At 43.2% G+C, this 72,089-nt stretch overlaps 1 long non-coding RNA gene across 1 annotated transcript; it reads left to right on the top strand.

The window, feature by feature from the left end:
- Nucleotides 1–18,767: 18,767 nt before the first annotated feature.
- LOC133506685 (uncharacterized) lies at nt 18,768–44,438 on the top strand. The gene is made up of 4 exons (XR_009796576.1): nt 18,768–18,858; nt 33,621–34,797; nt 34,900–35,093; nt 42,137–44,438. It is a non-coding gene; the product is annotated as an uncharacterized LOC133506685 (long non-coding RNA).
- The last annotated feature ends 27,651 nt before the right edge of the window (nt 44,439–72,089 follow it).

Genomic DNA, 72,089 nt, shown 5'->3' with positions numbered 1-72,089 from the left:
GATGAAGGACCAGTGCACATCAATGAAGGGAGCAACTTTAGTCACATACTCCAGGGAGGGGAGGCACTAGTGAAGTGAGGCTACATGCAAAAGTTGCTAATTGCAAAATCCCTCTTTAAATTATCATACTAATATAGACTATAGATTATTTTGGGACCCTTAGGACACATTCCAAAAAACACACTTTCCAAAACTGACAAAAACCACATTGCTTCTGAGAGACAAAGTCTTTTTAATCTGAGCTGACTTGAAAAGGCCACAATAAAACATCACTCTCGATGACAGCCATCTTGGGTTAAAAAAAAAATCTCCTTTGCGAGTTCATGACTCACATAAGGGAGAGAGAAAGGTTCAGCTGTTTTCTATGTTTTTTCTGGTGATAGGGTCTGTCAGCAACGAGAAAAGTCAACATAGTGTGTCTATCTTAGTAAAGCACCTAATTGGACAGGACCGTGCCAAGTTTGTCAAGGGCAGAATGCCAACGAAAGCTGAGGCAGGGCTTTGGGCACCAGCAATACAAATGAAATGTGGTAATGGCAGAGAGTTGATGAAGAATTCAGTAGGACAAAAGTTCTCTGTATATTTAACTATGAGTGCACACCGCAAGTTAAGCAACATACTGTGCGTTATTGTTGTTCCCTTGCATCTCGAAATTACAACTAGCTCATCAAGCCACATAATTTTCTTCCCATAAAGATTACAATGTCGCAGAGTCAGTCCCTTTCCGTTGGGTCGAATTTGCTTCTTTGTGCATCTAGAGAAATCTTATGACAGAGTACCAAGAGATGAAATGTGGTACTGCATGTGGAAGTCTGGTGTGGCAGAAAAATATGTTAGAATAGTACAGGACATGTACGACATGTATGCATTAGAACAGTGGTGAGGTGTGCCGTAGGCGTAACAGAAGAATTTAAGGTGAAGGTGGGATTGCATCAGGGATCAGATCTGAGCCCCTTCCTGTTCGCTCTGGTCATGGATAGGCTGACAGATTAGGTTAGACTGGAATCCCCTTGGACCATGATGTTTGCAGATATTGTGATATGCAGTGAAAGCAGGAACAATTAGAAAGATGGAGACATGCACTAGAAAGAAGAGGAATGAAGATTAGCCGAAGTAAAACAGAATATCAGTGCGTGAACGAGAGAGGTGGAGGGGGAAGAGTGAGGCTAGAGGGAGAAGAGATAGCATGGGTGGACGACTTCAAATATTTTGGGTAAAAAGAGCAATGGTGAGTGTGGTAAGGAAATGAAGAAACAGGTCCAAGCAGGTTGGAACAGCTGGTTGAAGGTTTCTAGGGTGTTATGTGACAGAAGAGTCTCTACTAGGATGAAGGGCAAAATTTATAAAACAATGATGAGGCCGGCCATAATATACGGATTAGAGACGGTGGCACTGAAGAGAAAACAGCAAGCAGAACTGGAGATGTTGAGGTTCTCATTCGGAGTGAACAGGATGGATATGATTAGAAATGAGCTCATTAGAGGGACAGCCAAAGTTGTATGTTTTGGAGACAAGGTTCGAGATAGCAGACTTCCAGGGTTTGGACTAGTCCAGAGGGAAGAGAGTGAGTATATTGGTAGAAGGGTGCTGAGGATGGAGCTACGAGCCAAAAGAGCGAGATGAAAACCAAAGAGAAGGGTCATGGATGTTGTGACGGAAGACATGAAGGCAGTTGGGGTTAGAGAGAAAGATGCAAGAGATAGGTTAAGATGGAAAAAGATGACACGCCGTGGCGACCCCTAACGGGACAACCCGAAAGGAAAAGAAGATTAATTGGATACTCTAAAGTGGACTTAGGTGTGATTGTGAGTGCGAGTGGTGTCTGTCTCCGTGTGCCCTGCAATTGACTGGGAACCAGTTCAGGGTGTACCCTGCTATCCGCCCGATGACAGCTGGGATTGGCTCCAGTACTCCCGCGACCCTAATAAAGATAAGTGGCTCAGAAAATGGATGATTAGATGGATAATACATTTTTTTATCGCAATTGCAAGACAGAATGGCTTATCAATTATGAATACTTGGTATCAGTAAGTAAGTGAAATGTAGTATTTGTCGTCATACTCAGTCTGAAAATAAAAGGGTATCAGTGTATCCCTAATATAATGCAGCCCTATGGGGGCACAAACCAGTGCAATCTGTAGGCCGGTCCCAAGCCCGGATAAATGCAGAGGGTTGCGTCAGGAAGGGCATCCGGCGTAAAACTGTGCCAAACAAATATGAGTGTTCATCTAAAGAATCTCATACCGGATCGGTCGTGGCCCGGGTTAACACAACGCCCGCCCCCGCACTGCTAACCTGCAGGCTCCGTTGAAATTCAGCTACTGTGGGTCGAAGACAAAGAAGAGGAGGAAACCGGATCCAGCGTCAGAAGAAAAAGAGGAATGCACAGAGCCACAACGAGTGTAGGGACTTTGAATGTTGGGACTATGACAGGAAAGCACAGGAGTTTGGTTTGACATGATGATTAGGAGAAAGGTTGATATTCTGTGCATCCAAGAGAGCAGGTGGAAAGGTAGTAAGGCTAGAAGTTTGGGAGCAGGTTTAAATTATTCTACCACGGAGTAGATGGGAAGAGAAATGGAGTAGGGGTTATTTTAAAGGAAGAGCTGGCTAAGAATGTCTTGGAGGTGAAAAGAGTATCAGATCGAGTGATGAGACTAAAATTTGAAATTGAGGGTGTTATGTATAATGTGGTTGCGGCTATGCACCACAGGTAGGATGTGACCTAGAGTTGAAAGAGAAATTCTGGAAGGAACTAGATGAAGTAGTTCTGAGCATCCCAGACAGCGAGAGAGTTGTGATTGGTGCAGATTGTAATGGACATATTGGTAAAGGAAAACAGGGGCGATGAAGAAGTGATGGGTAAGTACGGCATCCATGAAAGGAACTTTGAAGGGCAGATGTGGTGGACTTTGCAAAAAGGATGGAGATGGCTGTAGTGAACACTTATTTCCAGAAGAGGGAGGAACATATAGTGACCTACAAGAGCGGAGGTAGAACCACGCAGGTAGATTATATTTTGTGTGCAGACGATGTAATCTGAAGGAGGTTACTGACTGTAAAGTAGTGGTAGGGGAGAGTGTAGCTCGACAGCATAGGATGGTAGTATGTAGGATGATTCTGGTGGTGGGTAGGAAGATTAAGAAGACAAAGGTAGAGCAGAGAACCATGTGGTGGAAGCTGAGAAAGGAAGAATGTTGTGCGCCTTCCGGAAAGAGGTGAGACAGGCTCTCGATGGACAACCGAAGCTCCGGAAGACTGGACGATGATAGCCAAGTGATCAGAGAGACAGGCAGGAGAGTACTTGGTGTGTCATCTGGTAGGAAAGGGGAGAAGGAGACTTGGTGGTGGAACCCCAAAATACAGGGAGTCATACAAGGAAAGAGATTAGCGAAGAAGAAGTGGGATACTGAGAGGACTGAGGAGAGGCGAAAGGAGTACATCGAGATGCGACGTAGGGCAAAGTAGAGGTGGCAAAGGCTAAACAAGAGGCATATGAAGACATGTACACCAGGTTGGACACGAAAGAAGGAGAAAAGGATCTCTACAGGTTGGCCAGACAGAGGGATAGAGATGGGAAGGATGTGCAGCAGGTAAGGGTGATTAAGGATAGAGATGGAAATGTGTTGACTGGTGCCGGTAGTGTACTAAATAGATGGAAAGAATACTTTGAGAAGTTGATGATGAATGAAGAATGAGAGAGAAGGAAGAGTTGAAGAGGCAAGAGTGTGAAGGACCAGGACGTGGAAATGATTACTACGGGGGAAGTCAAAAGGCACTACAAAGGATGAAAAATGGAAAGGCAGTTGGTCCTGGACATACCGGTAGAGGTATGGAAGCAATTTGGAGAGATGGCTGTGGAGTTTTTGACCAACTTATTCAAAGAGAATAGCGGCGGCAAAGAAGATGCCTGAGAGAATGGAGGAAAAGTGTTCTAGTTCCCATTTTTAAGAACAAAGGGGATGTTCAGAGCTGTGGGAACTATAGAGGAATAAAGTTGATGAGCCACACAATGAAGTTATGGGAAAGAGTAGTGGAGGCTAGACTCAGGACAGAAGTAAGTATCTGCGAGCAACAGTATGGTTTCATGCCTAGAAAGAGTACCACAGATGCATTATTTGCCTTGAGGATGCTCGTGGAAAAGTACAGAGAAGGTCAGAAGGAGCTACATTGTGTCTTGTGGATCTAGAGAAAGCCTATGACAGAGTACCAAGAGAGGAACTGTGGTACTGCATGCGTAAGTCTGGTGTGGCAGAGAAGTATGTTAAAATAGTACAGGACATGTATGATGGTAGCAGAACAATGGTGAGGTGTGCCTTAGGTGTGACAGAGGAATTTAAGGTGGAGGTGGGACTGCATCAGGGATCAGCTCTGAGCCCCTTCCTGTTTGCAGTGGTAATGGATAGGCTGACAGATGAGGTTAGACTGGAATCCCCTTGGACCATGATGTTCGCAGATGATATTGTCATATGCAGTGAAAGCAGGGAGCATGCAGAGGAACAATTGGAAAGATGGAGACATGCACTGGAAAGGAGAGGAATGAAGATTAGCCGAAGTAAAACAAGAATATATGTGCGTGAATGAGAAAGTAGACGGGGAAGAGTGAGGCTACAGGGAGAAGAGATAGCGAGGGTGGACGACTTCAAATACTTGGGTCAACAATACAGAGCAATGGAGAGTGTGGTCAGGAAGTGAAGAACGGGTCCAAGCAGGTTGGAACAGCTGGCGAAAGGTGTCTGGTGTGTTATGTGACAGAAGAGTGTCTGCTAGGATGAAGGGCAAAGTTTACAAAACAGTGGTGAGGCCGGCCATGATGTACGGATTAGAGACGGTGGCACTGAAGAAACAACAGGAAGCTGAACTGGAGGTGGCAGAATGAAGATGTTGAGGTTCTCGCTCGGAGTGACCAGGTTGGATAGGATTAGAAATGAGCTCATTCGAGGGACGGCCAAAGCTGGATGTTTTCGAGACAAGATTCGAGAGAGCAGACTTCGATGGTTTGGACATGTTCAGAGGCGAGAGAGTGAGTATATTGGTAGAAGGATGCTGAGGATGGCGCTCCCAGGCAAAAGAGCGAGAGGAAGACCAAAGAGAAGGTTTATGGATGTGGAGGGAACCTGAGGGCAGTTGGGGTTAGAGAGGAAGATGCAGAGATAGGCTAAGATGGCAAAAGATGACACGCTGTGGCGACCCCTAACGGGACAAGCCGAAAGGAAAAGAAGAAGTGTATCCCTAATATGTATTTCCTGTGTATGTCTATCCATCCATTTTCTTAGCCGCTTATCATCACAAGGGTCGCAGAGAGTGTTGGACACTATCCCAGCTGTCAACGGGCAGGAGGCGGAGTACACCCTCACCTGGTTGCCAGCCAATTGCAGGGCACATCCAGACAAACAGCCGCACACGCAATCACACTTAGGGGCAATTTAGAGTGTCAAATTAATGTTGCATGTTTTTGGGATGTGGGAGGAAACTGGAGTGGTTGGCAAAAACTCACGCAGGTATGGGGAGAACATGCGAACTCCGCACAGGCGGGGCCAAGATCCAACCCGGGTCCTCAGAACTGTGAGGCCAACGCTTTACCAGCTGATCCACCGTGCCGCCTCCTGGTTAAGTGTACTTCATATTAAAACAAGGATTGTTTTTTTTTTTTTTTTTAGCTCCTGGTATGAGCCTTCAAAGTGAAGGTCTGTCCTTCCAAGATGTCAAGAAAGATGTTTTCCCACAGGCTGCAAATCCTCACAGTGAGGCTCTGGGCAGTTGAAACTCCTCTACACAATAGCAAGACATGTTTCTGAGAGCTAAGAGCCGTGTGATCTGCTGCTCACAGGACAGCTTCAAGCAGCTTAACAGTGACCAGTCAGCAAATATGACTCAGAAATGGGAAGACTTGCAGCTACAGATTTGATGAGTTGAGTGGCAGCCTGAAAAATGAAAAACTGGATAAATCCCATCAGGGCCATATATATAGTCGTGATATAAAGAATATGTATTGCATATTACGCATACATAACATAATTACATTGGATAACCCTGCTACAAAAAAAAACAGGTGCATTCAAAATCATAAACGCCTTCCTTTCCTAATATGCTCTTCAGAACGTTTAGAACATTACATGGCATAGCAAAATAATCTGATTACATCATTTACATTATTGTCAGAACACTTTTATTAAGAACTATTTTATTCAAGCATTTTGCAAACAAAGAATGAAAACGTCAACAAAGTTTTATTCTTTTAACTACACAAAAGATTCATTGCTAACTAAACCCAGCCAACTATATACTATGAACTATCATTTTAAAAGTCTGCTTACAAATGTATTTCATGTTTTGCAAATTCACAGTGACATCCCCATCTGTTTTACTTGGTGTAAAACTCCATTATTACCTGCACAATATCTTGTGCAGTGCCTGCTGACAGCTGAATGATGCTCCAAAACACTTTTATGGCAAATGTTGTTTTGTTCCCTGTATTTAAAATACAGAACTAGCTTTTTGTGAAGTGTATTGTCTGCGCTTTCATCTTTGACGAGTATGTTCCGAGGCAGAATTTTAACATTAAACACCATCCCAACCTGCACAATTTGTTTGATTGAATTAAAATATTCAAATTCATAACACTTGCTGTGTCAGGTTTTTGGTACATGTATGCTCACGCACTTTGACATGTGAGTGTGAATTTGTTAAACTGACAGCACTGATGCATTCTTTGTCAATGGCTAGCAGAACATCATTGATGAGAATTGTAACTTACCCCGGGTTCGATTTGTTTACCAGTGCCAGCGCATTCCTTTTCTCTCTGTCTTTGGCCCTCTCCCCCAACAAAGTACCACTCCCCATCTTCCATCTGTGTACAATTCTAACTGCTTTCAAATGACCTGTTCTGAATTTGATGCTTGAGGTAGTCCAGCTTCTATTCTCTGCACACGTTTCCTTTAGAAAACTCGCTTGCTACTTTGAATTTGCAACAGTTTTTGGGACCAGAAATTTCTCACCTGAAAAAGAGAAACCAGTTCCACCGCTTTTTCCTTTATTTAGCGAAACAGTTTGTCCAGCTCGTCTTCACTCTACATTTCCCAGACCACTTTGCTGACTAAACACTGGTGGTGTGTGGCTCATAAGGAGGCTCTCATTGTCAACAATGTTGACAGGCTGCGAAAGTACGTATGTGATTTATCCCAGTGGATATAGCAGCCAGTCCCTCATCACTCCATGAATGTCAGTGCAAAATGCCACTAACTGAATAGTTATACTTTAAATTCAGGTTGGAGTTTAATTTTTTTGTGTGCACAATCCCAGAATGTCTGTGCGTGGAAACCACATCATCAGTGTGCAATTACTAATTGAATTAGGCACATGAACAGTTGTGGGGGGGTGTTTTATTCTGTCAATATAGATTTCTGTATGTACAATAATGAGGAAAAAAATACCTTAAATGATTTTAGCAAATGGCTACAATATAAAACGTTTTAAGGGGTAAATACTTTCTGTACTTACTGTAAATTGGACAAAGAGAAGTGTTGTCAACAAGCCAGACACTTTTGAATTAATAAAAAATTAACAGGTTTCTAAATAAGACAGCCAGCATGTTGGCACAACTGTAACATATTGAACTCACAGTTCTGAGGATTGGGGTTCAAATTCTGGCCCCGCCTGGGTGGAGTTTGCATGTTCTCCCCGTACCTGTGTGTGTTTTTTTTCCCGGGAACTCCAGTTTCGTCCCACATCCCAAAAAGATGCATTAATTGGAGACTCAAAATTGCCCCCAGGTGTGATTGTGAGTGTGACTGCTATTTGTCTCCATGTCCCTGCGATTGGGTGGCAATCAGTTCAGCATGTACCCCACCTCCTGCCTGATAACAGATAGGACAGGCTACTGCACTCTCACTACCCTCATGAGGATAAGCAGCTCAGAAAATGAATGGATGATGGATAAATGAGACAGACAAACTGAAGATTCATCCAATACATCATTGTGTCGCTTAGTGTTGTGTTGGTGTGTGGGTCCACCAAACAGAGAAACGACACGTTAAGATGGCCGTTTATGAAAGACAGTGGCTCACACAACAAACATTTGAGCACATGCTACTTGCTTGTTATGCAGCCACACTGCTTGACGTTTCAACACATGATGAAAGCCTGAATAGCACAAATAATGCTCAATTTAAATAACACCGACCTGTTCCATAAGTTGTGGCTTACAGGGAAGATGCAATCAAGATGCATTGGCATACTGGAGCATGTTAGATAACTGCACGCTGTAGAAATGGAATTGAAATGAAGGGTAGAAATTACAACTACGTAACTCATAATTAGGCCGGATTGCAACTGATGGAAAGTAAGCGCTCAGGTCTTACATAGTTGGGGAGGGATAACTCATGTTGGGCACCAAAATGTGATGTTTTTGGCATGCCTAAAAGAATTTGGATTAATTAAATACAAGAAATCTGTTTAATGCCATATAGTCACACAGTTCTCAGTGTTTTGCACAATCTTTGAGTTGTATTTACAGGGTTTTTAAAAGTAGTTGACATTCAGCATGACAATGGGTAGGTTGTTTAGACCAAGACATCAGGATGAAATTACCCCCACGAAGCTTCTCGGACCATTTCATTTACAAAGCACTCTCAACTGTGAGGAATGACTTTCGACAAACTGGTGATCAAGTAGGTAGAACTGGTTTAAATGTTGGGTGGTTGATTAATAAAGTGAGAGGCCGAATTACTGTGGCAGGACAGCAGCTAGATGTAGATTGTTAGTGTCCCTGATTATGTTGGAATTGTGTTGTCTAAGGGATTATTTGTCACTCTCACCTCAGAAGCTGGAGTACTTCCCAAAATACTTGGTAGGTGCATGCATATGTTTGTGCTCCTTCTGACCTTCTCTGTATTTTTCAATTAGCACCCTTAAAGCAAATAATGAACTTGTGGTACTCTTTCTAGGCATGAATAGCCATACTGTTGCTCGCAGATACTGACTTCTGTCCTGAGTGTGCCTTCCACTATCCACTATTCTTTCCCATAACTTCATTGTGTGGCTCATCAACTTATAGTTGCCACAGCTCCGCAGGTCCCCTTTGTTATTAAAAATGGGAACTAGCACACTTTTCCTCCATTCTTCAGGCATCTTCTCGCCCACTAGTATTCTGTTGAATAAGTTGGTCAAAAACTCCACAGCCACCTCTCCAAATTGCTTCCATACCTCCACCGGTATGTCATCAGGACCAACTCCCTTTCCATTTTTCATCCTTTGTAGAGACTTTGAACTTCCCCTTTGCTAATCATTGCCACTTCCTGGTCCTTCACACTTGTCTCTTCTACTCTTCCTTCTCTCTCATTTTCTTCATTCATCAACTTCTCAAAGTATTGTTTCCATCTATTTAGCACACTGCTGGCACCAGTCCACACGGGGAGAACATGCAAACTCCACACAGGGCCGGGAGTGAACCCCGGTCCTCAGAACTAATATATACATTTATATCCCAGTCCCGCCTGTGTGGAGTTTGCATGTTCGCCTGATCACTGTGTGGATTTTCTCCGGGCACTCTGGTTCTCTCCCACATTCCCAAAACAAGCAACATTAATTGGACACTCTAGATTGCCCCTAGGTGTGATTGTGAGAGCAAATGTTGTCTGTCTCCATGTGCCCTGCCATTGGCTGGTAACCAGTTCAGGGTGTACCCCACCTCCTGCCCATTGATAGCTGGGATAGGCTCCAGCACTCCCACGCCCCTTGTGAGGATAAGCGGCTAAGAAAATGGATGGATGGATGGATATATCTCTAAACATTATTGTTTGGCAGAGAAATGTTTATGAGACTCTGGCCATTTAACCTGACAACAATCTTGAGTATATGAGCGTGTAAGCCCATGAAAGATCAGCAGGGGTCTTGACATCATACCAACTCTTTGACAAAATTGCCCAGGAATGGCTGTAACAAAGAATATTTATTCAGTCACTCTTCAGAAAACAAAATATCTGGCATGTAAGGCCTTTCAATCTTGTCGTGATTTTAGCCCAAAATTGAATGTGTTTTCCATTAAATGTAGATATAGGTTAAGGGAAGTAAAAAAAAAAAGCTCTTTATAGAGCCAGGTTGGATAGCAGTAAGTTATTAGCTGAACGGTGGATGGATTGAGATCGGATTGAGATTGGATTTACTGCTATTTTTGCACTTCTCCAGAGAGTAAATGGTAAACGTTTATCTATTTAAAATTGTGTGTTTCGTTCTAATGATGTCTCGAGATTTTTTGTCAGTGTTTTTGGTGTAGCTCTCCTGTGAAGCTCTTTTTAAACTTTCTTTTGGCTTGTCCCGTTACGGTCACCACAGTGTGTCATCTCAGATGAATGCTCATACAGTATTTGTTTGGCACAGCTTTATGCCAGATGGCCTTCCGGACGCAACCCCTGTTGGGGAGTGGAGGCCCGGTGAGAAACGAACTCACGGCCCCTGGTTTACCAAACCAACGGTCTAAGCACAAAGCTATGGGGCCTCTCTGTGAAGGTCTTCTTAACATTTTTAATTAAACTGAACATATTCTCAGTATTAGTATACTTTTATCACTATTCTCTTATGCAACAGTTTATAGAAAAGTTATGCCAAAATATTTAGACCACGTTTAAAGCTTCCATTTTCAAGGCCCTGTAGCTCAGTGGTTAGAGCACTGGTTTGGTAAACCAGGGGTTGTGGGTTTGTATCCCACTGGGGCCTCCACTCCCTGAGAAGGGTTGTGTCAGGAAGGGCATACGGCGTCAAAATTGTGCCAAACATATATGTGTGTTCATCTGAGATGACACGCTGTGGCGCCCTGAAAGGGACATGCCGAAAGAAACTTTTTAAAGCTTCCATTTTATCTCGCTAGCTCACACACACGAAAAAATCACTCTTTAACTCAACTTTTTTTGTCAATCAGATTGGAGTATCATCATCCGCAAAGCTATTCCTGGTTTGCATTGCACAACAGGGTGGTCGCTTGTCATGCTACCTTGGTGGGGCCAGCGGCTCGTCTGGGTCCCTCAGTGTGGTCCTCGTTCACATCCCCTGGCCTGCTCTTGTGTGGACTCGTGGAATTTTGATTGATTGGGTGTGGTCCTCATCCACTGCGGTGCAGGCACAGTAATTATAGAACAGTTTTTATCAGTCTTTGGGCATGCGAAACGGTGTCAATTCACTTGCATTTGTCTGCAGGCAGACATCCCAGGGACAGTTTTGCAGGGTGTGGGCACACTTATTTATTGTGACAAATACCTCACGAATATGTGAGTTGCTTGGGTATCCCCTAACTCACACTGTTGTCCTGTAGATGTGTTTGTAATTTACATAGACACTTCCACCACACCAGATGTACAGCCAGGTTCATGAACCTTCTCCTGCATCCTTCCTCTCCTGTCCTTTTCCAGTGGATTTATTCACACCATAATGGAGCGCCACAAAACCGTGACTTCTGCCGTCTTGATCTTATCCAAAAGTTTTACTTTTTCGCTGAGCGTCATCATCTTCCTTCTCTTCTTGGGTGGTTTGAAAGGAGCATTCACATCGGCAAAGTGCTTTAGCGCAATTGTGAACACGAGAGGTTATCGTGCAGATAGTCATCAGCACAGAAAATGGTGGAAAGGAAGGACATGGGAAAGGGTAGAATGGAAGTTGCTGGGTGGGGCTTCGATGATGCTCAGCTCACAAGCTAAATCTACATACGCTCTCATTGGTTGATGTTGCGCCGGGGACAATCATGCGCCTTGTATCAATTCATCTTCCCGCAATATGCTGATCTAGCTGGGTTTTTTTCTTTTTTTTTTTGGGAGAGTGGGGGACGGCGAAGCACTGAAGCTGCAAAAAGTGAAGTGTGAAGTAGCGAGGGAACCTTGTACTAAGAAATCATAACAGAATCTTTAAAACTCCACAGTGACACACTAAAACTGTTCTGGCACAAAATAGATCCAGATCCTCATTCTAATTTTTGGGGAAAAAAAAAGAAAAGACAAAAGTTTTTTGTATGCATGTGTGTGTGTGTGAAGGTTGGTGGCTTTATAAATCCAAGAAAATGAGTTTTCACTGAAGCTCTGGAAGGGATAAATAAATTAAGCTCCTGGTGTATTAATTTGCACAAAATAAACAACTTTTCCTATCATGATAAAGACACCTGGGTGAAGGTGCAATCGCTTGCATGGTAATGCAGTTTTAACTTGTGTTCTAGACACGGGATTAATATTCACATCAGATCTACAGGAGAAGACTCTGTCAAGGGAGAGCATCTGAAATGGAAAAAGACGCCAATGCAGACATGGTACCAAAAGCATTTTAATAAACAAAAGACTCACGATAAACATGGGTACAAATGACATAAAAGTATAACCAAACTTCTTCTTCTTCTTCTTCTTTTCCTTTCGGCTTGTCCCGTTAGGGGTCGCCACAGCGTGTCATCTTTTGCCATCTTAGCCTATCTCCTGCATCTTCCTCTCGAACCCCAACTGCCCTCATGTCTTCCCTCACCACATCCATAAACCTTCTCTTTGGTCTTCCTCTCGCCCTTTTGCCTGGAGCTCCATCCTCAGCATCCTTCTACCAATATACTCACTCTCTCGCCTCTGAACATGTCCAAACCATCGAAGTCTGCTCTCTCGAATCTTGTCTCCAAAACATCCAGCTTTGGCTGTCCCTCTAATGAGCTCATTTCTAATCCTATCCAACCTGGTCACTCTGAGCGAGAACCTCAACATCTTCATTTCTGCCACCTCCAGTTCAGCTTCCTGTTGTTTCTTCAGTGCCACCGTCTCTAATCCGTACATCATGGCCGGCCTCACCACTGTTTTGTAAACTTTTCCCTTCATCCTAGCAGACACTCTTCTGTCACATAACACACCAGACACCTTTCGCCAGCTGTTCCAACCTGCTTGGACCCGTGCGGGTGGTGAACAGAGGCATGGTGGAAAGGAATGTCTAACAAACAATAAACTTTACGCATGGGACTAAGCAAACTATATGAAAACGATATCACTCATCAGAATAACACAGGGAGGACGTATCAGGGAACCATGGACAGGGGACTCGAAACTCAGAAAACTAGAAATATGAACTGAGCAGGCGGCATTGTGGTGCAACTGGAGAATCTAAATCAGGGGTGCTCATTGCGTTGATCGCGATCGACCAGTCAATTGCGAGGCAGTCTTTGTCGATCGTGGGACGACGTGCCAAAACAACAACAAAAAAAACGTCAGCCAATGTTCCCTCTAAACTGTGCACGTGCGCAATTGTGCATCGCTGATGCAGTCTCTTCGCAGATATTCTGCGTTGTGTGCAAAGAAAAAAAAAATTCCAAAGCAAATTGAAAGCATAACATGCAGCTATTCAGTTTGTGGCATTTTGCAATGTGATTCATTGAGTGAGGGATGATTGGTTGTTACATCCAATGGCACAATTCACATAAGTACTGGAATAAATGAAAAGAAGAAGCCACTGGTTTCTTTTAGGCAGCACACGGAACTTTGTCTAACAACGACCGCTGCTCCGCCACACTCTCTTTCCTAGTTTAGCTTTAGTCATACACTCATAATAGACTGTTTTCGACTGACGTCGCACGCCTTCCGATGTAGAATGCGGCAGCCATCGAGGTTTGGGGAATTCACGTAAACACATGTACCTAAGCAAAAATAATTTCAAAAATTTGTATGAATGGGGGCGCACTGCTGTTATCAGTTTCTCAAATGGGCATTCTAAAGCATCTTTCTTTCGACTGCCAGCTGTGATCGAGAACCAGTGCGAGAAAACGAAGCAGTTAGCAACCAAACGGTGACAACTGTGGCTGTCTTGTATTAGCAGAGCCGATATAGCAGCCAAGCAGAATACTCGTGTGTGAATGCAATGCATGTCTCCAAAATCTGTATTTTCTGTTTTATTATAATAAGTTTGCAAAAACGAGTTTCGTGAGTTGACTTAAAAATGTAGCCATGGAAGTGGAAAAAAAATGTGCGGGCTCCACTGGGACTCGTCTCGGTCGAACCTCTCTCTTTCTCTTTCTCTTTATCTTTCTCTTTCTCTTTCTCTTTCTCTCTCTCCTTCTCAGTAACAAAAACGAAAATAATAATATACACGTCTTTCATTGGTATCATCAACATAATTTAACACAACGCTGAATATTATCACGCGGTACACATTTAAATTGCATTGTGCGGTAACCTAACCTTAGCAGTGTGGAGACAGGTTGCTTAAAATGGATACTGCTGCATGATGAACTCAGCCATTGATAAATTGGTTGGAGGCCTCCAGACCTTTGTAATTCTTGAGTTGGTCCACGGTATAAGTGCTTGTCGAGAAGAGGAGCTAGTGGACGATGTGTGGATAGGTTATTGACGCCCACAGTTGTGTCCTCCATTTGTGTTTCTCCAAGGCATATGGGTCGATATTGTCGATCAAAGCACACTTCTTGTCGTAACGGTTTCTTGAAACAACATCCATTGAGCACCGATAACTTTCCAAAGTCTTTTTAGCCATCATGCGTCCCTTTTAACAGTCGTACAAACATTGTGTAACTCGGGTGTATATGCAAAAGCCAGAGAGTGAATGGCGCATCAGTAGAGTGAGCCCATCCAACATGGCCAGGTGACCCGGATGTAGTAACATGGTCGAAAGCAGTCTATTACAAATGTTACGGTTCTTATGTAGCCCATCAATGTGTTTTATAATGACAGCGTCCAACACCCCTGCTTTAGTTAGCAACACAGTCTCGGCAACGTAGTGCAAAGACAAGCTAGACATGCTGCTTTACTTCCAATATTAATGAATAAAGTTAAAAAAGAATAGCTGTTGTTTTAAGATGCAATGACTGTCAGAGTATGTGACTTCTTCTTCTTCTTTTCCTTTCGGCTTGTCCCGTTAGGGGTCGCCACAACGTGTCATCTTTTTCCATCTTAGCGTATCTTCTGCATCTTCCTCTCTCACTCCAACTGCCCTCATGTCTTCCCTCAACACATTCATAAACCTTCTCTTTGGTCTTCCTCTCGCTCTTTTGCTTGGCAGCTCCATCCTCAGCACCCTTCCACCAATATACTCACTCTCTCGCCTCTGAAGATGTCCAAACCATCGAAGTCTGCTCTCTCGAATCTTGTCTCCAAAACATCCAACTTTGGCTCTCCCTCTAATGAGCTCATTTCTAATCCTATCCGACCTGCTCACTCCGAGCAAGAACCTCAACATCTTCATTTCTGCTACCTTGAATTCTGCTTTGTGTTGTTTCTTCAGTGCCACCATCTCTAATCCGTGCATCATGGCCGGCCTCACCACTGTTTTGTAAACTTTGCCCTTCATCCTAGCAGAGACTCTTCTGTCACATAACACACCAGACACCTTCCACCTGCTGTTCCAACCTGCTTGAACCCGTTTCTTCACTTCCTTACCACACTCACCGTTGCTCTGGATTGTTGACCCTAAATATTTGAAGTTGTCCACCCTCGCTATCTCTTCTCCCTGTAACCTCACTCTTCCCCCTCCACTTTTGTCATTCACGCACATATATTCTGTTTTACTTCGGCTAATCTTCATTCCTCTCCTTTCCAGTGCATGTCTCCATCTTTCCAATTGTTCCTCTGCATGCTCCCTGCTTTCACTGCATATCACAATATCATCTGCGAACATCATGGTCCAAGGGGATTCCAGTCTAACCTCATCTCTCAGCCTATCCATTACCACTGCAAACAGGAAGGGGCTCAGAGCTGATCCCTGATGCAGTCCCACCTCCACCTTAAATTCTTCTGTCACACCTCAGGCACACCTCACCATTGCTCTGCTGCCATCATACATGTCCTGTACTATTTTAACATACTTCTCTGCCACACCAGACTTACGCATGCGGTACCACAGTTCCTCTCTTGGTACTCTGTCACAGGCTTTCTCTAGATCCACAAAAACACAATGCAGCTCCTTCTGACCTTCTCTGTACTTTTCCACTAGCATCCTCAAGGCAAATAATGCATCTGTGGTACTCTTTCTAGGCATGAAACCATACTGTTGCTCGCAGATACTTCTGTCCTGAGTCTAGCCTCCGCTACTCTTTCCCATAACTTCATTGTGCGGCTCATCAACTTTATTCCTCTATAATTCCCACAGCTCTGAACTTCGCCTTTGTTCTTAAAAATGGGAACTAGAACCCTTTTCCTCCATTCTTCAGGCATCTTTTCGCTCGCTAGTATTCTGTTGAATGAGTTGGTCAAAAACTCCACATCCATTTCTTCAAATTGCTTCCATACCTCCACTGATATGTCATTAGGACCAACTGCCTTTCCATTTTTCATCCTTTGTCGTGCCTTTCTGACTTCCCCCTTACTAATCATTGCCACTTCCTGGTCCTTCACACTTGCCTCTTCAACTCTTCCTTCTCTCTCATTTTCTTTATTCATCAACTTCTCAAAGTATTCTTTCCATCTATTTAGCACACTACTGCCACCAGTCAACACATTTCTATCTATATCCTTAATCACCCTTACCTGCTGCACATCCTTCCCATGTCCATCCCTCTGTCTGGCCAACCTGTAGAGATCCTTTTCTCCTTCTTTTGTGTCCAACCTGGTGTACATGTCATCATATGCCTCTTGTTTAGCCTTTGCCCCCTCTATCTTTGCCCTTCGTCACATCTTGATGTACTCCTTTCGCCTCTCCTCAGTCCTCTCAATGTCCCACTTCTTCTACGCTAATCTCTTTCCTTGCATGACTCCCTGTGATTTGGGGTTCCACCACCAAGTCTCCTTCTCCCCTTTCCTACCAAAAGACACACCAAGTACTCTCCTGCCTGTCTCTCTGATTACCTTGGCTGTTGTAGTCAAGTCTTCTGGGAGATTCTGCTGTCCATCGAGAGCCTGTCTCACCTCTTTCCGAAAGGCCGCACAACATTCTTCCTTTCTCAGCTTCCACCACACGGTTCTCTCCTCTAACTTTGTCTTCTTAATCTTCCTACCCACCACCATAGTCATCCTACAAACCACCATCCTATGCTGTTGATCTACACTCTCCCCTACTCCCTCCACTACTTTACAGTCAGTAATCTCCTTCAGATTACATTGTCTGCACAAAATATAATCCACCTGCGTGCTTCTACCTCTGCTCGTGTAGGTCACTATATGTTCCTCATGCACACAGAATATCAACCTTTCTCCTAATCATCATGTCAACCAAGTCCTGAACTTTTCCTGTCATAGTCCCAACATTCAAAGTCCCTACACTCAGTTGTAGGCTCTGTGCTTTCCTCTTTTTCTTCTGACGATGGATCCGGTTTCCTCCTCTTCTTTGTCTTCGACCCACATTAGCTGAATTTCCACCGACGCCCTGCAGGTTAGCAGTGCCTGGGGCGGGCACAGACAATACAGTGCAAAAGCTAATTCTGTATTTTAAATATAGGAGGCAACATAACATTAACCTTAAGACGGTTTGGGAGCATCACCATCATCTCGCACTCCCACCCCACGTCGTTGGCAGCTCGCGATAGGCTGGCTGCTTGAAAAATAGATCTTGGATTAAAAAAGTCTGGGCACCCTTGCTCTAAATTGCTCATGGGTGTGACAGTGAGTAGGAATGTTTGTTTTTTTCTATGTGCCCTGCGATTGGTTTGCAGCCAGTTCAGGGTGTACCCTGCCTCCTACCCGTGGATAGCTGGGATAGGCTCCAACACTCCCACGACCCTTTAGAGGATAATAAATTAGAGAGACGGATGAATCGGGCAATGGGAGTTACAGAACCAATAATCTGACAAGTCCTTTCTGCTGTTGCTGGGCTTTAAACTCTACAGATTGCAATATTTTGCAGATGCCTCTGAGTTGGCTCCGCCCACCAGCAACAACCAAAGGAAATTATAGACCAAGAAACTAAATTAACAGCAACACCAGCATGGACCGTAACAGCAAACACCAGTTTGCTTTTTATCCAAAGCTTAACTTTGAAATGGCGTAATTTATACAGTAGTTGCAAATTGAAATGGGTTATTTATTTTAAAAAGAAAAAATGTAAAAACAGGTTTTGGTATTCTTAGATATGTGATCTGATAGATTGAAATTTGTTTCTGGACTATTATATCAATGAATGAATATTCTATAGTGCATTATCCATGCAGCAGCACCAAATGAAATATATTAACAATTGCAGCTATCTGCCACTCTTCATTTTCTGTAGCACTTGTCCTCATTAGGGTAGACAGTGAGCCTATCCCAGATGAGTTTGGATGCGAGACGGGGTACATGCTGGACCTTCAGATTGTATAAAGTGAAGTGCCTTCAATTAATCTACAGTAGTATTCATGTTTTTGTAATGTGGGAGAAACCTAGAATACCCAGGGAAAACCTTGTAACCACAGCAACTTTACACAGGAAGGAAAGAGCTGGGATTCAAACCCTGAACCTCAGAACTTTAAGGTTGACGTTCTAACCACTCTTTCACCATGTTTCACTCTTCTTTTCAAATTTCCTCGAAAAAAAGTCTCCATGTGCACAATGCATAGCGTTGTGTTTAAATTCTATAATATAAATGTGTATCAAACTCATATATCTAAAACAGCAGTCGGCAACCCGCGGCTCCGGAGCCTCATGCGGCTCTTTCATCCTTATAATGCGGCTCTGATTGGCTTGGGAAAATAAATTACTAAAAATTTTTTTTGTATTTAATTGAAGTGCGTTTTATTTGTGTTAGTTTTTATATTATTTTAGTTCTAAATTTGAAGATTGTGATCTTGAAATATTAAAATATTAATTAAATTATTTGATATTATTTTTTCGTCGCTCAAAATAGACGTCACACTGTGGAAGCGGGTATACCCGCTGAAACGCCGTCTATTTTGAGCGACTTTCAAGCCCGGCAAAGCCAATGGAGAAACATGCTGCGGTAAAGTAGTAGAAGTTTTTTTTTTCTTCATTTTAGATGTGCGGCTCCCAGTGTTTTCTTTTCCGTGGAAACCGGGTTCAAATGGCTCTTTCGGTGTCAAAGGTTGCCGACCGCTGATCTAAAACAAACCAGAAAAAAATGCGCTTTATTGTAAAATGACATTCCATCTTGGTCCTTCCTGGCAACATCTTTTTTGAGCAGTCATTGGAGTTCAACATCCATCTGCTCATCAGCTGGTTATATTCAAGAAGATGCCACTTTGTAATCAGGCTCGACAAACAGCCGGTTCTCCAAGGACGCTGAAGGCAATTATTGCAAAAAAGTAATACTTGACATTTAACTCCACATTACCTGTGCAGCTTTCATGAGCAAGTCAATTGCTGACATTCAAAGCAGGCTCAGGTGGTTGGACACTGTAATTTGACTCAGACTCAGCTTCCGTCTACTATCAATGGCCTAAACCCTTGGCACCAAGTTCTGAGAGGACATGTGATGCAGGTTAAAGGTTGAGTGGATCCCAGATAGTCTAAATGCAAATACTGGACTGAACTAAATCATTGAAGTCCAACTATTTAAGTGACTGCGACCCAGTTACGCAAACCTACTACCTACTTATTCCTGTGGTTTTCAAAAGAGTAACCTAAGTTATTTTTGCTCAGCAAGCTGCTCCTTCAAAGGGGAATGACAGAACCCACATCTGTGATTTAACTCTGTGAAGATATTCTACACCTTTTTAGAAATGGAAGCATCAGTAGCTTGCATTGTGATTAGCATCTCTAAATGTTTAGTGGAAACTCTAAGATCAAACATTTGCGCCAGCACTTCTCTGTGCCCTGTGCCAAGCCCAATTGGTATCACCTGTAGGCAATCAAAGGATACATAGGTATAAAAGGACTGACTTGCTCTCTGTGTTCTCAACCATTGACTCGCTCTCTGTGCCAGAAGCTCTCTTCATTCAGGTCATACATTATGTTTGGTCTGCACACTGGCTGCTTTGTCGAGTTTGAGATTGGGGGTTAAGAATTTTATATTGCACCACAGTGTGGCTGAACCAGATGCAATTAGGTTTCAAGGCTTCTGCCACATTTTTCCTTCTGTGGTGTGTAAGCATTTTGTCCCGTTTGTGTCGATATATGAAATTAACGTTGCCATTGCAATAGATGTGCTAGTGTGGTTCTTCCTTCCCGCTTGTGTATGATGTATGATGTCCTATTTCTGTGCCATCTACTTTTGGGGTCTCTTCTTCCACTTGTGTATTAATGCACATCACAAATTTTACCACTTTCAATGGCCATGGTAGTGTGCGGTCCTTTTCTTCCTGGTACACACGCACAGGACACGACTTTGTCTTGAGCAGTGGTCTCAAATTAAATTCCTGTTGGGGTCCGCTGGGGACACATTATGGCTGAGGCTGGGCCACAGTCTGGTGCACATGCACACAATTTAAAGGGACACTGACACGTAAAACGTAATTTTTAGTATGTTGTTATTAAAAAAATAAAAATCAGCCGGAATAGATCAATCCGTTTGTTCACACTACGTCAGATTGTTGCCGTATATGGATGTTTGCATCTCCCACCATGAAAATGCCCTCAAAGCATTTGTGTTGGAGAAGAACCAGGAAGGGACATTTTTTGCAGATGTTCACACTGGTGGATTCGTGTGTTTATACCCCTTTTCTCAGCGATAAATTGGCTGTTTTTTTTGTTTTTTTTTTAAGCATATTAGCTAATGCTAGCTTGTTGTATTGGTGGATTTTGTTCGAACACTCGGGAGGATGGATTCACTCATCACATGTTTCCCAAAGAGATGGATTGCACAGGTGCAAAGGACAAGAGCTTTGTGTGTTCCAAATGGCATGTAGGTGTGTATAGAGCTATTAAAAAAATAGTAGGGGAGGGTGACTAATTTGTCTCACAGTTTATAGCATATGTTATGTGATAATTTAGCATAAATCCCCTTGGTCAAACCAGCAAAATATAACAAAGCATTTGTTTAAGATAATTTAATCACACAGTACAATAAAACACAAAACCAAATAGACAGTTTAGTAGTGTGTAACACGAGCTAACTAGCCAAATGACATATAGTCACCAAACTCGAACAAATGATATTGCCATTGAATGTTCCAGGTAGGCAGTGTGTCCGTTAGCCTCTGTGGCGGTTTGCCGTTAGGCTCCACGGAGGTGGGCCGGCGGAGAGGTGAGCAGCCACGTGTGGGAAGGAGAAAAGAGATCCCCCCCCAGCTCCACCGGTGTCTGGGCACCCTGACCCTACTTACATTGCCTGGCATGGGTCCTCCTGAGTACGCTACATACACAAGACTTGTAAAAGGGTTAGGAAATCGAACAATGGACCTTTCCGATGGCGATCTTAAGCTCCACCCCCTTATCCATGTCCCATAAGCTTTGACAATGGTGATTTGAACGTTTTTGAATGTCAAGGCTTGTGTCACCTTTTTCTTGAGCATGTTTGAAGTCGTTGTGTATTTCAAATAATATTGGGGTATATTTTTTAGCCAAATGCGTCAGACTTGTCCAGGAGAGTTCTACACAGAGGGCTCAACTATTTCACCCAAGGATATGTACACAAAATTAAGATTTTGGACAGAGCAGGGCCCAGTGTCAGAGTGACAGCAAAATGTTGGCGATCGACACAAAAATGTTTGCCTCACAAACTTCATATTGAAATCCATACATTTTCTTAGCCGCTTATCCTCACAAGGGTCAGTGGAGTGCTGGAGCATATCCCAGCAGTCAACGGGCAGGAGGCGGGCTACACCCTGAACTGGTTGCCACCCAATCGCAGGACACATGGAGACAAACAGCCACACTCACAATCACATCTAGGGGTGAATTTAGAATCTCTAATTAATGCTGCATGTTTTTGGGATGTGGGAGGAAACCGGAGTGCCCGGAGAAAACTCATACAGGCACTGGGAGAACATACAAACTCCACACAGGCGGGTCCAGGATTGAACCTGGGACCTCAGAGCTGATCCACCGTGCCGCCCTATCCAACAGGATAAAATAGTGCAATCGTACTGCGCATGTAAAGCAGGGTGAGTACTTTTTACTTCTAAAGATCACAAGTCATATCATTGTAGTCTTCATAAGTGAGTGGGTGTATTCATTTTACTTGGCTTGTAATCGAACCCTGTGCTCTGTCTTAAAAGTCTGATGTGATACAAATAGGCAAATAGACATTTCTCTTGCATGACATCGCGGATTTACGTATCTCTAACCTGAGTCCTCGACATAAAACATTACACACTTGATTCAGCAGGTCAGTGACATACTAACAAAGGGAAAGTTGTTCTGCAATGTATAAAGCACTGATTATAATTCAGTCAAACTCAGAAGATTCTTCTCCCTCACTTACCTTCTAACATACAGCCTTGTTTGTTGATATTGTCCACACTTAGTTGTATGTGGGGTCTTCTGAGAGCCTTAATCCATCATAGGCACTCCATCAACTGTGTTTTTGGGTTTGGAAAATTAATCAACCGGGTCCCTTGTAACCTAGTAGGACATCTTTCAGAATCAGAATTGGACATTCTTCAAGCGCATCTGAGGACCATTTTGTTCATAACATTACCTTTTCCAAGCGGACACTTGTATGAGTGATTGACAGGTCAAAAAGGTCCATTACGGGCCAGTCATTTTGAATATTTGATCGGGTTCCTCGTCTGTCTGTCGGGGAGTCTGTTTTCAGTTAGAAGTGATCTGCATATCTCTAATATGGCTCAAAACGATAGGGCAGTATGGCCCCGGTCACTTCACTTGCTTCTGAGGTGTTCTCGTCTTCAAAAAAAGCCTCAGTCTCAGAAGGGGCATCAGAAAAATCTGAAAATCTCTCTTGATCATCTCCCATAGCAGGTGGGACAGCGTGTTTTCAATGGCATCTGTCCCAGTGTGACATCTGTAAATGATGTCGCAGGCAATATGGCCGCCATTGGGATGTCTAGTGAGACTTCCACAATTTTGCGCATTAATGACACTCTCTCCATCAAGCCTGGTCGATATTACGCTCCCAAGACCCACAGTCCCACCGTGATTGGTAGGTTCGTCAGCTCCACACAATACACTGTAAAAGCGCCATTCATATAAAACTTTACGGCTGCACTATCATTAACTTTCATAGTAAGGTGGGGGCCAAAAAATATTGTCTTGGGGCCCCCAAATGGCCCGCGGACCACAGGTTTGCAACCCCTGGTCTAGAGGGATACATGTAGCATCGTGATGTTTACAGGCATACTACAAGAGCACCAGTAACATGGGAGCTATTGCTGTTTTTAATTTTGTGACGGACACAACCAGTCTGCGTGTTGTGCGGTTTTATAGCAGTCTAGCCCACTGCTTACGCCTGTTGACATTGAGTATCGATTTATTATCAAAAGAAACTGTTGTGTATGATTTATTTTGTCTGAGTACTGTGTGAAGTTAATTAATTTCACTTTTTCTTTTTTTAAGTTTCATTTGAAGTTCTGGTCCTAAACCAGTCTGTTTTGTTTATTGATTTCTTTTCGTGTTTGTTTCCTCAGCCCACAATTGTTTTTGGCAAAATAAATGGTATTCTTAGCAGTTACTATGTATGTTTATGGAATACTGTAGCCATTTTGAACTGGAATCTCATCTCTTGTCAGTGAACGACTGTACTGAATCTGTGTGCCTTGGGTTATTTTTGTATCCAACTGTTTTTCCTAGGTGAAATTCCCAGGACGGTGTTGTCAGATACTCCAGCATTCTGGTTTGCCACACTATTCGTTCTGCATCGTTGGTTTTGGAAACTTCTTTCAGGCAGTTAGAACTATACGATTTATGTGGTCTGTACACAAAAATAGAATTGAACTAATTCATGGCTGTTCACAGCATTTAGGATATATTTTCTGTACAGAGACATGTGGAATACGAGTGCTTACGTTTACTGACTTAGACATTGCATGCAAGACTGACCTTTGCAAGTGGTCAGATTTGTTATATCCAAGCTCTGTACAGTACATATCCATGTGCATGGCTCACTGTAGTAATGATGTGGCTATCAGTACCTTGGCGTGGAATAGCAACACACATGATTTTTTTTTCCACGCCGTTTAGGGCACAGATAAACAACCATTCACACCTACAGGCAATTCAGTCTTTAATTATCCTACCATGCATGTTCTTAGAATGTGGGAGGGAACTGGAGTTCTTGGTTAAATCCCACACAGGCACAGGGGGACATGCACATTCCTCACAGGGGAGGCCAGATTTGAACCTGAGAACTACAATGAAGAAAATAAGTATTTGAACACCCTGCTATATTGCAAGTTCTCCCACTTAGAAATCGTGGCGGGGTCTGAAATTGTAATCGTAGGTGCATGTCCACTGCGAGAGAGATAATCTATAAAGAAAACTGCAGAAATCCCAATGTATGATTTTTTTTTTAAGGATTTGTGTGATACAGCTAATAAGTATTTCAACATCTGAGAAAAACAATATTAATATTTGGTATAGTAGCCTTTATTTGCAATTACAGAGGTCAAACGTTTTCTGTAGCTGTTCACCAGATTTGCACACACTGCTGGAGTGATTTTGGCCCACTCCTCCTCACAGATCTCTAGATCAGACAGGTTTCTGGGCTGTCACTGAGAAACATGGAGTTTCAGCTTCCTCCAAAGATTTTCTATTGGGTTTAGGTCTGGAGACTGGCTAGGCCAGAACCTTGATATGCTTCTTACAGAGCCACTCCTTGGTTTTCCTGGCTGTGTGCTTCAGATCATTGTCATGTTGAAAGACCCAGCCACGACCCATCTTCAATGCTCTGATTGAGGGAAAGAGGTAGTTCCATAAAATCTCACAATACATGGCCGTGGTTATCCTCTCATTAATACAGTGCAGTTGTCCTGTCCCATGTGCAGATAAACACCCCCAAAGCATGACGCTACCACCCCCATTCTTCACAGTAGGGATGGTGTTCTTGGGATGGAACTTATCATTCGTCTTGCTCCAATTTCTCCGTAACTCTTTCCAGCTGTGTGCAGTTGTACAATTCTGTCTCCGGTGTCTTTGGACAGCTCTTTGGTGTTGGCCTTGTTACAAGGTTGAGTCTTACTGATTGAATGGGGTGGACAGGTGTCTTTATGCATTTAACGACCACACACTGGTGCATCTGATGCAGGATAATACATGGAGTGGAGATGAACTTTTAAAGGCAGACTAACAGGTCTTTGAGGGTCAGAATTCTAGCTGATAGACAGGTGTTCAAATACTTATTTGCTGCTGTATTACACAAATAAATCTTACATTGTGAGTTCTGGATTTTTCTTTTTAGATTATCTCTCTCACAGTGGACATGCACCTACGATGAAAATTTCAGACCTCTCCATGATTTCTTAGTGGGAGAACTTGCAATATAGCAGGGTGTTCAAATATTTATTTTCTTCACTGTATCTGGCAGATGTGCTTATCGCCCCTCTACCATGCAACACAAAATCATACACAGTGGAAAAATACAAATACATTTACACAAAGCAAGAGTGGTTGTGATGCTAAACCCCTTTATAGAATCACAAATGGACAGCGATTGAGGAGACCAATAAAAATATCTCCAGATGAAGTTATAGCTGTATTCTTTATGCAGTAGAAATAAAGACTGAGTAGTGAGCGGTGATGTTGGTTTGTACCTTCCATGTTGCTGAGTTATCACACCAAAAGTTGTCTTCACTCCCATCTGTCTTCATGCTACACTGATATAGGATTTGATAGACCAAATTGTCCTATTTGTCTGAAAATCACATTTCATCAGAAAACAAATTACTAATTGTATTTTGGGGAGATTACCCCCCCCCCCTCCCAACGCACCCTAGCGGACATTATTTCTAAATCCAGAATTATGGAGTAAACGGAATTAGTCACATTATTAAAAATATGCATGTTACCGAGATAAGAGCAATTAATTTAACATTGTCTTTCAGTATATCATAAAACATTGGTCTTAATCTGTTTCTCCCAACATTCTATAAATACACCTGTCGAAGTATAGCTCAATGTCAACCATTCCATTGCATTTGAAGTGTAGTTCATACCAAGAAAGGGGATTTAAATTACTTTCAATTCAGCACTGTTTTCGGTGGCAGATGGGCTAGTTTGAGTAATTAAAGACCTGCTGATCTACTGGGACTTTCACACACAATCTTTTGGCTTTATAGGAGAATAAGATAAAAAAGAGGCAATGTCCAGTGAGCAGCAATTCTCACCATCTGTTAGGCTTCTTTCCCCACATTTTACGTTACATTAATTTTGGACATACTAACATTTGAAATGGAACCCTGTGTAGATATTTGAAATTTAGGTGTCCATCCTTAGTGAGACGTGGGAACCGTTCATCGAAAAAGCTACTTTGAAAGGGCATATTTGTTTGTATTGCTTCATTGCTACTCAATATAAATTGCACAATTTATGTAACTTTAGCCACATTTGGAAGAGAATAAATAATAAAGGGAGTAAGTAGATTTTTGTTGCAGCCCCACACACTGGCATGTCACTCACAGGTTTTATGACTGACACTGACCAAATACGAACAAAAGTATTCCAAATCTAACATGCCATCAGACATTAAGATCACAAGCTGCCATGCAGCGTATTTGAAACAAAAATGTCACACACAACTTGAACATGAAAATTAATTCATTATTAAGACGTAATATGCTGATGTTCGGCCATCAATCGCCGTAATGTGGTAGGGACACATTTTGACCTTTGGGCAATCAGTGAGCGTATAAGGGCCAGATGTCCGTCATGCTGAGTCTGCTGTCGAATACGCAGAGCAGGGGGGATCAAAACATGCAAGATGATGCTTCACCTTCCCTGGGTGTTGGGGTTACTACAGCCTCTAGAGTGGGCAGAAGGAAATGTGCTCATATCTTTGGCAGAATATGTGCAAGGCCAGATATGAGAGGGAACGCCCACACTTTAAAGTTACACGACCGACGTGGATCCACACATGAACAGAAGGTCCACAAATGATAGAATTAACTGCATGACAGAAACGTGTGGAGCTGTGCACATCTGACTCATGCAAAATGAAGAATACGACCCAAGATGCACATTCACAATCTTCTTTTCCTTTGGGCTTGTTCCGTTCGGGTTTTCCACAGTGTATCATCTTTTTTCATTTTAACCTATCTCCTGCATCTTCCTTTCTAACCCCAACTGCCCTCATGTCTTCCCTCACAACATCCATCAGCCTTCTCTTTGGTTTTCCTCTCGGTCTTTTGCCTGGCAGCTCCATCCTCAGCACCCTTCTACCAATATACTCACTCTCGCCTCTGGACATGTCCAAACAATTGAAGTCTGCTCTCTTGAACTTTGTCTCCAAATCATCTAACATTGGCTGTCCCTCTAATGAGCTCATTTCTAATCTAATCCACCCTGCTCATTCCTAGAGAGAACCTCAAAATCTTCATTTCTGGTACCTCCAGTTCTGCTTCCTGTTGTTTCGTCAGTGCCACTGTCTCTAATCTGTACATCATGGCTGGCCTCACCACTGTTTTATAAATTGTGTTTTATACATCCTAGCAGAGACTCTTCTGTCACATGACACAGCAGACATCTTCCACCAGCTATTCCAACCGGCTTGGACCAGTTTCTTCAATTCTATACCACACTCACCGTTCCTCTGGATTGTTGACCGAAGTATATGAAGTTCTCCACCCTTTCAATCCCTTCTCCCTGGAGCCTCACTCTTCCCCCTTCTCCCCTCACATTCATGCACATATACGGTATTCTGTTTTACTGCACCTGCGAATCACAATGTCATCTGGGAATATCATGCTCTAAGGGGATTCCAGTCTAACCTCATGTCAGTGTATCCATTACCAGAGCAGACAGGAAGGGGCTCAGAGCTGACCCCTGATGCAGTCCAACTCCACTTTAAATTCTTCTGTCACACCTCACAACTGTTCTGCTGCCCTCATACATGTCCTGTACCATTCTTACATATTACTCTGCCACACCAGACCCGGGTCCTCAGATTTAAACCATGACCCTTTCCATCTACTCTCTTGGATGCACAATGAATCAATGTTTCTCCTAATCATCATGTCAACCAACTCATTAACTTTTAATGTCATAGTCACAACATGGGCATTTGAACGCTGATATTATTTTAACACAATTTGACCCAAAAAGCAATGTTCAGGCATTTACAAACATTTTTAAGTCATCATGAAAATAACACTGACTTTGCCCATTACACTCACCTACCAAAGTGGAGTGATAGATAAGTATGTTTGTTGAGTATGGTGATGGTTAAAGAGATGCATAGAGATGTGCATCTCTGAATACCTCTGGGTTGATTATACAGCATACATCATACACATGATAGAATTAAGCAAGTTGTCAAGACAATATAGTTCCATATATATATATATATAATGGGAGATAATACACAAAGGTGTTTCCAGAGACTGAGTTGCCATCTTTTGGTGTGACATAACAGCTCAGCACATTTTCTACAGCCATACTTTGGAGCGCAAAGGCTAATTAAAGCCTCTCCTCCCTGATGTGTTGAGCTTTGATTTTTAAACAGAGCGTCTGAGTTTCTGACCTGCAAAGTATGTGGTGAGGCAGGAGATAGCAATTCTTTGTATCCTATAATTAGTGCTTCTTGTTAAAGTGAATTGAGATCCCAGTTGGCCCTGGAGACAGCCAATTATCATTTCTATTTTCCAGCTTTTTACGGCATCCTCTTCTGAGTATCGCAATAACTCCTCATATTTACACAACAGTGTTATACTATTATGTCTCCTGTAGTGTTATCAGTGTGGATCATCATGAGTACATGTCATGAACATAAGTAAGCTTGTTCTCACATGCAGAGTTTCCATAGAGGTTGTATTTGGAAACCTTCTTGATTCAGAGGGTATGTAAATATTTAAAAAAAAAAAAAACCCGAAACAACCAAAAAAACATGGTCAGCTTCTGTATTCTTCTTCTAAGTGAGGAACAAACAAAATGGCACTCCAAAAGTCAAACAATTTAGAGTTAAACAATAATTGTCCGTAAAATTGTGCCTGAAAATTAATACAGACGTGTGTAACAGAAGCAAGTGTTCAGCTCAGTAGGAATCTTGAGAATTGACAACAAGGGAGACCTCGGGCTTGAGGAGTCATATAAGATTCATTGGGGTCGGGGGCAGGGAAATAAATATTACTAGATGTTGGACTCACTGTATTAGTTCTGTTGGAGGATGCTTTTTTTTCCCTCCGCGTGTTCGTTTAATTTCGGATTGTGAGTGTGTTGGTTATCCAAATAAAGGCTGGAGAGGATGAACAGTTTCTTTTAAGAATTTACTTACAGAATATTCCGGGCATTTATGAGTTACAGACAATGGCTGTAGAGAGCAGATCACAAGTGCGAAGATACAGAGAAAGAACACATCATTTATCTTGTCAGAAGGGCGAATCATGGGTGGTATCAAACCTGTGGCCTAACATCGGGGCTTTCCACTTATACAAAGGGTTTCTGTCTCAACCAGTTCTACTTGGGAATGGATTATTACAAAGTGTCCAGTTTGCAGTTCATCAAGGTTAGCCCATGTGCAGAGATGCACTCAAGGACACATCTGGCTACAGAGCAGAGCACCACTGAGGACATGAGGAAACAATGGAGTCATGACTAAATATGGGCATAAGACATACTTCAATCCCCCTTTGGAGTCGAAAGACTCCGACACTTGAAATGAACAAAATTAAAGAAAGGTGTCCGCGTCGTCATCGTCCGAAGTGGGTGGTGCATTGGGCATGGGGCGTTTTCCTCTGGGATGAGTCGAGGTGGAGCACAGTCAGCTTCCTTGTTGAATGATGTCATCAACGGGTGACAGCCGGCACTGGAGAAGATGTGGTTTTCCGGTTGCTGTCAGATGGAGGGATCGCTGAACCTGAGGCGGATCTTGTGGGCCGTGTAGACGAGATGTAGAACCACGTGTCCGCCTTTCCTGCAGGACGTACTGCTGTGGCCGTCTGCTCCGTGACCTGAAAGGGACCTGTACACCTAGGTTCACTATATTTGTTTAATTGCTTTTAACCACACAGATTCACAAATATACATTTCGACGGGAGCATCTGATTGTGAATGTAGTGATTAACCAAATGTTTTAACACTATGGTTGCTGTTTCAGATTTGCAGGGATATGGCTCTGGCCATTCCAAAAAGGAAACTACTATGACTAGCATATACCGGTAACCCTAATCATGTCAGTGAAATCACCTGACCAGGGGCGTCCATGTCCGGATCGTGGACTCCCTGTGGTGGTTTTGTTACTGTATACCTACCGCAAACGCTGCAGTCCTGCACTTTACTTTTAACAATTTGTCTCATGAAAGGATGTCACCAGGCGTGGAGTCATCTCATCTCATCTCATGTTCCATCGGCTTCAGAAATTAGATTTTTCAATTGTGTCTGAGATGGAATGCACTTACCCTCTTTTCGTCATATCCCTCATCTTTGACACCCCCTTTCAACTTCCACACACTTTTCTTCTGGACTTGCTTTTTCCTGCAACAACATAACTGTTTCATCTGTCACCTCCAGTTGATTGTCACATTCAGACTCACTTATAGTTAGTTGGAGTGTTGGTCAGTATCCCGCAACCTTTTTTGCTGCTCGATCTGCTGATTCATTTTCAGCTATACAAAATCATTAGTTCGAGAGTGACCTTTGCATTTAAGGACTGCCACCGCTGTTGGCAGTATTAAACCATCTCCCAATTCGAGAATGTCGTCTTGATGTTTAATGGGTGTACCGGTTGCAGTTTGGAAATCGTTTCACTGTCATTCTTTAATGCAACATGACCTGTCGTGTGGATATGCTGAATCTGTATAAATGTTAACTGACTGATTTTTTGCCAACTTGAGAGCTTGTTAACGCCAAAATTTCCTCTCTTTGTGCTGACTGGGAGCCTGGAATTCTTTCTGCTTGCACTTCTTCAAAAACTGTTTCTATTGAGAGTCCAGCTCAAAGAACAAAGCCTTGAGGCAGGTGATTGTATGAGTAGCAAACACCATTCCAAGTGAAAGCAAAAAATTGCTTCATTGAAGGGTGAAGCAAAAGAAAGGATTAGCCAAGTCAATTCAAGTGAAATAAGTGTTGGGCTGATGTAATTTGGGACAATGCAGAGTGTGGGTTCAGGACAGGCAAACTGAGGGTTAACACGGCTGCATTAATTGCTCGCAGGTCTTGGACCATGCAAAACTTTCCTGTGTTCTTCTTTTCAACAGGCAAATGGAGGTGTTAAAATCAGAGCCAGGAATTTCACACAACACCCCTGCTTTGAGAAAGCCATCAATAGTTTCTGAAATGCCAATCATCCCTGCCTCTTTTACAGAGTATTGGGGAACATATATTGGTCCTGGTTTCATCTAAAACACAATAGGTGATACATTGCAGAGACCAATATCAGTGGGATCCATGGACCACAGCGATGTGGGAAGGGAATCAAGAAGTTGACCAGCAAAATCGCTGTCGGTTGTTTCAGGCCAATGTTGCCTATCCAGAAGCTGTGCTTCAAAACAGAAGTGGGTAAAAATGTGTTAGACTGAATCCAATAAGTATCAAATGATGGGGAATAGAGCAATAGAGAGTGAAATGAATTTTCCCAATCAGTGTGGGCTCGGTTAAGAAAAGCTGCGGCCTCCTCATCTGCTTTGGGAGCAAACACCAGATCTGAAATGACACACTCAGGGACGGGAAATAAGGTCTCTAACACTGCAGACAAGGGCAAATAATTTTCTCGTCTAAGAGTCTAACCCTAAACCTAACCCTGATGATCGGGGAGAGTAGAAAAACCTGAATTTTGCATCAGGCTATTCAACTCTGAAAGAAGACATGATTGTGTAAGGAGAACACGGATGTCACCTGGTGTTCACATTTGTCCCGTAACCACTAACTGCACTGCTTGAAGGCAATTGGCCCACCAGATTGCATGGGTGGAAGTTTCTGCAGCAACACACTCACATCAGTGAGAGATAAAGGTTTGGAAAACATAGCAGAGTTACCAGTAGCTGGGTCAACTTTGGCTAACATGGGTGCCTGCAAGATTTGGAAACGGATCACAGGCCGATGAGGAGGAAAAGCTGGACATTCGAAAGATTCCTTTGAGTCATCAAGACCTCTAGTTCGATTCAAAACAGAGTCAGGGTGGGCACCTGAAAGATTCTGGACATAGACTTGAATTCTGATAATTGATTGTAACTGAGCAACGTACAACCTGTTTTCTGCTTCCCCATTCGAAGAGCCTCTAGCTGCGTGTTCCGCAGCGTAGTCTGTCTGGCTGCTTCTTGTTCAGCGCGACGGGCACGGTCTTACTTTTCCGCTTCAACATTCACTCTATCTTCATGTTCAGAAGCGGATTCTCTTAAGTTGATTTCTGATATTCTATGGAACCTCTCAGTGTCTGTTTAATTCTGCCTTCTGCAGTCCTAGCTGAGTCAAGTTGGCCGCTTTTTCCAATCTGCCTCCTAATTCTCTAATGGCGGCAGTCACTCCAGCAGCCAAAGTTTCCGTGACTGAATTCATGTTTGATGTCTGTTGTGCACGAGTGAGAGACGTTTGATCATCTACTTCGAGCCGGTTCCCAATTACATTCAATTCTGGAGCCTGAAATTCATTTAAAGCTTTCCTTATTTCATGGTAAGGTCACAGTACAAATGGGTCAGTTGGAGACAACGCCCAAGGCCATTTCTCCTCCAAGTAAGGAGGCAGCGCGGAGGGCAATTTGGGTGTTGATGGTACCAGACCAACACTTTCCTCCTTGACAGTAAACGGGACAACTTTAACGCAATTCCCATTGTCATCATTCTTGCTTTCGCTTTCATTTCCACAACTTTCTAAGTATTCTCTCTCACGTTTCTACCTTTTGAAGACAACCTGTTAATTTTTTCCACTTCCAACTTTAGAGCCGCTCCTCTTTAACACAAGCTTGTTCCCTGTATTTCATTAATGTCACCAAACACGTTGTCAAAGACAATGGGATGCTTCCTCATCCATTATTTCAACTGTTCTTCCTCACTATCTCGTTCTTTTTCAGGAAACCTTCCAACACACACATCACATGCATTTTTCACTTGTTCACTGAGCAACACTTGTTCAAAATGGTTTGGCATTTGCAAATCAAACCATTCACTTTCCCTATCAAACTGTCCCTCCATATTGTTTTAAATTGAATCCCCCTCTCTCTTTTTTTTTGTAGTCGACAGGTCTTTCTATTTGGAACAGAGAGGCAGATAAGTGACAAAGCAACAATAACGCATAGGATGGGCCTCCTTGCACACTCACGCAGCCAACAAGTGATAGAACTCAGCCTTAAAAATGCAAATATATAAAAAACAGGAATGAGAACAGCAAACCTACAAGTAGTGTCTCCTCCGATGATCTCGCGCACACACACACACACACACACACACACACATACACACACGCATGCTTGCCTCACTATGCTACAATCGTCTGTGTGCATGCACGCGAGACACTCACTCGCGAGCCAGCAGATGCTGAAGGATACTCTTTTTTTTTTTTTTTTTTTTTCCTTTTAACTACCATTGAGTATCATCATACCCTTCTTAGGCCATTTTATTAAGGTCACTTAAATTTCTACAATTTATCTCATCTCTCAGCTGGATTACTATTATTATTATTATTATTATTTTTTAATTTATTTTAAAAATGCTCTAGCCTCTTTATTTTACAGTCCTTTGATTTCTAATGAGGAATTCTTGTCTCTAGGATTCTCCGAAAAGAACGATACAACCTCCCGATCCAGAAAGTTTTGGACTGGTCCTCAACCTACTGGAGTGTCTGGGAGTTACGGGATTTACAACCTTTTTGTGTCGGCACAACCTCCGAACACAGGGCTCGTCTAAACCCTTTCTAGAGTGGTATGCCCACACACTCTAAGGCTTTTCAACCTCTACTCAGGACTATACGACCCAAAGTTTGCCCTACTGTTCAACCACACAGAAACTAATTTCACAATGTCACAAATTCAAACGTGACTCGGACATCAACCACAGTTAACACATCACTTTTGGAGGATAAATGTCCCCTTACCTTATGAATTGTTGGCCGCCGATGTACTGTCTGTCAACCAACACCTCAGTCTAAAATCACGTAAAGGTCACCAATTGTTAGAGGACACTTTTTTTCCTCCGCGTGTTCATTTAATTTCGGGTAGTGAGAATGTTGATTATCCAAATAAAGCCTGGAGATGATGAACAGTTTCTTCGAAGAATTTACTTGCAGAATATTCCGGGCACTTATGAGTTACTGACAGTAGCTGTAGAGAGCAGATCACAAGTGCAAAGGTACAGAGAAAGCACATATCCTTTAGCTTGTCAGAAGGGCGGCCCATGAGCGGCATCAAACCTGTGGCCTGACATCGGGGCTTTCCACTTAGACAAAGGGTTTCTGTCTCAACCGGTTCTAGCTGGCAATGGATTATTACAAAGTGTTCAGTATGCAGTTCATCAAGGTTAGCCTACGTGCTGAGATGCGCTCAAGGACACATCTGGCTACAGAGCAAAGCACCACTGAGGACTATTCGAACAAGACTGTCTGACACCCTGGTATGGCAAAAACTCGTTCTGTTGTCGAACAGAGATTCTGATGGCCAGACCTCAGCAAAGACGTGAAGGAATTTGTCAATGCCTGCCTGGTGTTGGTGTTGGACGAGGTCGTCCGCTACCACGGGTTCCCCTGGGATATCGTCTCGGACAAAGGCCCGCAATTCAGCGCCCACTTCTAGAAGGAATTCTGCACCCTCATCTGCGCTTCAGCTAGTCTAACTTCGGCCCATCATCCGGAGTCTAACGCCCAAACAAAGAGGGTAAATCAGGAATTAGAGACTGGACTTCGATGCGTAGCATCTAAGGACCAGAGTATGTGGAGCCAGCAGCTCAAATGGGTTGAGTACGCCCACAATTCCCTACCCTCCGCCTCAACAGGTATGGCTCCACTACACGTTGTGCACGCTATCCTCCCTCTCTGTTTCCCTCATTGGACACAGACTCCGCGGTGCTGTTGGCCCTGGCAGTAGTACGGCGCTGCAAACGGACCTGGGAGGCAGCCTGGAGGACGGTGCTGCACATGGGTAACATCTACAAGTCCACAGCAGACCGCAAGAGGAGAGCCGCACCAGCACTCAGGGTGGGGCAGCGAGTCGGGCTCTCCACCAAGGATCTCCCGCAAAATTGCTCCCAGGTTCGTTGGTCCATTCCCGATCACCAAAATCATTAACCCGCTCGCCGTATCACTTAGACTACCCAGGTTGATGAGGGTGCACCCTACGTTCCACGTAGGCAGACTACGCTTGGCTCGTCCTTCGTCCCTGGCTCCTCCGGCCAAAAACCAGTGTCAGATTCCGCTTATCCGCAGGACGAATCGGGAGAAATGTCCTGATCGACTCTCCAGTTAAAGGGTTCAGCTACCTCTTTACCCCAGCTGACTCTAACGCCATGCGTGCAGGAGGACAGGAGCTTCTTAAGTCGGTGTCGAGATGAATTCGCCTAGTTGTACTAACTGCCTTTAGTTTTGCAGAGCCAATCCAGTCTGCCCCCACTTATCAGTCTTGTCGAGTAACCTTTCAGAGTAACAAGGTGACAAAGTGTTCGCTCCGCTTTTACAGCAGCTTCATCTCTTGTGAATCGATTGCACTTGTCATTGACCTATCAAATTTAACAATCCTTGTTAGGATCGTATGGATTTGTTTAATCTTAAACCGGAGATTATCAATGAGTGACTGATTAAAATACAATTTTACGACTAAATGATGTTAATGTCGTTGACGTTCGATCTTTAATGAGGTAGAATAGTAATAATGATATAACTCAATAAATAATGACAAAGATAGATGGAGATGGAAATTTTAAGAATTTAAAAAAATGATAAAAATTGTTCAAATAACATTCATTACTACAGACATCCCTGCCAGACGTGGGGTATGGTTGCGATGTTAAGGCAAAATTCAATGTTAATTGAACATAAATCAATAAATTAAAAATGGTTAAAATGATAAAAATTGTTCAGATAACATTCATTGCTACAGTTATCCCCGCCAGACGCGGGGTATGGTTGCAATGTTAAGGCAAAATTCGATGTTAATTGAACATAAATCAATAAAAGTAAAAATGGTTAAAATGATAAAACTGATGGTAAGCAGGATGAGGTAAATGATAAAAATAGCAAAAAACACTATAAATGAAGTGAGATTCAAAGCGTCTAAAAGTATCAGAAATTAGGGAAAATGGACATTTTTGAGGGAGCCTGTTAGGGTTGATCAAATCCTATATAGCTCGAAGCCTAATTTAGTAATAAGGGTTTTCGGGATTAAGGATAAATTGTCAAGCCAATTTGTCCTTCATAGGTAACCAGGTAATATCGCTGATATTATCCTGACATTACCTTATTATAGTAGTTTTACTTGGGCCCAATCTTAAAAGGAGTCGTCAAAAATTAAGCATTCCAAGTTGCCAGTTTCTCCCCACCAGCTTGCCACACGACTATTACACCTATAGAAAGACCTTGTCTCTTTGTCAGCGAAAACCGAACAAAAAGCCCCGAATTTCCGTATCCAAGGTTTTTATAGATTTTTGGTGGAACATTCTGGAAAATGTTGGCCGAATCCACGCCTAGTGGGAAGGGCCCCTTTCGCCATTCCTGGCTTGACTTGTCACGCCCTCCTTAGCTTCACTCAATTTTGTCACTTTCCCTTTAAGCAATAAATGCATCTTTAAAAACGTAACCACAAGCTCGTGTTCGGTTTCACCCTAGTTTTGAGTAATAGCATAAATGTATCAACATTCTTGTGAATACAATTCTCTCATGCATTCTCAGGCTTGTTTTAGTTGGTTGCTCATCATGTGTTGCCTTGTCTGAGAGAGACGCCCATACACAGGTTATATTCTTTTCACAAAGTCGTTTCAAAGAATCTTATTTTCTGCTAAAAGTTTAATGGAAAAATAGTTTAAATCTATTTCTGCTTGCAGACATCCTGCGTTGTGATTCGAGTGTGACGGGCTTCCTGTTCAGTATCTCGACGCTGCAAACGTCTTGAAAAAGCGTCGGATGTGACCCGGCAGCTGCATCCTGTTGCTGTCTTTATGTCAAAAATTAGATGTGAATACAAAGACATGACAATAATTGGGTTCTTAAGGTTGCTAACAATGATATATGTATATAATACAAAGATATGAAAAATAATCAGGTTTATATAAGGTTACTGACTTTGGTATACATATGCAATGCAATGAGAAGCTAAGGGGTAGGCTACGTTTATCAGAGAGATCTTTGCCGTGCTGGTGACCCAATCAAGTATAATTTTGTTTGGCGACATTGGTGTTCAATTTGAGAGTTGGTGCTAGGGCTCAGCTCAACACATGAACCCAAGCCATACAACCCAAATGTTATCAATTCGCTCCATTGCTATTTGTGGTTTTGCAACCTACTTGACACCAGTCAGGCAGTAGAAAGGATGTCCAACAACGTGACCCACACACCATACCTGTAGGTGATGATGTTCACGTCGTTGCTCTTGCAGGCCCAATGGCCGTGACTCACCCATGACTGGGTCCTCCTCCAAGGCTTGTGGTGGAATCTCCATAGGTCTCCATTCTTGAGCTTGGCCCAGAGCCCAGGTGTTGTCCAAGGGGTCACGGCAGCAGTAATGCTTCATCTGATCATATTGGACAACTTTCACCTTGGCTCTTGGGTTCTTCTGAATTCGGTAGATCAGATCGTCTAATTGACCTCGGATAAAGAATGGCCCTTCATATGATGGTAGGAATTTCTGGACTCTATTCTTGACACGATGGGTCCCTTTCACTAAATAATACACAGGATCTCCGATCTTGTACTGCGTGTAGCAGCAATTCTTGTCATTTTGTCTTTAGTGCTTGTAACAGACTTGCCCAGGGCATCTTTGGTGATGAAGTGGGCCAGCTCAACCATAAGGTGCAAGTCCCAATAACAAAGTTCTGCTGTGGAAGCCAGAATCTTCTGGGGAGTGGCATTATAACGTTCAACTTAGCCATCTGACTGAGGTCTGAATGCCATGGTGTGAGTTTTGCCTATGTACACATCCCTTGGAATACCTCAGACTAAAAGTTATGGCCCTGATCACTGTGCAGAGCTTGAGGTATCTCTTAGCGACACACACACTCAGACGCAACAACTTCAGCGACAGTCGCAGCTCGCTCATCAGGAATCGTGAACGGCTCTGTCCACTTTGTAAAATAATCCTCTATCACCAGCACATATCAGTTCCTGCGCTCAGTTTCATTCAGCGGTCACATAATGTCCAGGGCAATGCGTTCCATCAGGGCTCCCACTCAGACAGATCCCATTGGAGCTTGTGGTCTTTTATGGAGGAGAGCTCTGGATGCACAGCTGGTTCAAGTTTGGCACCAGAGGCTAACATCTTCCATCATGTGGTACCAGTAGTATCAAGTTCTTAGTCTGGCCATGGTCCGCTCCACGCCCAAGTGTCCACCCACAGGCCCTTCGTGCGTCTGACTCATCACCTACAGTTGTAGTTTGCATGGCATCATGATTTGTGGGTAGAACTCAGTATCATTGGGGCAGTAGAAGTGACGGACCAGAAGCCCATCACAAAGGTACAGCCATTTCCATTGAGACCAGTACGTGTTGACAGGTGGACTCTATGGTGAAACCAGCACACATGGGGGACGCTCGTAACTCTCTTTCATCCAGGCTCGTATGGGTGTAATATCAGCATCCGCATCCTGGGCTTGACTCAGCTCCCCAATGGTCCAGCCAGAAAACAGAGAAGCAGTATCAGGATTATTCCCAATCTGCTTACTATGTGTACATTACTCAGACCGTTTTGGTTCAAAATCTTTGTGCCAGGTGGAGAGGTGCTTTGACTCACCCCCACTGGACGCAGTTCCTCCACCCCCACTGGAGTCTGCAACAGAGAGCTATGGTCAGAGTCCAAAGTACACTGGACTGACTGACTGACTGAGTGACACCTCCAGGAAGTGTGAATGGAGCCTGTATTTTGTAGTGGCAAGACTGCCGGCATAGCCTTCTGGAGAGGCTATCAGCATTGGTGTGAACCTGACCTGGACGGTCTCGCAGTCATATTCGGCCAACTTCTTAAGCCAACCAGCTAGTTGTTCTTCCAGATCTCTCATTTTTGTCAACCAGCGCAGGCTACTGTGATCAGTGCGTACTTTGAAAGGACGTCCAAGGAGGTACTGACGAAAATGGGACGTGAAATCAACAATTGCGAGCAGTTCTCACTTTGTGGTACAGTAGTTCTGTTCAGTTTTTGTCATCTTACGACTGCCATATGCCAGCACACACTCTATGCCTTGCTGCATTTATGAGAGCACAGTACCGATACCTGTATCACTTGCATCAGTGTCTAGTAGCATGTCACCATGGTCCAGTGGATAGCCAAGGACAGGGGCTGAGGTGAGGTGACACTTAAGCCCGTCAAAAGCTGCTTGGTGCTCTTAATGCCACTGGAAGTGAGGGTTCTTCTTCGTCAAGTTATGCAATGGTTCAGCTATTGAAGCAAAGTCCTTTACGAATCAGCGGTAGTAGGAGGCCAGTCTGATGAAGTGTCAGACCTCCTGCATTGATGTTGGGGGTGGGGGTGGGGGGGGGGGGGGCGAGGTTCTGACTTTTTCCACTTTGGGCACACCACACTTGGACACTATATGGCTCATATATGCAAAACTGTCAACGAAATAGGCAATATTTGGTGCATTTTAATTTCAAATTAGCTTGCTGAAGTCGATCGAATACCTGACTCAACCGCTGAACCATCTCTGGCACGTCCTTGGCCAGCACGATGATGTCGTCCAAATAGACGAGGCAGGTCTCCCACTGCATGCCAACCACCACACGGTCCATCAGCCGTTGGAATGTTGCGGGAGCATTGCAGTCTGAACGGCATGACGTTCTACCCGAAGAGGCCAGTACAAGTGCAGAAGGCTGGTGCTCTGCGGGCTCTCGGTGTCATCTCCACCTGCCAGTAGCCTGATGCAAGATCCAACATGCTGAAGTATTGGGCAGTGGAATGTATCTAGCGTATCCTGGATACAGGGTAGCGGGTATGCATTGGTTATGGTGGGGTCGTCTAGGCCTCTGTAATCAAAGCAAAGACAGTACGTTCCATCCTTCGTGCGTATCATAAGTATGGGGGAGGCCCAGCTCCTGTTGCTATGTTGGACGACACCATTCTCCAGGCTGTCACGGATCTGCCCATCAGCCTCCTGTTGTTTTTCTCTCACCATCCTACGTGGTTACATTACACATTTCTGCGTCCTGGGAATTGAGTTGAAGCACTGTTGATTCAGGACTGTTGCAAGGTGTACTCCTCAATTGTGACGTCCTGGTGATGTGTTGAGCGGAAGGACACTGCTCCCGGAGTTGGCCCCAATTTTGACAGTCGTGGCAGAGAACTCCAGTTTTTTTTTTTTTTAAGTTTTTCTGCTGGTGCAAGGTTGAGGGTGTGAACGAGCCACACGGACTAGAGGAGGAATCGGCTGGATGAGCAGTATCGTCATCATTCTCCCGTACAACAGCAGTACGTGACCGACAACATTCGACAACATGGCGGGCATCCTGCCGCATGGCCTTGGTGAGATATGACACAGCACTTTTGGTGGTATCATGCCAACAGGCTATTTCATATGCTTGGGCAAGTGTCGCTGGATGCCTTTCTAACATCTTCTGAACACTACAACAGCTATGGAGTCTTGCTCACTCTCTGTCCTATTACCCTAAGCTACAGCTACTCTGCCATAAATGTCATCCCTGAATACACGCACCTTTTGCCTAAGCTCCACAGCAACTGCAGCTGCATGGTCTGAAGATGGGCCTTATGCACTTTCCAGCTTGTCCACTAAGCGGTGGTAGTCTCACTTAGACGAGTGACTATTGCGGTGGACGATGATTCCTGCAGCTCCAACTAAACAGAACTTCAGTTGTGTAGTCATGGTCTTTCCAGAACAATGATTGGCCTCTGCACAACATTCAAACCAGTGCAGGAATTCCCTCCATGGTGTGGGGCTGTCACATTGGCCTGGTCACAACATGGAGATCCTTTCACTCGGCTCATCTTCCTCTTCAGTGTCAGAGAGGGGTTGGCGAGGCGAAAAGTGCCTTGTCGGTAGATTTGAGCAGAGCTGAGTGCAAAGAAGAATTTTCTGGATGTCCCAGCTGCACCTGGACTAGACCCTGCTGGCTTGAAAAATTTTGGTGTGCTATGTCCAAGACGTCCAATATAGTCAGAGGAGAATGGGTTCAAATTTGTCACTTGCATTGGTTGGGTAGGGTCTGAGCAACTGTGTGTAGCGCTTCCTGGTTCGTGACACCGCCTTTGATATACATCATCAGCAAAAGTGTTAGAGCGGGAAAACTGCAACTTGGCATTTTCCTCCCCATCGGCAAATATGTTTGCAAAAGTTGCTTCACACAAAAACGGGTTATAATGTTGACATTTCTTCACTGTCCAATACTGTTAAATTCCGCTCACACACCTGGCAGTCACAGGAGCGTCGGTCATCATTATTCTAGAGTCCGGGGGACGACTCTCGAGTCCGACGTATTACTGGGGTTTGCGAGCAGCAGCCATGATTTATTAGCTTAGCTCCAGTGAATACAGCAAGTGCTTTACTCCTTGGTGAAAAAAGACAATGCTCGCCACTCCTTAGACAATGGGAGAAGGTCCCTTTGTGGTCACCAGTGTTAACCATTCCTGCTCCGATCGCCCGTCCGTAGTCTGGAGACGCAGGGGAGATGTCTTCTCCGGGGCGGAGGTTGCTCTCCTCAGGGTTAATTCCCTTCTCACTTCGCAACTCCGAAGCTCAATGGTGGGAGTAGTAAATCCACAAAGCATCAAGTTGTTCAATACTTGCTTATATTTTACTTTTTGGCACACAACAGTTCCCGGTCACCGTGAGCCAACTTTCGGTTTCCTTTCACTCACACTTCTGACTAAAACACACATGCACAGCACTTGGTTTTTTACACTTTTTCTTTGGTGTCGGTGGACTGTAGGCATTGAAAGTGGGAACTGAAATTTTTAAATTTGAACAGACCCGGTTCCAATCAGCTCACCATTCTCAATGCCAAACTCAATTTTTTTTTTTTTTTAGTTAAAAATGGCTTCTCTTCTCTCCTCAGTTAAATTAATAAATTCTTCAATTGGAGAATCTAACTTGGCCTAAGGTGTGATTGCGGGTGCTAATAGTTGTTCGTTTTTATGTGCTCAGTGATTGGCTGGCAACCAGTTCATGGTGTATCCTGCCTCCTGCCCGAAGATAGCTGGGAAAGACACCAGCACTGCCGCTGCCCTTGTGAGGATACGTGGCTCCAAACATGGATGGATGGATATCCACACACACACTCACACACACACACACACACGCACACGCACACGCACACACACACACACACAGTCAACTTCCCATCTTGTTGCAGCTGTTTTCTTCACCAGGAACTCAGGATAAGCCACAGGATTCAACTATGAGACCCAGCGAATAAATAAATAAATAAACTAAAACTTTAGAGAGATACCGGACCTGTCCAGCACATTTTCTTGGGCCTTTGTGTCAGAAGAACAAATAATCAGTGTGGCAAAGATCTCCAAAAATACACATCCTTCTCTTCAGTTTAGTATTCAGTTTGCTCACAGTGGATGCTGTCGTTGTTGTTTTTTTTTGGACTTTTCAACCACTTGCCAACAAGATGTTTACACCAAGGGATCATGCAATGGGCCAACACTTTTATTTTTTTGCAATCAGGCTGTGTTTTAATTGTATCAGATTATGTTCCCCTCAACCAAAAATAATTAATTAATTCATTAATTCAATCATTCATTCATTTTCTGAGACTTATAAGAGTTCACATCACAGGATTAGCAGCCTCAACAAAGAAGTCCAGACTTCCCTCTCTTTAAGTGGTTTATAAACAAGGTTAGGTTGAATTGAGTTTGGGTCACAACTGTAAGGTAGATTTCATGACTATGCTGTGCAGAAAAATTCTCAACCTCTTCAAATGAAAACTACTTTAAAGATTGTATCCTTGGTGCAGTTTTTGTTTTCCTCCTGAATGTGCTGCTACATGCAGGTGCGTTCTATTCTAGCAGGATCCAGGACCATTTGCGATCTCAAACCCATAAACTATTTGGATTGTCACATCAAGAATTAAGGAGTAAAGAAAGATAGATGCTTTTTTTTTCATTTTAGAGTAAATAGATAGGAAGTATAAAATGTACACTCACTTGCCACTGCGTTCTCATCAAATACAACTTGCACAAAGGATATGCTCTATTTTTTTTTTCCCGGGCTTTTTTTTTTAACTAATGCACATTCTGATTGCCCTGTTTACTACATGCAATGGTTAAACCTTTGGAAAAATGTAACAGTGTGAAGGAAAACAATTTTACACTGCAGTAAATGCGAAACAAAATAATGCATGGTGTTAAATTAATAGCCTAATTTAGCATTATTACCTTTTCTGAAACAGAATTTGTACTACGGGTCTGAAGTCTGCTCAGTGATGTCTCATTACATGAGCACAGGAACCGTCTCCCCAATTTAAGTTTCCTAAATGTCACAAAGTAGTGAAGGTATGTTCTCTTCTCTCGTGAACAAACGAAAGCTGGGATGAAGGCTTCTACTTTTCTAAGGTTTCATAAGTCTTTTCACATCTTACAGTTACAGCGGGGATCAGGCACCACTGTGTGACTTGCTTTTCAATACTTCAGACGACCATTATAGAACATAAGAGACTTTTCTTCTGTGTAGCTCAAAGAAATACTCTGGAAAGTCAATAGGCGAGGTGTTTTCAATGGAACTAAACCAACATGCAGGGCATTTTGCACAATTCATCTCAAGTGCTTTTTCATCCAAGCAGTTCCAAACCTCCTGCCAGCAGCAGGCATGCCCTGTGGACACAACCTGCTGTTTGCAGTCACTTTATGTTTTTGTCCGTTTTAAACACCAAATACCTACTAGTAGTTTCCTTGTTGCAAACGCTGCCACTGTATGTCAGCTTTAATGTGACACTTTGCTATTTGTTAAAGTTGAATGTAGAAGTATTGAATAAATAGAAATGTAGGTAGCATTTCTTGCATGCTGTTAATAATAATAAACATAGCATGTCATTTTGAAAATGAGTATAACATTTCATCAGTTCAACAAAGTTTTACAAAACATAGTTTGATAATTCCCATCAGGAGGCCCCATAGCTCAGTGGTTAGAGCATTGGTTTGGTAAACCAAGGTTTGTGAGTTTGCTTCTCACTGGGGGCTTCCACTACCCAAGAGGAGTTGCGTCAGGAAGGGAATCCAGCGTAAAAACTGTGCCAAACAAATATGAACGTTCATCTGAGATGACATGCTGTGGCAACCCGTAACGGGACAAGAACGTATGTAGTTTGATAATTCCCACCAATGAAACCCATAGACATCTCCATGGATGTGTTGAGTCTAGGCCAGTTAGTAGTATTGTGTGATTTTAACACTTGTTCAGCAAGCGTGCATTTACTACATTGCGTTTATCTGTGTCTCCAAATATGAGTACTGAATTGAAAAAAAAAAAATAAAATATATATATATATATATATATATATATATTTTAGAAAATTATAGGATTTTCAGTCATTTTTGTCAGTCAGTTTTTTTGTGGTGTGATTTTGATGCCATCTTGTTGTGTAACTTAAAAAATACACACACATACACACACATTTAAAACTGTATGTAAAAAAATTGCAATTTGCAAAGCCTGATTTCTGCTCCATCTTTTCCCGCAGTTTTATTTTGCTTCATGTTTTGTTGGGAAGCTATTTAGAAATCTATATTATATATTTTTGAACACCAACAAAATGCATATTTAAATTAATTTCTGAATTGAGATAACACTATCAATGTAGGTGTTCATTTATTTAACACAATCAGGTATCTAAATGAGGATGCATTTACAAAAACAGCCGCTCACGTCTTAATGGCGTGTGTGGAGCTTACGTGTACTCCCTGTGCCTGCATGGGTTTTCTCTGACTATTCCGGTTTCCTCCCACATCCCAATGACATGCATTGATTGGAGACTCTAAATTGCCCCTAGGTGTAATATTCATATCCACCAGCGCCACCGGTGCCCACATTTAAAGTGTAAAAAACTGCAGATGATGAGGCTCATTTAATCGCGGCAGTCAAAACCGCAATCAATTAAAATTTGATGGATTTAATGGAAACTCTAAATTGCCCTCAGGTGTGGTTATGAGCTGTGACTGGTTTTTTGATTCTATTTGCCCTGCCATTGGCTGGGAACCATTCAGGATGTACTCTGCCTCCTGCCTGAAGACAGGTGGGATTGGCTCCAGCGCCTCCACAACCATTGCAAGGATAAGCGGCTCAGAAAATGACTGGATGGATGATCCTTAATGAAACCCTGACTGTGAGTTGTATGCATGACCGGGACATCCCAGTCAGTTCTTCTACATGCCAAGGGAAGCTTGCCAAATACCATTGGGTGACCTATCAGCTGTATTAAATGCAACTTTTTACTTCCTTGTGATTCCTCAAATTGACCCATTTCTTCTGTAAGCCCAACGGACTCCCATTTATCTAATATGACTTGTCAGCCCAGCAATGAATGAAAAGACCCAGTTGACACAATTGTTACAATGTTATAATCAGAGCCAAAGTATCTTGGCCAAGACAATGTGTAATGTATTGCAATATGGTGGTTGTTGTGGCACTTGAAAAACAAAAAATGATTGACCAAATATTGCGTTGACATGAAATCATAAAATAATGCTTGAAGATATTCGATGAGTGTGTTTCTGAAATGGTAGTAGATGGTAATCATGCAGTTACATATAAAATCATTAGAATATGGTAGAAAACAATTGATTACAGTACTCTCACATATCGATTCATTAAACTTGGGAAAAAGTTAAAACTAAGACTTGTCTTGAATGGCCAGATGAAAAAATAAAAGATGAAGGCTTCAGCTGATGACTGGAAGTTTGTTCACATCTTTGAACAAAAACACAGCAACAAATGACAAAAAGAAAAATAAGTAAAACGAATGCATCGCCATAAATACCCCCTCACTCACACTCGCTCATCCTGTTTCTGAGTCTGCCGTTTTGTCATGATTGGCTATAATCAAGGTTACCTATTATGGGTGAAAGTTTGCATGGGTGGTGTCTTAAGATGGCTTGATATTCATTCGTTATTTAAACCTTGACGTGTAATTGCATCTCAGTAAACTTAATTATCATGTCTCGGTATCTTTAATTAGGTCAGCCACTATAACTATGTGGCAGCACGGTGAACGACTTGTTAACACAGCTGCCTCACAGTTCTGAGGACCGGGGTTGAATTCCCAGCCTTGCCTGTGCGGAGTTTGGATGTTCTCCCCGTGCCTGTGTGGGTTTTCTCCGGGTGCACTGGTTTCCTCCCACATCCCAAAAGCATGCACTGATTGGAGACTCTAAACTGTCCCTAGATGTGATTGTAAGTGTGATTTTAACCAGGTGCATGAAATAGCTATGACATTCATAGTTTCCCCTCTTGGTGCCACCATTGACTTCAAACCTACAAGTTGAGATTGTAGTACATCGTAGACACCATTAAGATTTTACCAGATTAAGCTGTCAGAACACATGTAAACATCTTAAATGAGACTGGCCTTCCCTTCTACTTTCAGCTGACAGTTGTTACTGTCATTTTAGAATGCTCACACCTGTCACCAAGTCAACAAGACATAGTGACGTCCGAACGTCTTACCATAATTGGAGCCTATTTAGGGGTCTAAATTCTGAGCATTCAGAATTACAAAGTAATCAAGCAGTTAGAAAAAGCATGATAATAATGCTTTCAAATCTCAATATTCCACACCATCTAGCATTTTTTTCAAAAGCGTGCCTGATATTAAGTGATGTACTTTAACCCATTTCATTAAATTGTATACATCACTAATATAAGATCCAGTAAGTGTCACTTTGACAGAGAAAAAATAAAAGATAATCAGGGTGGCTGTTGAACGTTCATTTGAATAATGCATTGAACAATATCAACATTACTGCAGATTGCATAAATTTTATATAACATAACGTACTTTTTGCATTGTGACTACTGTGTAAACAATTTAAGCTGAAAATATTCAGAAATCTCGGTGATAATTGAAAAACAAAGACATGCCAGATTTGTATTTACAGCAATTTGTAGCCTCTCAGTGTGACTAATGATTTAGAGTTAAGCCCTAGTCCTGGGTGACTAATAACCTTGCGTTAACTATGGCAAACTGTCTACAACCATCTGTTTGGTACACAAGAGGAACAACATTTAGATACCTATCGGAAGACACAATGAGTCTCTCAAGCATCGTTCGTCATCAGACCCTTCGAGCTTTTCTGAGTGCCCTGTGTTCTTGTTGTATTACTTCCACTATCCCAAAAGCTATTAAAAGTAAATTCTACATCAAATCGTGCAGTATAATTATAGTTATTGTCTTCTTACTCTACTGGTATGTTGGACTGATGATTGTTGAGTGGTAGCTGATTACATGTAACTAGAAAAGGTAATTACAAAATGTATGTAATTATAATCCATTACATTATTGAGAGGAAATGTGTAGTTAAATTTAGTTACTTTTGGAAATGTGCATGGTTACAATTTTAGTTACATGTTTAGAAAATAGTAAGCCACAGGGATTCAGATTTGTTTTCACATCATGTCCTCCTTGTAAAGGTGACACATGTGATTGTGCTATCTGTAGTCTCAAACGTGACCTATTTTTCCAACTATGACCTCACAGCGCCACCTTGTGATGCAATTTATTCTTTTGTATGATATTTTGAAAGTTATATCTTTGCCCACAAAAAAGGACATTGACTATTAACGAGTATCCTTTTAATAATTTTGACATTTTTTTGCGTGAAACAGTCACTTATGTGGTTTGTTATACGACGCGATAATGTCTCAACTTTACACACTTGTCACTGTTCTTGCTCTCTGTCATTGTTATATGTTTGGGCCTGCCATGATAGAAATTGTTATTAGAACAATACATTTTCTTTAAAACTTCCAAGATAACCGATAGTATTGTTGATTTTGTTTTTTGTTTTTGCCTCTGATGTAATCACATTAGAGCATAATAAATAATTGTATACATCTTACAAATTCTGCCTAGTAATGAAATAAATGAGCACACATGTGTAAAGTTCTCTCATTCCCTAAATAAAAGTAAGGTTGCATTTCACAATAACAGCAATTAAATAAAAAGAGTAAGTTGTATATGTTCAAATGTGCTGAACTTGACAAAAACAAAGTTTGAGTTTCCTGTTTTCTTTTTGGCATCTTGACAGTGAATTCACAAGTAATTGTAGGTATTCTAATTAAATAAGTCTTAAAAGAATTGTTTTAGAGTTTGTTACCTCAAAATCTTTACTTTGGTTCATGATGGACTTCTAAGAGCTCCCATTGGGAATTTTCCACTGAGAAGTACATACAAAACTGGGTCTGCCCGTACCATTTTAAATGCAGTTTGTTCCAAATGTGCTATTCCCTTGTAATTTTTTTTGGTCTTTCTCTTCCTTTAACTTAACTTCCTCTGTCTGCATTGTGTATTTCAGCTATTAGCACCAGCAGTGGAAATTTGATTGGCTGAAAGGGTGGCGGATCTCACATATGAATGATCGCTACAGTCGGTCCCGGCGACGCCGGGTCTTTCCTGCTGGGTCCTTTATTGGCCAGTTCGTTCTGTCACGTCCCATCGGAAACGAGAGTAGGACCCAAATGCAGGAACTCGGAAGACGCAAGGTAGTTCAAGAAGAGACACGTTTATTATATGCCGAGGTCGGGGATCGAGCAGGCAGTCTGGTGCAGCAGCGGTAGTTGTGACGTCGAGCGAGAGAGCAGATGAGCGGACAGGCAGGAGTCGGTACACAGGAGAACAATCAACGCAGGCAAAAGTATCAAAGGAGTCAGGCTTACGGGGTTGGTCGGAGAACGGACAAAGGTCGGTACACACAGGTTCAAATGGGGATATGAGAGTGCTGGAACGGGACATAAAGCTCAACGAACTGGCGGAGGACCAGTCGTCACCGGGTCTTATATATACGGGGGATGATCAGCCCGCATGAGGCGCAGGTGTGTGCCTCCCAATTAGCGCAGCCACACGGGCACCCGCACAGCTCGTGCTGAAGCGGCAGGATCATGACAGTACCCCCCCCCCCCAAAGGCACGGCTCCCAGACGTGCCTAAACGAAAAAACAGACACTAATTAACACAGGCAGGGGTGGGCGGAAGGGGGTCCGGAGGAGGGCACGCCCCCCCCTGAACCCCAGACTGGTGGCCATCCAACTTGAGAAGGCGGCGCCAGTACCGCCCCCTCCTGGACAGGAACGTGAGAAGGCAGCGACCCCATCGCCGCCTCCTGGACAGGAACGTGAGAAGGCGGCAGCAGCATCACCAACTCCACCTCCTCCTGGATGGGAGCGTGAGGCGGCTGGGGAACTGTCGCCACCTCCTGGACAGGAACGTGAGAAGGTGGCGCCAGTACCGCCCCCTCCTGGACAGCAACTTGAGAAGGCGGCGCCAGTACCGCCCCCTCCTTGACAACAATTTGAGAAGGCGGCGCCAGTACCGCCCCCTCCTTGACAGCAATTTGAGAAGGCGGCGCCAGTACCGCCCCCTCCTGGACAGCAACGTGAGGAGGCGGCGCCAGTACCGCCCCCTCCTGGACAGCAACTTGAGAAGGCGGCGCCAGTACCACCCCCTCCTGGACAGCAACTTGAGAAGGCGGCGCCAGTACCGCCCCCTCCTGGACAGGAACCTGAGAAGGCAGCGACCCCGTCGCCGCCTCCTGGACAGGAACGTGAGAAGGCGGCAGCAGCATCACCAACTCCACCTCCTCCTGGACGGGAGCGTGTGGCGGCTGGGGAACTGTCGCCACCTCCTGGACAGGAACGTGAGAAGGCGGCGTCAGTACCGCCCCCTCCTGGACAGCAACTTGAGAAGGCGGCGCCAGTACCGCCCCCTCCTTGACAGCAATTTGAGAAGGCGGCGCCAGTACCGCCCCCTCCTGGACAGCAATTTGAGAAGGCGGCGCCAGTACCGCCCCCTCCTGGACAGCAACGTGAGAAGGCGGCGCCAGTACCGCCCCCTCCTGGACAGCAACTTGCGAAGGCGGCGCCAGTACCGCCCCCTCCTGGACAGGAACCTGAGAAGGCGGCAGCAGCATCACCAACTCCACCTCCTCCTGGACGGGAACGTGTGGCGGCTGGGGAACTGTCGCCACCTCCTGGACAGGAACGTGAGAAGGCGGCGTCAGTACCGCCCCCTCCTGGACAGCAACTTGAGAAGGCGGCGCCAGTACCGCCCCCTCCTTGACAGCAATTTGAGAAGGCGGCGCCAGTACCGCCCCCTCCTGGACAGCAATTTAGGACCCCGTCGCCGCCTCCTGGACAGGAACGTGAGAAGGCGGCAACCCCGTCGCCGCCTCCTGGACAGGAACCTGAGAAGGCGGCAGCAGCATCACCAACTCCACCTCCTCCTGGACGGGAGCGTGAGGCGGCTGGGGAACTGTCGCCACCTCCTGGACAGGAACGTGAGGGCGTGCCCGTCGCCGACAGAGCAGGAACGGAGAGTGACCGCGGGCTGGTCGCCGACAGAGCAGGAGTGTGGAGCGTCCGCGGGCCAGTCGACGACAGAGCAGGAGTGTGGAGCGTCCGCGGGCCGGTCGCCACTGCCGCTCCAGAGCACGGACGAGAAGCGGCTGTGGAGACGTCGCCACCTCCTGGACAGCAACGTGAGGCGGCATCGGGTCGGTCCCCACTGCCACGTGAGCTTGCAGTGCATCCGTTGAAACAGCAACGTGGGCGTGGCGCGGTGGCGAATCCGTTTCTAGGGCAACGTGAACCTGAGTAGGCGGAGAGTCAGTCGAAACTGACACGTGGGTGTGTCTCGGGAGCGGGTCAGTTCCGACTGCCGCGTGAACTCTGCTCGGAACAGCCAATACTGCGACGTGCACTTGAGGTGGCGTGCCCGTCCCCACTGCAGCGTTCACTTGAGATGGCGAGTCCGTTCCCACTGCGGCATGCACTTGGCAAGGGGGCGGGTCGGTCTCCACGGCAACATGAACCTGAGCAGTCGGAGAGTCAGTCGAAACTGACACGTGGGCGTGTCTCGGAAGCGGGTCAGTTCCAACTGCCACGTGAGCCTGCCTCAGCAGCGAGTCCGCCGTCGTTGCGACGTCAGCGTAGCTCGGCTGGTTCGCTAATCCTTGCCGGACCTGGGCCGTGAGAGCCGCTAATTCCGCGCTCTGCCTCTCTATCTGCGCCCGCATTTCGCGACAGTACGCCTCGTGGTTTGGCGGCTCCTCCTCCCTCTGGGCTGGAAGCTTTGCCACCAGCTGAGGATCTGCCGGTTTCGCCGTTGCCGGCGAGGAGTGGGAGGACGATGTCTTCGTTGCCACGCAGCGAGAGACACCAGGGAGCGCCCGGCTGGGGCGTCTCCTCTGGCTGCCACGCGGAGGTCCCGGGTAGATGGCCAAGCGGGTTCCCTCGTACCGATAGGTGCACTTGGATCTACCGGGCGAAGTCGTTCGGGTGCTGGGAACGCGGGGAGGCGGAGCAAACTGACTTGGATGAAAAGCCGGGCAAAGAGATTCAAACTCAAAGTCATCGGAGTCGTACTCAGGCAGCCGGTCAAACAAATCGTGGTCCTCCTCATATTCCGAAAAGTCAGAGTCCAGAAGAATATGAGGAGCCGGACGGGTCGTGTTCTTGACGTATTCATACCTCGCTGGCGGAGCGTAAGACACGGGAGCGGAGGACATCAGAGAGCCTACCCGGATCAGACAGGCTTGGTCCTCCGGCAGACGGTCTACCTTGCGTCGGTCCCGGCGACGCCGGGTCTTTCCTGCTGGGTCCTGTATTGGCCAGTTCGTTCTGTCACGTCCCATCGGAAACGAGAGTAGGACCCAAATGCAGGAACTCGGAAGACGCAAGGTATTTCAAGAAGAGACACGTTTATTATATGCCGAGGTCGGGGATCAAGCAGGCAGTCCGGTGCAGCAGCGGTAGTTGTGACGTCGGGCGAGACAGCAGATGAGCGGACAGGCAGGAGTCGGTACACGGGAGAACAATCAACGCAGGCAAATTATCAAAGGAGTCAGGCTTACGGGGTTGGTCGGAGAACGGACGAAGGTCGGTACACACAGGTTCAAATGGGGATACGAGAGTGCTGGAACGGGACATAAAGCTCAACGAACTGGCGGAGGACCAGGCGTCACCGGGTCCTATATATACGGGGGATGATCAGCCCGCATGAGGCGCAGGTGTGTGCCTCCCAATTAGCGCAGCCGCACAGGCACCCGCACAGCTCGTGCTGAAGGGGCAGGATCATGACAAGTTCAGCACTACCGTAAAGTCTGAAATAGGTTACCGCGCTTAAAGTAGAAGCACCCTTGTTTTTTGGTTTGGATGTGAGTCCGTTTGGGTCTGCTTCTGGCCTCTGGTGTTGCAATTGTCGTGTTATATTTTTATAGATGTAAATATAGTTAATTTTGGAAAAGAATATGGAAGTGTATACCTTTGTTTACCTGCTTTTTTGTTTGACTTACTTTTAATGTTACAACCAAACTTTATTTATTACCGTCTATATTGTGTAAAGGGGCACCCCCCATCTCTTTAACAAAAATACATCTCTTTTAAATGTTTATGAGCAGTTTTTTTTATTGTTTTTAAATTATTTTTAATCATGGAAAACAGAGTGAGTTACCATGTGTATGAGATGCACTGTATAAATAAATTTGCTTTCCGTTGCTTTTTGTATGTCTAAAATGTTGGAAAAGTGACCAAAAAAAAAAAAAAAAAAAAAGAAGACTCCATCACTGCAATAATTTAGAAGGCTGCTACATGAATGAAAATGGGTTCTGGATTACAACTCTTTCTCTATTAAACTCTAACACACACACACAACAGGAACATTTCATTACATGAAAATGTAATTAAATCTAAAAGGGTGAACTTTGGGGTAACATACGAAGAGCCTCTACCACAAAAAATAATAATGGTAGTCGACAAGGAGCGGCATGGTGAAGCAATTTTAGAGCGTTGGTCGCACAGTTCTGAGGGCCGAAGTTGGAATCCCAGCCCCACCTGTGTGGAGTTTGCATGTTCTCCCCATGCCTGTATGGCATTTCTCAGGGCAGTCCAGTTTCCTTCCACATCCCAAAAACATGCATTGATTGGAGACTCTAAATTGCCTCCAGGTGTGATTGTGAGTGCGAATGACTGCCATGCTCTACTCACGACTGTGGATCAGTTGGCCCTGGGTATGGTCTGTCTAAGCATCTCAGGAGGATAGTTTACTTGAAGAAGAAGGAAGAGCACCAAAAATAAGAGCAAAAAAAAAAAGCAAAAAGAAAAGTTGCTGTACCATTGGAGTGTGCTTGGAACTTTTCCTGCCATTTAAATACGCTGCAGGCCCCATTCTTGACTGTGCGCATGAGTGTTATGAGTGCCAGGGCTGGCTTTAAGGTGCTCTGCCAACACATTAAGGGTGGGCAAAAATGATCAAATTCTCATGTCCGGCTTTTTTGATGATCCGGCTCGCGACTGGTGGAAATAAAGGGACAAAGAAAAGGGGAATGGAAGGGGCTGGTGGAAGCTATCCTGTCGCTGCAGGAATGTTAGCCAGCAGAAAGAGCAAGAGCCAGAAGTCAAGGGAAGTGTCAGAAGAAATGGCAAATACCACACACATTATCTTGAATTTAGTCTACAGTAAAAATGGGTTTAGAAATACTATCATCTTAAATACTCCCTACTTTGTACTCCTACCCATTGATAAAACATGTAGAATTAAACTAAACTTTAGTCTTAGCAAATCAACTAAGTCTTCAATCGAAAATATTTTCATACTTAATGGGTTCAAATCAATAGAAAAGTTCTCAAAGTCTCATAGTTGAACCTGTAAACTGACAGATTAATGACGCAGACATCAAGGCATACGTATAGATTATTCGTGGAGGTTTTGTTGGTGACAAGCACGGGATTTCAATGTCCACAGGCAATGTCTCTAACCACCACTTTTTTCCAGTTTAACCGCAGAGGGACCCAAAGCAAGGATTTTATTGAACAATAAAAATATGACATGATAATGGAAGAGTTAAACATAGGGCTGCAGCTAAGAAATATTTTAGTATTCGAGTATCCAAATGAAAATTCAATCACACCATTGATTAGTGATTACTATATTTTTGCTCAGTTAATGAGCTATTTAAAGTTAAACAATCAACACGACCTTTCACTTAATAATCTACAGCTAATTGGTTTCCTTTTTTATAAAACCAAAGGTTTTTATTTCTTGAATTCACATTGTGCATAAAAGATGAAGCAGTTTTTAAACTCATTCAGAGCCGTTGTGCAGCTTCAATTAAACAGCTAGCTTTTTAGCATTTTGTGACATTGATACATTAGGTTGCTGACTGTGCATCTACAAAAACAGACAAGCTTTCGAGAAGTAAAATAAATCTTCTTGTCCTGTAAGAGCTCAATTTGTTGAAACTAAATTGAAGAAATCTCAGGAGAGAGAAACATTTCATTTATCTGCCGTTACGCTAACCCTCCTCTGTTTTGGTAAATGATAAAAATCCACCTGACTCCTTTCCTCCCACATTTTTTACTTGTTTGACTTCAAGTTTTGCCACTGAATGTCATGAGACTGGCCATATGTCACACAATGACTACATTGACCAAAAAGTAAACTGTATGTACTGTTATGGTTGCGTTATACTGTCCTTGTAATCATTAAAAAAAAGGCACAGATTCAATGGCACTAATATTATGTCATGTTAGGAAAGTAAATTTTTGTTAAGATCAACAATTGGCACTATTTTTACTTGACCGCTGTCTCACAGGTACGGCGACTTGGCATCATTACCGGCGGAGGGAAAGGTCCGTGTTACAAAATAATTGTGTGCTCACTTTGCACATTTAATTATGAAATTCTACAACAGTTTCATAGCTACGATAAATCACAAACTACTGGGTGGCTGGGGAATGCCAAATAACATTTAATCTTGGGATGCCACTTATACGTATATGTATATGTATGTATGTGTATGTAATCTGTCCGAATATAATTTAAAAAAAGGATGAAATCGGCTGATTAAATCGATCAGGCCCAGGTACAGAAACACAGAATAAATACATTTTATGATAAAAGAAAAAAGAATGACAAAACATGCAGGGCAATGGTAATAGTTAGCTAACATTGTTGAAGAGAGCTAAGGACAAAGTATCATTAACTCTTTTGATAGGGCAGTTTCAGTTCAGTTTGTCTCCCATTTTACCTCTTGCAGCTCCAGCTTCTACTGCATTTTTTTTTCCCCCAGTGTGGGATGTACCTTGTCTTGCATGACAATTATTTCACTAGGAAGGCAAAAAATGGGAGAAGGGTGAGGGGTGGGGGGAAGCTCCATTTAATTTTGTATTATTCTAGCCTATAACCTCACTCAACCACTTCCTAACTGTGATGGCGCCTTTTTAGGACTAGGTAGCCATGCACCAACCGTGCAGTACTCCAACAGGTTGCCTTAAAAAAAATCATCTTAACTGCATACATGCTAGGAAAAAAGGTGTGTTTGATAAGTCAAAAATCTAATCTCTATATACATTGACTGTGTCACAATTATCCTGTTTAAGATCAAAGCTGATTTGTTTGTCAGTTGGATTAGATCGAGGTTGGCTTGCTTTCTCGCACTCTTTCTCACTGTATCACAATTCATATGGAACTGGAACAAAAGAGTTAATCTTTGTGTAAGTCATGAGGATATGCAGACTGCCAAGAAATAAAACAAAGAAAAAAGAAAAGCTAACAAAAAACATCACTTCATAGTAAATTGTACAGTATATTTTTTAAGGTTTAAGCCAGTTGATGAGCATTTGATTTGGTCTGTGTGTGTGTGTGTGTGGGGGGGGGGGGGGTGTTGCGCAAGTGCACGTGTTTGGTTCCTCGAGTCTTCACATCAGCATTCTGAGTTTTTGTTGCAGAAACGGGGTTGTGATTGAGTCTGTGGAGTGACAGGAGGTGAATTAGAAAGTGATTAGAGGTGAATTCTAATTCACATTCCCATGTGTCTGCCTGTCATTCTTAGGACACAGCATTTGCAAACCAACAAGAAGCGTGTCAGCCAGATTGCAGCACAGACACACACACACACACACACACACACACCACACACACACACACACACACACACACACACCACACACACACACACACACAAGTCCCCAGAGATAAACCAAGCTAGTCTTGACCTTCCTAGAGTACAACTGGCAGGTAGAGGCTACTAAAACTGCTAATTGGTGGACTTAGAAAGTGTCCTAATTTTACAAGATGTTTCTCAACAACTTAACAGTTATTTGAAAAACTAATGCAATTGTTGGGCTGGGAAAAGTTTGACAGGTCTTGTTGGCCAGTCAGTTTGTATGCTCACTCAACCTCAGTTAGTGCTCTTCAAGAACATACTTAATGGATTAGATTTTTTACATTCTAATATTTTTGCATTGATGTTGAGAGTATGACAGCACTTTAACACAGCTGTAGAGCAGTGGACTCACAGTTCTGAGGACTGGGGTTTGAATTCCGGCCCCTCCTATGTGGAGTTTACATGCTCTCCCCATGCCTGGTTCACTTTCCTCCGGGGACTCCAGTTTCCTCCTACATCCCAAAAACGTGCATTTATTGGAGAGTCAAAATTGCTCCTAGGTGTGATTCTGAGTGTCACTGTAATCCATCTCTAAGTGTTCTGTGATTGCCTGGCAACCAGTTCAGGGTGTACCCTGCCTCCTGCCCATTGACCAGCTGGGATAGGCTCAAGCACTTCCGTAACCCTCGTGAGGATAAGGGGCAAAGAAAATGGATGGGCGGATGGTTGGATGGATGTATTATATGTGTGGAAGGAAACCTTGAATTAAGCAGCCTCACTTCGGAATTTGTGGGTATAAATTAATATTTTGCAGTTCACTAAAAAAAATTGAAAAGCAAATCAGGTTTACCGTGGGGACGGTCATGAAGACGGAAGCATTCAATGGGGTACGTGACATAAAGCGGCAATGTCACTGATTCGTGGATGCCCAAGTGAAGCATTCAATTGATTAGCGGAAAGAAAGCAATTCCAATATCCCTTCATCCATTTTCTTAGCCGCTTATCCTCACGAGGGTCATGGGAGTGCTGGAGCATATCCCAGCTGTCAACGAGCCGGAGGCGGGCTACACCCTGAACTGGTAAGCCAATCGCAGGGCACATAGAGACAAACAGCTGAACTCACAATCACATATAGGGACCATTTAGAGTGTCCAATTAATGTTGCATGTTATTGGGATGTGGGAGGAAACCGGACTGCCCAGAGAATCCCCATGCAGGCACAGGGAGAACATGGAAACTCCACACACGGAGGGCTGGGATTGAATCCAAGTCCTCGGAACTGTGAGAGGCCAACACTTTCCAGCTGATCCACCGTCCCACCCCAATTCCAATATGCAAAGCCAAATTGATTGGACCAGCAAGGTGTGAGGGTATGTCCCAACTTTGGCACAAGGCAGAAAATAGTACGTTCACTAATCAAAAATTTGTACTTGTAAAATAGTGTGTTGCTTATGAAATCCATGCAGTCATCCATGTTTCAGAAAATTAAATTTTATTCCTTATACACATTAAACACATTTTTAACTTTTATAAAAACAAATCACAGAGTTGAAGGTGTCTTTTAAATGAATTAAAAAGCTGAACTTCAATTATCAATCTAGCATAAAGCCATCATCCTTTAGGCTTTCGTAGCATGACGCGGAGCTTTGACGTGAATTTAAAAATACTGTAAGATCTGTAATTATGGATGTACACATTTAAGAGCCCTGGGGGTCGGAGTAAAGTAGACGATGGGGGAAAATGACTGTAACCGAGCAGCTTGTTGTTGTTGGAGAGTTCGGTGGGGTGCCGGAGTGTTTATTTAAAAAACCAACTAACAAACCCAGTTTTGACTCATGTTCCTCATTGCCCAATACTGAGGGTATTACAATACAATGGGAAAAAAGAGAACCTTTAAAATATGTAAACAGTATTTTTACTTTGCATATTTGAGAAAAAAAGAGGTATTTTCTTAAATCTTTAATTATAGAACCTTATAAATACAATATATATTGTATTACAAATTCATAATATAAATATAAATGATAAAATACTTATTGTATTCTATTACTGTATAGTTACCATTCCTCACTCTGAGACTTCTGCTGGAGGAGCTGTGTGGGTACTAGAATGTTTAATCAACAGTACAGCATTTATACTTTGCATACTTCAGACAAAAATTACAACTGTACAAGTGTCTAGTTAAATCTTAACAATAAAACAATAATATTTTTATTGCAGTATAGAAAGTGACAAACAAACCAAATGCGTGATGTCTTCTCCTGTACAGCAGAATGTTCCCGTTGCACAGTTGTGACGTCACCTCCGTCACGCCGTTATGACTCAACTTCCATTTTAGCATTGTGACACAACTTTCATTTTAGCGTTGTGACGCAACTTTCGTTTCAATGTTGTGACACCACTTACATTTTGCCGTTGTGGCGTCCCCTTCTGGACAAAATGAACTTTTGCTCGTGAGGAGAACGCAAGATGTGTCTCTCAACAACTCAAGTCCAGTGTGGCCACATCTCCATAAATCCTCCTTTCCTTCGGGAAGTTCGAAACGTCAAACATAGCACACGTGATAAACAAAGCAACAGTCGATAAACAAAGCAACCATGGCAAACAAAGCAAACGGGAGTAAATGTAAGCATATTAAGCATAGGAAAAGAGCATAAAAAGCAAACAGGAGAGCAAATGTGACATAACTTTATGTACAATTAATACATCCAGTCCAACACCCTGTGCAAGGACAGAACCCCATCAACACAATTGCTAAACTTGACAGCTCATACCATATTGTCGCAGACTTTTGAAATTTTTCGAACCAACCTTTACTTGCCAAAAAGTCTTGTCCTTGAAGGTGTGAATCCCTCACTGCAGCTTGAGGTTTATCATCACACATTTTGCTTCCTTATTAAAAGTTATTGATGTGGTTTTATGGATGTTTACCACATCATTTTTTATATAGCATGCCGCTGATTCATTTACGCCATAATGGCGCCACAGAAGTGTAACTTCTGCCATCGTTGATCATATCCAAAAGTTTTACTTTTTCACTGATCGTCATCAGCTTCCTCTTCGTCATTGTCATCAGGCCGTTTTTTTGCAATCCGATTTCCACATAGCGAACGCATCTCCCATTTCAAACAATCCTCTCATTTTGCCTCTTCCTCTACCGTTTGGTTGCTTCGGGGGAAGCTTTACCATCAGCACAGCACTTTAGTGACATTGTGAACTGGAGAGGTTATTGCGCACAGTCTAACAGCACAGAAAATTAAGCATAGAAAGGACAAGAGAGAGGAGGGAGGGGGAGAGAGTTGCTGGGTGGTGCTTCAATGATGTGCAGCCAATTAGCTCCAAAAAGCCGATCTGGATCTTTTTTTGCTTCATTGGTCCATGCACCACAGGTTAAGGTTAGTACGTACTGTATGCCAATCTATCTTTTTTTGGATGGGGTGGGGGGTAAAAAAATATGCAATGCACTGAAGTCGCAATAGATGAAGCATGAAGTAGAAAGACATTACTGTACATGAATTTTTTTATATGTTGAGATCACAATAATCTTACAATTTACAACAATAATTAAATAAACGAATAAACACAAATAAAATACTCTGTTCAGATATTGAGCAGTTTTATTGTTGCTGGGATTTCCGTGCATGCTGGGTATCAAATCTGCCTGCTCTTACATCAAGTGCTGTCAAATGTCTCTGAGGTAGCCAAATGGTGATCACCAAAATTGCACAAGATTTGAAGAAACAAGTTAAAATCTTTGACTCAAAAAGAAACCATGATACACATTTTTGAGACAAATAATATACACTTCAAGCGGACACTTATTTATTTTCCCAAGCCACGCAGAGCCACAATTTAGGGATGAAAGAGCCACAAGTTGCCGACCCCTAATCTCGACTTTTGCTACTAATATCAGTGAAAAAAAATTTTACTGGGTGATTTTAGCTCTTTTGAATATCAGTGTTTTTTTTTACTTAAAGATGACCCAAAGGTTATTGTTTTAATAATTTATAGAACTCCAAGATAAAATGGAAAAGTTATGGAGGATTTTTCAGGACTGATGATGTTATTTGTACTGATTACAACAATTATGTCATCATGGGACACTTAACATTCATGTTGATAATAAAATGGAAAATTTTCAAAAGACGCAGACACATACAGACCCTTTCAAAAGAAGGGAAATATCAGGGAAAGGTTTATTTATTTCCATAATTCCATTTAAAAAGTTTAGGTTTGATGGGATTCAGCTGATTAAAACAGAGAAGATTTAAGAATCTAGCAGAGAACCAGAAAGAGTGGAATGAGGTTGGATTCACAGATTAAAAAACCACCACATTCAGACACATATGGGAGATGGGCTACAACAGTTGTGTTCCTCAGGTTAAAGCAATTCTGAGCCTGAGCTAACGTGAGAAGTGTCTCAACAGTGCCAAGGAGAGAAAGGACTGGACTGTTGGCCAGTGTACTGACGTAATCTTTTCAAATGAAAGTAAAGTGTGCCTTTCATTTGTCAGTCAAGGTCCAAGGGTTAAAAGGATGACTAGCAAAAAACAGAATCCAAGAACAACTGATACATACAGCTTGTCCAGAAAATGTAGTCATCATTAAACAATGAAACCTTTGTAGGTTGCATAAAGCTAATAAGTAAAACGTGTGTGCATGTTGCTGAAGTGCTTCAGCGAATCATTACCCACAAAAAGTAGGAGTGGTGTCTTGGTACTAGCTAGTCAGAAAAACAGAAGAGTGAGTTTTCGGTTCCTAAATAAAATGGACGCGGGAGTTTTTTCCAGATTTTTCATTTTTGTGGTAACACCCAGTGTGCACCTCAGGACACAACGAGCAGCTGTCGGCAACTGGGAAACTGCCGCTTAAAATGGAACAGGAAGTCAGTTTTTGTTTGCACTTCTCAGTGGGAAGTTCTCTCTAGGAGTGCTTATTAAAAGTGCACAATATGCGAAACGCCATTCTTAAACCAAAACAAAGGTTTTGAACAAATGTTACTCCTAAAACACTTCAGTTAAAATTTGTTATATTATGATATATTGTGATATATTGTTTGAGACTGAACTTGAATTTGGAGACTTGAACAACTGGTCTGACCGTTTGCCTCAAAATTCTGAGGTCTGGGGTTCAAATCGCTGCCCCACCTGTGTGGAGTTTGCATGTTCTCTCCGTGCCTGTGTGGGTTTTTTTCCAAGCACTCTGGGGGACTAAATTGTGTTTATGTATGACTATGAGTGTGACTGCTATGCTTGTATTTTGTTATTTCCCACCACTGATACTATTTCAAAGCTTTCCAATTTACAAGACATATCTCATTAATTTTCAGTAAATGTCGATTGTTTAACTATGTCAAGATCAACATTTACTAAAGAATCCAGCTGTATCAGTGAGACAAGGACGTGGGCTAACATCACACCTCTTCTGAAATGTTTATTCAGATGGTGTTTTGTGATTGATCCCACACAATAGAGGTGCACGTGGATTTAACTACCAAACATTTACTGACAATGACAATGATGTAAGTATATGGGTTTGTTTATCTATTGGGATCAGTATTGACTGTTGCTGTGGTAACACAGGCCACCCATCTGCGAAATAGTTAATGCATTAATTAACTAAGATTGGGATTTTTTTCATTGATTTGTATATAGAGTGGAGCCTCCATTCTCGGCATAAACCTGCCTCAAAAGTAAAATCATCCTAATATGAGATGTAATTCAAGATGTCAGAAAGCATGAGATTTATGCTGCATTGATCAATTTACGGGCAATTGCTCTACGGGCACTTTAATCTTCAATTAACCTACAGTGCAAGTTTTTGGGGTATGGGCGGTAACTGAATTGCTCAGAGAAAAACCACAAAAGCATGGCGAGATCATGCAAACTCCACACAAGTCAGGCCGAATTTGAATTCAGGTCCTCAGAACTCTGAGGTGGATGTGCTAACCAGTCGTTGACCATGCCGTCCATCACAATATCTGTGTTAATAAAAAGTACATATACTTGTAGGCTGTTTTGTCATCTCCTTGAAATGCTATTAAAAACTAAAACAAAAAAGGAATGGCTTACTTAGCTCATGAGTTACTTCAGTTTTACCGACTTTTTATGTTGGGTGTTTCCTTACTCGTATTTATGTCAGAGCAGTTTTTTGCTTTTAGCTTATGTTTATATGAATATTGAATCGTAGTAAGATGAATTATCAGCAGGTCTGTGCGGTTTCTTCAACACAATCAGACCAAATATGAAACACTTTATAGTGTGGGTGAAAAGCCCCAACATGTCTGATCAGGGAAAAAAAATATATAGATGGTGAATTTAAAGCAGAGAGGAAAAAAATGCAGTCAGTGCAGATGGGCTCTTCTTCGATTGAGGAGATGACTGAGTTCAATTGAAGCTTCACTGAACTTGTCACTGATTGTTTTGAAAGCAATGAACTTAAACCAAAGTGTTTCATGCTTTGATGACCACTCACTTGCCCCATTCACTGCCCACATGCAGCACTACAACAATACAGGAGGTCCTATGTAAATGAGCTTCTAATTGAACTAGTTCATTATTACGTCCACCTAGTCCAAAGTCAGAGGATGTTTTACTTTTGCCTCCCTTTGCAAATCCAGTATTTACAGTATAGGTTCGTTAGATGTTTCAATAAGCCTTTGTAGGTCTGTAATGTGAAAGAAAGGTTCATGTGGCTCTTACCCAGATCAGAATCGGCTTTATTGGCCAAAACACATAAGGATTTTTTCTCCGGCAGTCAGTGCTACTCTGGTACGACACTCAGAACAAAGAACAACAAAGTAACAAGAACAACAGACGTTTGTTTTTCAAGGAACTATTCCTTATAAGAGTCAAAAATGTGCAAGATGTAGTCTTCTTCATTTAGAACAGGTAGGAGATAAGAATGTGTCAACGTCCCACATTGTGTTAAGCTTGTACATAGTGCCTTTACCCGTTCACAGTTCCCGTTATAGACCAGTCCAATGACGATGGTGCAAAGGGAACAGTTTAATATGACGAATCGTGCATTAGTCTTCAAAATGTATTACAAAAACTAATACTGATTTGACCAACAGGATGTGAGCGTGTGTCCCAACAGTGTCACAAGGCAGAAAATAGTAGGTTTGCTGATCAAGAATTTCATGAAAAAAAAACTGTTCAAATGTCAGCTAGTTTTGACTTGCATTGATCTATAGGGCTTTCCCAACAGAAGGAGCTGGAAGAGCTGGTGGCCTGAATGTGGAGGGTCCGAAAGGATCCTACCCGCTCTGGACCTAGTCTGCGTTGTGTGCAAGTCTTCAATAGTGGGTAGAGTGGTGCCGGCAATCCGATCAAGATTGAGCACTTGACAAGAATTACAATTTAACAGATCACGTACGTTTAGAATTAATTGTGTTCTTATGTAATGTAGACTCTTAATTGGTTAAAGATGATACAATTTCATTCAAATCAGTACATTTAAAATTATATTTCATTCAAATCCATTATATTTTCTTTTTATGGTTTGTAATGAGGCACCACTGTGGGGCAGCTGTAGAGTGGTGGCCTCATAGCTCTGAGGACTGGGCTCCGATCCCAACCCAGCCTATGTGGAGTTTGCATGTTCTCCCCGTGGTTGCATTCCACACATTACATTCCAAAAACATGCATTCAGTGGAGACTCTAAATTGCCCCTTGGTATGATTGTGAATGAGACTTCTCTGTCTCCATGTGCCCTGTGATTGGCTGGCAACCAGTTCAGGGTGTACCCTGCCTCCTGCCCAGTGACAGCTGGGATAGGATCCAGCACTCCTGCAACACTCGTGAGGATAAGCAGCTCAGAAAATGGATGGATGCATGGATGGATGTTTGTAGATCCTAATCTGATCAGATATGTTAGTGCTTTACCGTGTTATACAGATTATTCAGTTGTTAACCACATGGCTTGACTCACATCACTTGAGTTCCCTCCATACACATGTTTTTTGTAGACTTTACACATTTTAAATTTCTATTATAATGACAATAATTTCGAAGCCTTGCAGCTGTTTTCCTCATATTTTTACCAAATATTCAATGCAGTCTAAATATTTTTTTGTTATCAGACTGATTTTAAAGCTGTGTGGTCAATGATATAGTTAGTTTCTCAGTTTTCTGGTGATATACACGGTCTTTGAATGGTATTTTTGCCTCTTAGTTTAAAAGCATTTTATTAAAATGGTCACTCCTCCCACCTCCATTTCTCCTTTAATGTGACAAATAACTTTAATCAGGCCAATAAGTTAATGCTTCGATGAACCTTCAAGCACCAAGCAATTACTATGTGCTGAGATGGCTGTTTTTATAAGTGAGGTGAAAACAGCAATTCCAGTCACTCAACTAGGTGGCATCAGTCAGCAGAGGTGAAATGTTTGAACTTCTCCCATGAAACTGGTCGACGACAATTTTAAAAAACGGCAAAATAAGAATGTGCATTCGTGTAACAATGTCTCCTTTAGAATCCAGGTGGTGTGGGAAAAGTCTCTGTCAAATTTTCCTTTGAACTAATTGACTTTGAACGCAAACTCTATGTATTTTTCTCCAATGCCATCTCTATATCTAATGTAAATACTGTAAATCAGTGTGCAACCTTGTGTTCTTAAAAAAGCTCAGACTTCAGACTGACACTATTTAATCTAACCCAATGAACAATCTGTTCTATGAGGATATAGATATGCTTGTGAGGTTTAGCAATGCAAAGCTACATGGTGTCCTTGGTAAACATCAGTACTAAAATGCAGGGATTTGAGTTTCCAAACAGCCTGCAATTAGTTTCTGCAGCAGCATAAAAATATGTCAAGAAGGCAAGGTAACATACTGCTTACTTAGTTTTGCCTTTGATGCTCAGGCTAGAAGTCCAGCCATCCATCCAATTTTGGAGCTGCTTATCCTAATGAGTGTCACAGGAGTGCTGGATCATATCGCAGGCATCATCAGGCATGAGGCGTGGTACACCCTGAGCTGGTTGCCAGCCAATTGCAGGGCACATGGAGACAGACAAGTCACACTCACAAGCACACATAGAGGAAATTTAGAGTGTCAAATGAATGTTTTTGGGATATGGGAGGAATCCGCAGCGCCCGGAGAAAACTCACACAGACATGGAGAGAACATGTAAACTCCACACAGGCAGAGCTTATTCCAGCTGTCAACGGGCAGGAGGCGGGCTACACCCTGAAGTCCTCACCAGCCAGTCGCAGGGCACATGGAGACAAACAACAAGACCCACTCACAATCATACCGAGGGCAATTTAGAGTGTCCAATTAATGTTGTATGTTTTTAGGATGTGGGAGGAAACCGGAGCGCCCGGAGAAAACCCACACATGCATGGGGAGAACATGCAAACTCAATTCAGGCGGGTCCGGGATTGAAGCCATGACCTCAGAACTGTGAGGCCAACACTTTCCAGCTGACCCACCATGCCGCACCACAGAATCCATTAAAATAAATATCACATGTGTACAGATGTCATCAAAAGTTCAAGAGATTTTTCACCCTCACTTAGACCAGAGCAGAACAGTCTAATTAATATAATGTAATTAACATGACTTCAAAAAAATGTCCAATTTCCGCGCAAAATACAACTCTCTGTATTAGTGATGTGTCTCTCTGTGTGATCTTCTTCTTCCTTGTGAAGCTTTCCTACCATTACTCTTTCATCCATTTTACTGAGCTCAAAGCCCAGTAATGATTCCCCCCTCCCTTAATTAATTCCTCTCCTCACCGCCGGTCTCTCGGTCACTCATGTCATGACCCCTTCAACTCCACCTCTCCAACTTGATGAAATCCAAACTGCTCCCAGAGATGATCTTTCTTTCCCCACTCATGTTATCTGTTACTGTTCCAAAACCTGACAAAAAATTAACGGTTTACCGAAACTTGTTAAAGAGTAATTTCTGTCATACATTATGACCTTTTGTGGAGCGCAAGCTCTTAATCAAAAACATGCAATAATTATGGGAAATACAGTGCACACAATGTGAAAGGTTTACACACTGGAGATTTAATTATAATTTTGCTCAACTTGTGTTGAACCATTGAACCTTTTTGAAATTTATTCCCTGCACCCCAATGTGCACATCCATTGAGTCCATTTTGGCATAACAACAGTGTCAGGCTTTCCACATGTCCCAACTTTGCCAGCTATACAACATGCTTCGTGGTCCTGCTATATCGCAGATTTTAATTATAGTTGTTACATATCCAAGCTTGTCAAGACTCTTCAGACAAATTCACCTTTGATCATTTGCAGGATAGAGTGGAGTGGTGATGGATCATGATATGCATCCTTCAAGGCAATTATTCCCTTGTAGCACTTGAAATTAAGGAGGAAAATATAATGTGGTGACTTAATTAGGATTAAAGGAACAAAATGGAATGGAAAGATTAAGTGTGATGTTTTATTAGATTCACATTTTATTGTGGCTTAGAGCTTTTTTCCCCCTCTTTTTCCCTCAACATTCATCCGAGTATGAGTGTGTGTGGCTGTCATCATGTCATTCTCTCGAGACCCAAAGGTAAAGAAGAGGCACATTGAATATCCTGCCAGTTACTTCATTTAATTTCAGTTTTCTGCCTACTTTGTTGGCCCCATAAAAAAAAAACACAAGAACCCAACAATACACACCACTGACAAATACGGGAAAAAAGTGCCTCAGAATGCCCACCTGACCTGGCTCTCCTATGTCACAGAGGAACACAATGAGTTTTGTGATAGTGGCTAATTTGCAAATTGATGGGAAATCATGTAAAGTCAATGAATTCATTCCAAACTCAAACTATCTGTTAAAATAATCATCCATGTGTTCTCATTTTGTTCAAACTGGAGTTGGTTGGAAGCAGGGAAGTCCTGTCGCTCCCCTTGCAGCAAGTAATACTTGAAACCTTGTCTGTTCGCTTTCTTTTAATAGAGTCAGGCTTTTTAACCTGACATTTGGTCCTTCGAGCTGGATCCCAACACACCACCGCCCATCGAGGAGGGAGAAGACACACCAAAGTCTGTCGACAGCCAGGAGCATTTCACTGTTCTTGAAGAAAAGCCCTGGTGGGACGTGAACTCGTGGCCAGGCCAGTGCCGAAGTCCAATCTCCCCTCGGTGGACGAAGGTTGACGGGATCACGAACAACTGGCATCCAGACAATGCGTGAACCGGTAAGTGAAGGCTACTCCGCCAGAAGGGGGTTTAAGGCTACTCCGCCAGAAGGAGGTTGAAGGCTACTCTGCCAGAAGGAGGTTGAAGGCTACTCCGCCAGAAGGAGGTTTTAAGGTTACTCCACCTTCAAAGAGGTTATTTATTAGGATCCATAAATGTGTGAGTGAGTGAATGCAAGTGTGAATGCCATTACTTGTGGAATCATAGGTCATGGAAACCTAACGGTGCTAAGAGAAGTCTGTGCTCCAGTGAAGTACACAAGGTAGTGGATTATGACTTGGGTCCCAAAAAGGACAATTAGTCTGTACGGGACAAATGTAGAAAAACATAATGGTGAGCGGGAATAATAAGTCTGCCCTAGAGGGGATGTAAACTTTATGAAATAATTTTTACCGGGCAGCATTATGTTTCTTAAAGAAATGGGAAGAAAAAAAAAGAAAAAGAAAAATAGCATGGCTTAAATGGCAAGTTAACAGATGAAGGATGCAGCAGGTTGGTAGAAAGATTGATGGCAAGTGCTACAGGGAAGTAAGGCAAAGGCAAGATTAAGACTTACATCTTAGGATGGCGAGATGTTGGTTAGCATAGGCAAGAAAGAGAAAGGCAGGAGAGTCATCTGAAGTAATGCAACAAGTGGCTATATTAAAACCAGCTACAACAGTTTAAAACAGGCTAAAGAAAGTGAGGCAGAAAGAGAGCTGTAAGAAAATCTTGAAAAACAAAGAAAAAGAAAACAAATGCTGTCTCCCTGGGAAATACATTCGCTGATAAAAGCGCCAAGGAGGCAGCAACAGGAAAATATGGGACACACATAGTGACACAATCACAAGCCCCCAACCCTCCTATTGATGTAACAGTTCTAAAAGATGTGCAAAACATGCTCCTCAAAGTGAAACTCAATGATGGCTTACAGAAAAAAACTGAATTAGAAGATAATTTACATTAGTGGTCTCAAACTGGCGGTCAGCGGGCCATTTGTGGCCCCCAAGATGATGTTTTGCAGCCCCCACCTTACTTACTATCAAAGTCAAATGATGGTGTGGCCCTGACGTTTTATATGAATGGCACTTTACGGTGTTGTGTGCAGAGCTGGTGAACCTACCAATCATGGTGGGGTTGTGGCTTTTGGGGTGTGACAGTGACAAGTCTTGATCCAAGCTGAGAAACATTTTTCATTGAGTGAAAGTTAGTGATTTTGCCATCGAGAGTTTTATTAGTTGTGCGCACAACCCGTTTACACCAGCTTTCTTGCTTATCTTATTTTGTGTTTTTTTTTTTTTTTTTTAAAAAGACTTTTGAATTGTGTGCAATTAGAATCACTGAGGGGGTAATGGTACACACATCTGCCTTTGGTGTGGGCAGTATGGGATCGATTCCCGCTCAGTGATGGTGCCGATATCTGCCCTGTGACTGACTGGCGACAAATTCAGGGTGTAGTCCACCTTTCGCCCGAATTTAGCTGGAATCGGCTTCAACTTTCCTGCAACTCTTGTGATAAGCGGCTTGAATAATGACATGTTATGACAAATTGTGTGCATGTGCGCTGAGGCTGCGTCCCAGCCTCAGCCAGAATGTGCCTCCAGCGCCCCAGAGATGAATGGACTTTTGAGACCACTGATATACATAATCAGGGGAAAACCTGAATTACCAAAAAAAAAAAAAATCTGTTTAAAACACTGACAATTTTGAGTCATGGACTTTGCCATGTCTCAACAGGAGGGATGGTAATGGTAGATATACCGATATTTTCAAACCTTTGGATTCAATTCTTACTCCAAAAAATTTTGTAGATCATGTCTTAATTGCTACAAACACAATACTCAAGGGAACTGCAGACCTAAGAGAGGGCAGTTTCCCCAAGGTAGTCAGCCTTTCCAGTTTTTACACATTAATTTTATCTGAGTTAAACAGCATTACAAATGTAGTTTAGTATTGATCTGCCCCTTATCTAAATAGGTGGAGATTTTTCCATGTAAAAGTGCTGATGCTATTACTGTGGCAAAGTTCTTGTGTAAATATATTATTCCTTCTCATGGCATCCCAGAAAAATTGTGTGCCAACAATGTGCCACATTTTGTTAATGAAAATAAAATAGTCAAGTATCTGCAAATCGAGAAATGCAGCCCTATGGGGGCACAAACCAGTGCAATCTGTAGGCCGGTCCCAAGCCCGGATAAATGCAGAGGGTTGCGTCAGGAAGGGCATCTGGCGTAAAAACTGTGCCAAACAAATATGAGCGTTCATCTAAAGAATCCCATACCGGATCGGTCGTGGCCCGGGTTAACAACGCCCGCCCCCGGCACTGCTAACCTGCAGGGCGTCGGTGGAAATTCAGCTACTGTGGGTCGAAGACAAAGAAGAGGAGGAAACCGGATCCAGCGTCAGAAGAAAAAGAGGAATGCACAGAGCCTACAACTGAGTGTAGGGACTTTGAATGTTGGGACTATGACAGGAAAAGCACAGGAGTTGGTTGACATGATGATTAGGAGAAAGGTTGATATTCTGTGCATCCACGAGAGCAGGTGGAAAGGTAGTAAGGCTAGAAGTTTGGGAGCAGGGTTTAAATTATTCTACCACGGAGTAGATGGGAAGAAAAATGGAGTAGGGGTTATTTTAAAGGAAGAGCTGGCTAAGAATGTCTTGGAGGTGAAAAGAGTATCAGATCGAGTGATGAGACTAAAATTTGAAATTGAGGGTGTTATGTATAATGTGGTTAGCGGCTATGCACCACAGGTAGGATGTGACCTAGAGTTGAAAGAGAAATTCTGGAAGGAACTAGATGAAGTAGTTCTGAGCATCCCAGACAGCGAGAGAGTTGTGATTGGTGCAGATTGTAATGGACATATTGGTAAAGGAAACAGGGGCGATGAAGAAGTGATGGGTAAGTACGGCATCCATGAAGGGAACTTTGAAGGGCAGATGGTGGTGGACTTTGCAAAAAGGATGGAGATGGCTGTAGTGAACACTTATTTCCAGAAGAAGGAGGAACATATAGTGACCTACAAGAGCGGAGGTAGAACCACGCAGGTAGATTATATTTTGTGCAGACGATGTAATCTGAAGGAGGTTACTCACTGTAAAGTAGTGGTAGGGGAGAGTGTAGCTCGACAGCATAGGATGGTAGTATGTAGGATGATTCTGGTGGTGGGTAGGAAGATTAAGAAGACAAAGGTAGAGCAGAGAACCATGTGGTGGAAGCTGAGAAAGGAAGAATGTTGTGCGGCCTTCCGGAAAGAGGTGAGACAGGCTCTCGATGGACAACCGAAGCTCCCGGAAGACTGGATGACGACAGCCAAGGTGATCAGAGAGACAGGCAGGAGAGTACTTGGTGTGTCATCTGGTAGGAAAGGGGAGAAGGAGACTTGGTGGTGGAACCCCAAAATACAGGGAGTCATACAAGGAAAGAGATTAGCGAAGAAGAAGTGGGATACTGAGAGGACTGAGGAGAGGCGAAAGGAGTACATCGAGATGCGACGTAGGGCAAAGTAGAGGTGGCAAAGGCTAAACAAGAGGCATATGAAGACATGTACACCAGGTTGGACACAAAAGAAGGAGAAAAGGATCTCTACAGGTTGGCCAGACAGAGGGATAGAGATGGGAAGGATGTGCAGCAGGTAAGGGTGATTAAGGATAGAGATGGAAATGTGTTGACTGGTGCCGGTAGTGTACTAAATAGATGGAAAGAATACTTTGAGAAGTTGATGAATGAAGAAAATGAGAGAGAAGGAAGAGTTGAAGAGGCAAGAGTGAAGGACCAGGAAGTGGAAATGATTACTAAGGGGGAAGTCAGAAAGGCACTACAAAGGATGAAAAATGGAAAGGCATACCGGTAGAGGTATGGAAGCAATTTGGAGAGATGGCTGTGGAGTTTTTGACCAACTTATTCAACAGAATACTAGCGGGCGAAAAGATCCCTGAAGAATGGAGGAAAAGTGTTCTAGTTCCCATTTTTAAGAACAAAGGGATGTTCAAAGATGTGGGAACTATAGAGGAATAAAGTTGATGAGCCACACAATGAAGTTATGGGAAAGAGTAGTGGAGGCTAGACACAGGACAGAAGTAAGTATCTGCGAGCAACAGTATGGTTTCATGCCTAGAAAGAGTACCACAGATGCATTATTTGCCTTGAGGATGCTCGTGGAAAAGTACAGAGAAGGTCAGAAGGAGCTACATTGTGTCTTTGTGGATCTAGAGAAAGCCTATGACAGAGTACCAAGAGAGGAACTGTGGTACTGCATGCGTAAGTCTGGTGTGGCAGAGAAGTATGTTAAAATAGTACAGGACATGTATGATGGCAGCAGAACAATGGTGAGGTGTGCCTTAGGTGTGACAGAGGAATTTAAGGTGGAGGTGGGACTGCATCAGGGATCAGCTCTGAGCCCCTTCCTATTTGCAGTGGTAATGGATAGGCTGACAGATGAGGTTAGACTGGAATCCCCTTGGACCATGATGTTCGCAGATGATATTGTCATATGCAGTGAAAGCAGGGAGCATGCAGAGGAACAATTGGAAAGATGGAGACATGCACTGGAAAGGAGAGGAATGAAGATTAGCCGAAGTAAAACAGAATATATGTGCGTAAATGAGAAAAGTAGAGGGGGAAGAGTGAGGCTACAGGGAGAAGAGATAGCGAGGGTGGAGGACTTCAAATACTTGGGGTCAACAATACAGAGCAATGGAGAGTGTGGTCAGGAAGTGAAGAAACGGGTCCAAGCAGGTTGGAACAGCTGGCGAAAGGTGTCTGGTGTGTTATGTGACAGAAGAGTGTCTGCTAGGATGAAGGGCAAAGTTTACAAAACAGTGGTGAGGCCGGCCATGATGTACGGATT

This window comes from Syngnathoides biaculeatus, chromosome 9 (assembly GCF_019802595.1).
Source record: "Syngnathoides biaculeatus isolate LvHL_M chromosome 9, ASM1980259v1, whole genome shotgun sequence".
Classification (NCBI taxonomy): domain Eukaryota; kingdom Metazoa; phylum Chordata; class Actinopteri; order Syngnathiformes; family Syngnathidae; genus Syngnathoides; species Syngnathoides biaculeatus.
This window is presented reverse-complemented; position numbering and strand designations above follow the sequence as displayed.